General features: G+C 46.4%; 3 protein-coding genes across 8 annotated transcripts in view; all 3 read right to left on the bottom strand.

Moving 5' to 3' along the window:
• Window positions 1-5,720, bottom strand: part of WDR6 (WD repeat domain 6) — an 8,884-nt gene extending 3,164 nt beyond the window's left edge. The window contains exons 1-2 of one of the 2 annotated variants that reach the window (XR_003796550.1): window positions 5,550-5,717; window positions 1-1,138 (exon numbers count right to left, since the gene is read on the bottom strand). The exon at window positions 1-1,138 is cut by the window's left edge and continues 1,344 nt beyond it. Coding sequence is in view for 1 of the 2 variants with exons in the window: in XM_029241764.1 (XP_029097597.1) it covers window positions 1-1,138; window positions 5,550-5,649 (1,238 nt within the window). In the remaining variant the exon portion in view is untranslated. Of the gene's footprint in view, window positions 1,139-5,549 lie in introns of both variants that reach the window. The other variant, XM_029241764.1, reaches the window with a different exon arrangement.
• A 210-nt stretch (window positions 5,721-5,930) lies between these two features.
• On the bottom strand, window positions 5,931-20,665 carry P4HTM (prolyl 4-hydroxylase, transmembrane). Its single transcript, XM_029243993.1, has 9 exons — window positions 20,326-20,665; window positions 19,980-20,061; window positions 11,318-11,508; window positions 10,362-10,458; window positions 8,806-8,968; window positions 8,061-8,246; window positions 7,231-7,321; window positions 6,902-7,025; window positions 5,931-6,374 (listed from the first exon to the last, which is right to left on the bottom strand). The coding sequence occupies exons 1-9, from the start codon at window positions 20,653-20,655 to the stop codon at window positions 6,154-6,156; spliced, it is 1,485 nt and encodes a 494-aa protein (XP_029099826.1). The 5' UTR covers window positions 20,656-20,665; the 3' UTR covers window positions 5,931-6,153.
• Window positions 20,666-23,834: 3,169 nt separating this feature from the next.
• ARIH2 (ariadne RBR E3 ubiquitin protein ligase 2) lies at window positions 23,835-70,224 on the bottom strand. 5 transcript variants are annotated; one of them, XM_029242873.1, is made up of 17 exons: window positions 70,088-70,224; window positions 66,739-66,797; window positions 65,018-65,360; window positions 50,958-51,003; window positions 41,801-41,868; window positions 39,001-39,064; window positions 37,370-37,520; window positions 36,104-36,225; window positions 34,744-34,853; window positions 33,258-33,375; window positions 32,215-32,265; window positions 32,103-32,124; window positions 29,548-29,699; window positions 28,563-28,706; window positions 27,896-27,964; window positions 26,437-26,520; window positions 23,835-26,209 (listed from the first exon to the last, which is right to left on the bottom strand). In XM_029242873.1, exons 4-17 carry the CDS (start codon window positions 50,994-50,996, stop codon window positions 26,138-26,140), a joined length of 1,266 nt encoding a protein of 421 aa, XP_029098706.1. In that variant the 5' UTR covers window positions 50,997-51,003; window positions 65,018-65,360; window positions 66,739-66,797; window positions 70,088-70,224; the 3' UTR covers window positions 23,835-26,137. The 5 variants fall into 5 exon arrangements, with proteins under 5 accessions (XP_029098706.1, XP_029098705.1, XP_029098703.1 ...); XM_029242872.1 differs by lacking the exon at window positions 50,958-51,003 and having other exon boundaries at window positions 26,437-26,576; XM_029242870.1 differs by lacking the exons at window positions 50,958-51,003; window positions 70,088-70,224 and adding an exon at window positions 69,692-69,757.
• Between the last annotated feature and the right edge of the window lie 606 nt (window positions 70,225-70,830).

Below are 70,830 nucleotides of genomic sequence, written 5' to 3'. Positions count from 1 at the left end.
CCATTGGCCATGGCACACAGTCCGAAGCCCTCAGGACCAGGGGCTGCCTCCAGGAGGCAGTAGGACTGGAAGCACTTGTCCTCCAGCAGCTGCTCCCAGCACTTGACCTCGAGGTCATAAAGGTACAGGGCCCCTGTATCAGTCACTGCCAGTACTCGCCATGAGCCAGCCAGCGTCACAGCCTTGAGGGCACCTGGCCTGCTACGGGATTTGAAGCAGAGGGTGGAGACGCCCGAACCCGGGTACCCACGCCCCATCAGGTGCCATAGCCGGATGCCTGAGTCATCGCCCCCAGTGATCACCCAGGCCTGTCTCTCATGAGCAGCTATGGCCCGGATCCCACGGCCCTGGTGGCCCCGAAAGGCCTGGAGGATTTCGCCTTCGTGGCTCCATACCAAGCAGACGCAGTCTTCTCCTGCACTGATAAGGTAATTTTCTAGGAGCTTGACCTGCCATACACGGGCACTGTGCCCAAAGCAGTGCCCAATATTCTGCACCCGACCCCCAGGCACCCGCAGGTCACCCACCTTCCAGATGCGAACACTTCGGTCTTCTGAAGCTGTGGCCAACAGGCCTTTGCTTTCCAGGTATGACATGCTGAAGATGACACCCACGTGCCCACTAACCCGTCGGTCGGGGGCTACTGGCTTATTGTCTATCAAAGCAGCTGCTGGGTACCAGACCAGGAGCTGGTTGGAAACGGCACCCGCCACTATGGTCAGCTCCTTCCAGGTATCTCCAATCAGACAGGCTGAGGAGAGGGTGCACCTGTCCGTGCAGGGCACGTCCTGCAGCATGCACCCTACCACAGGGTCATACAGCACCACTGAGTTGTGGCCCAGGGCCAAGGCCATGTTCCCCTCAAGCCAACGGGCATCCCAGATCCAGTCAGACATGTTCCACAGGCCAGAACGCCAGAGCTCCCGGAAGCGGCCCTGTCCCCAGCCAATTTTCACAATTCGGAGTCCCTTGCTCCCAAACACCGCCACCATGGCCTCCAAGTCAAGGTCTCCGTTGGGCTCTGGTCGCACTCGGAACCCATGAATAAGATAGTGGCCAAGCAGGTTCTGCACTCGTTTCATCATCCGCAGATGTCCACCAAAATCCAAGGTGTACACCAGGACATCCGGCCCCTCACCTGGACAGAGGCAAAGGCCGCATCAGAACCCCTCACCTAACTCTGACGAGCCATGAAGAAGAGACAGGGAGCAGGGAAAATTCTCAGTATGTAGCTTATGAATATATATTAGGTCACTCAGTCCTGCAGGCTTGAACCTTGGAAAATACTTGGTCTCACCTTCAGCTGTACCTTCAGTGCTGACTTTCTGATCCCCTCATCAGTCACCCATCACATTCAATTCAACCATGAATTCCTCAAACTCAGTCTCCTCCTCACCCCACCTAACTTCTCATGCTTCAGACAGGAATCCTCTCAGCTTTAGTCCTCAAATCCTTGGCCTCATTTACCTCTACATGCATTCTTCCCACTTCCACCTCCCCCAGGGGAGAGGCAGACCCAGTAAGTCAATCTTTCCACCTTGGGTCTACAGCAGAACCCCTCCTGATTTCCAGGAGCTGTAATGCGGTCCAAAAAAAAAAAAAAAAAATTGCATAACATCGATTATAAACCAGACAATGAACTATATGCTGCAGTAATGAATAAAGACCCTGCTCCTGTGGATTAGGAAGACATTAAACAATATCACACAACAGATGGCTAAAAAATACATGAAAAGATGCTCAACATCACTAATTATCAGAGAAATGCAAATCAAAACTACAATGAGGTATCACCTCACACCGGTCAGAATGGCCATCAACAAAAAGTCTACAAACAGGGAATTCCCTGTCGGTCCAGCGGTTATGACTACACGCTCTCACTGCCAAGGGCCCGGGTTTGATCCCTGGTGGGGGAACTAAGATCCCACAAGCTGCGAGGCACGGCCAGAATAAAAAAAACATACAAATGAATGTATTTACAAAACAGAAACAGACTCACAGATTTCAAAAGCAAACTTATGGTTACCAAAGGGGAAACGTGGCAGGGAGGCATAAATTAGGAGTTTGGTATTAACATACACACATTACTATATAAAAAACAGATAACGAACAAGGACCTACTGTATAGCACAGGGAGCTCTACTCAATATTCTGTAATCACCTATATCGGTAAAGAATCTGAGAAAGAATGAATATATGTATACGTATAACCTAATCACTTTGCTGTACACCTGAAACTAACACAACATTGTAAATCAACTATACTCCAATAAAATTAAAAAAAACCAAACTATGCTTACAGGGTGGGGGAAAGAGTGGGGGGAGGGATAGATTGGGAATCTGGGATTGACATGTACACACACATATTTAAAATAGATAACCAGGGGCTTCCCTGGTGGCACAGTGGTTAAGAGTCTGCCTGCCAATTCAGGGGACACGGGTTTGAGCCCTGGTCCAGGAAGATCCCACGTGCCACGGAGCAACTAAGCCTGTGCACCACAACTACTGAGCCTGCGCTCTAGAGCCCGTGAGCCACAACCACTGAACCCATGTGCTACAACTACTGAAGCCCGCACACCTAGAGCCCGTGCTCCGCAACGAGAAGCCACCGCAATAAGAAGCCCTCGCACCGCAACAAAGAGTAGCCCCCACTCACCGCAACTAGAGAAAGCCCGCGCGCAGCAACAAAGACCCAACACAGCCAATAAATAAATAAATTAAATACTTTAAATAAATAAATAAAATAGATAACCAGAGGAGTTCCCTGGTGGCACAGTGGATAAGATTGCACACTCCCAATGCAGGGGACCCGGGTTTGATCCCTGGTCAGGGAACTGGATCCCACATGCATGCTGCAACTAAGAGTTCACATGCCACAACTAAGGAGCTGGCGAGCCACAACTAAGGAGCCCTGGAGCTGCAACTAAGACCCAACGCAACCAAATAAATATTTTTTAAAAAACAAAAATAAAACAGATAACCAAAAAATATATAAATAAATATTTTAAAAAGTAATAAAATAACCAACAAGGACCTACTGTATAGCACAGGGAACTCTGCTCAGTACTCTGTAATAACCTAAATGGGAAAAGAACTTGAAAAAGAATACATACATATATATGTATAACTGAATCACTCTGCTGTACACCTGAAATTAACACAACATTGTTAATCAACTATACTCCAATATAAAATAAAAATTAAAAAATAAATAGGGACTTCCCTGGTGGTCCAGTGGCTAAGACTCTACGCTCCCAATCCGGGGTCCCAGGTTCCAGCCCTGGTCAGGGAACTAGATCCCACATGCAGCAACTAAGAGTTTGCATGCTGCAACTAAGAGTTCTCATGCCGCAACTAAAAGATCCTGCATGCCACAACTGAAGATCCCACATGCAGCAACGAAGACCCAGAACAGCCAAATAAATAAATATTAAAAACAAACAAACAATATCACGCAAGTAAACTACATAGTTATAATTTTGGTAAGTTCCAAGAAAGAACTATATAGGTTGCTTTAAAAATATAAAATGGGGTAAAAAAAAAGGATACAAAATGCAAAGTCTACTCCAGTGGTTCTCAACAGAGGGGCAATTTCCCCACCCAGAAGACATCTGGTAATGTCTGAAGACATTTTTGGTTGTTACAACCGGGAGTTGTGTGTGCTACTTGCATCTAGGAGTGGAGGCTAAATGATGCTGCTATACATCGTACAATTTAGACAGCCCCTCACACAAAGAATGATCTGTTCCAATATATCAATAGTGCTGAGACTAAGAAACCCTGGTCTGATCTGACCAGACTGTGTGAGTGTCTGGGGAGGCCAACTGGAGGACAAAACATTTAGGCTGAGGAATCAGGGATCAGCAGCAGTTAGTCAAAGGAAGAGCAGGCAGGAGTGAGAGGGGGTGAACCTTCCGTAGCAGAGGAAACAGCAATTCTGATGGCCCTGAGGTGAGCAAGAGCTTTGGGTAGTGTGGCTAGAACAGGAAACAAAGGGCTCAAGGATGGGCTAGAGAGAACACTACTGAGGGGGTCAGGGAGGCATAGGTGCATGGCCTCAAATTTGATGGCAATAAAGGTAGCAAAAATAGATGCCACATGTATGAAGTGCAAATCAACCAGACTGGCCTAGGGAACAAGGTAGATTCTTGGGCTTGGGCACCTGAGTGGCTGGTGTTCCCTCTGCTAAACAGTATTTCAATTTGTAGGCACCTGTGCACTTGACAACAAGGGCTGGGAATTCAGATTGTAGATACACATTTAGACTATCAGTACACATGGGTGGGATTTGAGAACTGTCAACATAAAAGTCACTTTGGAAGTCACAGGAATAGGTGAATTCACTTTAAAAGCTTTCTGATCTGAACTTCCCAAGCCATTCCCATGCTTAATACCTTTCAATGGGGCTTTGCCACTGGGACATTATGCCCTTAGGGATAAAGTCAAATCTAGGCCTAAAATGGACTGGCCTCTGTTCATTTCTCCAGCCTCTTCTCCTAGACCACCCTCCCCTCCTACTGAAGCCTCATAAGAATTCCCTCTTTCACACAAAGTGACAAACTCAGTCTTAAGGCCTTTGGCTTGCTCACCCTCTGCCAGGAACCTTCTCTTCTAGTTTACTTCTGCGGTTCTTCAGCTTTCTGCTTAGCTATCCTCTCCTCCAGGAGCCTTAGGAGTTTAGCTCAGTGTAGGAACCTTGGGCTCCCAGAGCCCCCACACCACATCAAAATTGGGCCATCCCTCGCCCCATCCCCCATCCCCATACATCCATCCCCGTTAGGATTGGTAGCAGCTCACTCAAGGCTTGACAGCCAGTGCTCTGCCTTGGGACCCTTATCAAACTCAGCAGCACCATCATCGGTCACTAGTGGCTTCCAGTCGAGCCTCACCGCTCCTCAGGTCTCTGCCGCCTCAGATCCCTGGCCTCTGCTACCCGAGCCGACCTTCCTCGGAGGGGCATCGACATCAGACTTCCTGGAACCCAACCATCTCGGGAGAGACCTCAGCCTCCGCACTGGCCTACTCAGAAAGGTCTCGTCCTCAGCTTCCCGCGACCCCATCCTGGTCAGAGGCTCTTCATCTCCACCTTCTAGGTAAGGGCCTCACCCGCCGCACCCTCACACCGGAGAGGCCACACCCCCTTCTGGGCCTTGCCCACCCCCGAAAGGCCACGCCCCGGGCTCTGGACCCGCCCACGGGGGGACCTCATCGCCGACCTACTCGCCGAGCCCCCTCAGGAGAGGCCCAACCCATCGAAGCGGCCACAGGCTTCCCTCATTCCCTTCCCCCGCCCCCGCCGACCGCGTTTCCCCGCTCCTTTTTGCCGTCCCACCCGCCCTCTCCGCGTCACCTGCAGTTTATGAAAGGCCTCGGGAGCCACCTCAGTTTTTTGTTTCCTGGACTCCTCGGGCCGCGCTTCAGCCCCGCCATCTCCGGGCTCCCGCCCGCCGCCCGTCCTCCTCCTCGGGGCATCCCTTTGTTCTTAAGGCCGCTCCCCAGGCGAGCGTTCAGTTTCTTCTCCGCTAGCGCGCGCCTCAACCAAAACTCACCCGCCAAAAGCCGCTCCCCCACGCACTCCAGACCCGTGACCGGGAGGAGAATGAGCTCCGAGGTTGCCCTCGGCCAAACGTAGTCCTCGTGAGCGTCCATGTCAGTCCCAGAACCGCTGCAGCTGCCACGGTCAAGAAGAGAGCCGAGCTCTCGCGAGACGAGCCTTCCCGCGCGCCTCGCTGCAGCTCTACAGCGCCCGTAGCAACAGGTAGCAGAGGCAGGGGCGCCTGCCGCCGGGGCCCAATGACGACGGCTCTCCGCCCCACGCCGTCCGGCTGGGATTGGCGGGGCCGAATCGCCCTCCCCCTCACGTGACGTCGCAGCATGCACCCGGCCGCGGCGCCCCGCCCCGCCCATTATGCGTACAGCCTGTTCCGAGGTTCTCGGCCCTGCAGCTCCAAGCCGCGTAGTTTTATTTGTTGGGGAAGCACGGGGCTGTACACAATAAATAACATGGAAATAGGAACTGTGCCCTAATCGCGGCTGGAGGTGGGGATGGGGCAAGACATCGGCCAGGCCTTTGGCCTGCAGCTGGACAGGGGTAGGGCCCCCAACCTCGGGCAGCAGGCGACCTGCGGCTGGGGACCGCGATGGACACTCCCCTCAGAGTTCCACGCGAGTGTCGCGGTAGGCCCGGTCCAGGGCCCACTCCGGCTGCGAGTCGGCGCCACTTTCGCGGGCCAGGCGCGCCATCTCCTGCTGGAACAGTGCCTGCCGCGCCCGGCTGGGGTCCACGTTGATCCAGTTGTTGGCGATCCACTTAGTGCCACGCGTGACCAGGCAGCCCCCGTGCAGCGAGTAGTCGTCCACGTCGCCCACCCAACCTAGGAGAGGAGGATGGTGTGAGCAAGGGAGGGGACCAGAGGGAATCTAGGCTGGACTGAGCTGAGCTTGTGGGCTGACCTGAGCTTGGCCTCATATTGCCCAAGTGCATGGCAAGGGTAGGCCCAGCTGTGCACACCTTCAGTGGCAAACATCTGGCCACAAGGCCTCCTTGGGGGCTCAGCATCTTTCTCTAGCGAATGCCTTATCAACACCACTGGCTCTCTGAAATCAGCTTTCTTGCTGCCCGGCCTGTCCACAGCCCTTCCCAGTCTGGGCTACTAAGGTGCACGTGTCCCCCGCCCCAGTCAGCTGTAAGGCTAGGGCATCAAGGAATGACAGGGTTCCAGAAAGCCCAGGAGGCTGCACAGGTGCAGGCTGCTGAAGTCACTGAGGATGGTCTTTGGGAGGCACTAGGGGCAAAAAAACATTTGAAGGGCAGCCAGAAACAGCTCACCAGGGTGGCAACCAGGGCTGGGTAAAGGGAAGCTTCCCTCAAGGCAGCCCTGGCCTGGCCACAGGTCCTCACCTTGCCCATCAGGCAGGTAGTTGTACCAGAAGACTGCTGTGCCCTGGCGGGGCTTGACACGCAGGTTCCCCTTGTCACAGTGCCTCCGAGTGTCACGGAGGTCAACATCATCCTGAATCAGACTCTGTGGGCAGCAGAGTGGTGGGGTTTTCAAGCTGCCCTGACTGTATGGCCAGGAGCCTAAGGACAGCCAGTCAAAGGTGGCCAGAGGGAAACCAGTCAGATGTCCCCAGGGGACTGTTTAGGCCTCATCCCAGGTCTGGGGGTGTATGTACTGTTTGCCCAAGGCCCTGCCATCCCACCAGAGTAACAGCCCGGTTGGCCCTTACCATTTCATCATAGGTTCTGTTGTCTGCTACAGGAAAGACAGTCTCGCCCCCACCGGTGACGTTGTTCAAATAAAACAGCACTGTCATGTAGCTGTAAGGCAGGGGGACTGTTGAGCAGGTTCCCAGCTGTGGATGCTTCCCAGGGGCTTACCTGTGGGCAGGATAAGCTGCCCAGGTCCCCAAGGGCCAGAGGGGCAGGCTGGGATCAGTGACAACAGGGCAGGTCAGTACCGAGATGTCCCTAGCCCATTCTTCTTCCCACAAACCCAGTCTCTTTCTGTCAGTCACAATGTTTTTTATGGCCAAGATCACAGGTGCAATTAGCTAAATTACATGGCCCTGACCAAGGGCCAGCTGGGAAAGGTAGGCTAGCAGAAGCAGCAAGATCATGCAGAGGGCTGGTTGTGACTAGAAGGGGCTGAGCCAGAGCAGCCACATGAAGAGGAGAGACCTGCCACCATACCCTGGCAGGGGAGGGGGGCATAGCTTCAAAGGGAGAAGCTGAGGTCTCCAGCAGTGCCAGCAGGATCAATAACCAGGGAGGGAGCGGAAAGAATCAGGGGTCCAAACTTGCCCCTTGCCTGAGAGCTCTGGGGGCAGCTTTCAGTGTCTGTGGGTACCTCAGTCTGGCCACTGAGACAAGATGACCACCCCTTTTGGGCCACTTGGTAAACAACCTGAGGGGAGAGGTGGGGGTATCCTCGACCAGGATGGCCCAGCACTCTCCTGGCCCCATACCAAGGGGCAAGCCCACAGGGCAGGGCTGTGCTTGTGTCATCGGAGTGCCTGGTCTGGGAGTTGAAGACAGCCCTCAGGTGGGAGGTACTTGCCGGCAGGAGGTCTCGAAGGGTACAGACTCATTGGCTACCAGCTTGGTATGGGAGCAGATGGTCTCTGGGTACACAGGCCCGCTGTCCACATGGGCATGGTAGTGGCCTCCCTCGCCATACCGCACGACCTGCAGCGGCTCGCTGAGCTCCACGATCTCAGGTGACAGGCGGGTGAGGCGCAGTACCCTGGTGGGCAGCAGGCATTCAGCTAGGCAGCCCCATGCCAGGTGGCACCCTGAGGGAGCTGGCAAGGTGGACCCTGGGCCTGCCACAAGCTCTGCCCCTATTTCCCCTGGAAGCTCCTTAAGCCACCCCAGACTGGCCCTGTAAGAGCAGGAAGGGGTTACTCATGATGAGCCCTTCTCCCTGGATGCCAGAGACATCACTGGGTGGGAAAGATGAAATCTTCATTAAGTTGGGGGAGGGGGAGACACTCCCTCCAGGAAGGAGGCTGTTTATCTAAAACCCCTGGCTGCTCAGGGGCAGGGGGTCCTGTGGACAGAGATAAGAGATCACTTCTCTAATTAGCAGAAAACAAACATTCACTCTGTTTCTAATCCCAAATGTCTACTGTTTCCCACAATCAGGGCTAATTTGCTTTTGTTAATTGTGCCCTAATGAGTCCCAATCCTGGTCTAACAAGTGGAACTTAATCCTGAGTTGGTTAATCAATTCCGTTTTCTCAGTCCCAGCTAAGGACTTCTATGGGGGCCCTGCACCAGGGAGGACAGCCTCAGGTGCTCACCTCTGGCGGATGGCGCGCATAACGTGGTGGGCACCTTCGCCCTGGTAGAGCCACGTGTGGTGGCTGTTCCGCACCAGCTGGCTGGACTCTGCCTTGTGGCTCCTCATATACTTGTGAAAGTCGCGAAGGTCCATGTTGGAGAACTCCTGCCGGCTCAGCACTCCTGCACAGGGCACCCATCATTAATGCCCACCAAGCCCATGTGGGGAGGGCATAGTGGGGAGGCTGCACCTTCCTACCTACCCCTGGCCTCAGGCACGGGGGGGCCATGTGCACCTGTCCCTCAACCTGGACTCAGGTCAGATGAAATTGGCCTCTGTCACATTAGGCCCTACGGGAAGACCCAAAGAAGCTCATTTCCTCAGTTTAAGCCCTGATTTTGCCCCCAAAAGGATGAAGCCCAACCCCCATTAGACTGGCCAGAGAGCAGGGTCTCCAAAGGAAGCTTAAGCCATATGGCCAGGACACTAGGCCAAGGACTGCCCTTGGCCCTCCAGCCTGGCTCTGTAGAGCATGGTGGCCACTCTCTGGTCCTGTAGAGGGCGAAGAAAGAGAGCATTCAGTGTTGGGTTTTGTCCAGGGCCTTCCACACTGTAGGGTGTAAGCTGGGATCGGTCCCCAGGAGTTCCTTTGTGACCTTGGGTCTCATCCTGAGTGGAATACACCTGGCCAGTCCTGCCCGCTGGGTAAACCAGTCTACCTCAGCAGAGAAAGCCAGGCCACTCTCCCAAATGAGAACACTCTCCCCTGTTCCTGCTCAACCCACAAAGCTGGGCTGTATCCTCTTAGGGTTCTGGAAGAATAGCTGGTGTCTTTGCTACATGTTATCCTGGCTGACCCAACTGACACACTTCCATGCTTCGGCCCAGATTTCTCTGAGGGTGGGGGCACTCGAGGGCTGTGAGTCTGTCACGAGCTCTGCACATAGGGGCAGTAGCAGCATGATGCCCCTCCAGCCACAGGTCCCAGTCAGATTCTTCACTGTGGGTTCACCAGCCACAAAGCCATTCTTCCAAGTCCTATTTCCTCAACTGGTCCAGAATTTGGACATGAGGGTAATGACTACACCTCAGAAACTTCCTGGGGGTTATTACCAAAGGCGAGGGTGCTTACAGGACAGCACTCCTGCCCACATGACCCCAAACAGTTAGCATGACTCCAGGTGGGCAAGAGGAAGGCAAGGGGGACCTTGGTTAGACCAGAGAGGCCGACTGCTAGGGCAAGACCGTGTGCCTGGCTGGAGAGAGGCAGATGCCAAGCTGACCTCACTGTTCCTTTGCTCCCGCTATACCACTCTGCCCTCTGCCAGCCAGCAACCATACCTCCTGTACCCCAGATGCTGCCTGGTGAGGTCAAAAGAGCCTCCAAGAACTGCCCTCTAGACTGTCACCAAAGGGAATGGGAGAGTCTAGCTACTGCCTACTTCCCAGGGGTAAGGGCAAGGCTGGATCCTCACCTCCTCATCTCTGGCTACTCTAGAAGCTGGGCATAGAGGCTACCTGGCTTGGGGGGCAGGAGGCTCACAGCGACAGAACTGTGGCAAGGTATGAGCTCACCATCACCATCAGGGTCAGCCTTGATCGCAGAGTACATCTCCTGAATGTTCTCTGGAGTCATCCACCGTCCATTTCCCAGGCGAGTCTGGGCCAGGACCTAAAGCACAAAATGGTGCCTCAGTGGGGTGGCCCCAGTGATGGAGAGTCACCAGAGCACAGACAGCTGCCTAGTTCCTTCTGTAGGGCTGAGGGTTCAGGTGATAGGGCATGGGTGAGGACGAAGGACAGAGCCCAAGGTCCCTGAGCTGAAGTGAGGGTAGGCAGAGAGGTCTAGAGGCATCTGGGGAGGAAGCCAGAAGACAGTCAAAAGACCTGTGGGCCATGACCATTCTCAGCCCTGGTGGGACTGTGGCTTCCATGGGGAACACTGTCAGCCTATTGGAGGCAGAGCAAAGGACAGGCCTGTGTCCCACCCAGATACCCCAGGTGAGGTGGGGGAGGCCAGGGCCTGGGTGCGAAAAGGGAAGAGGCACCATGGGGAGGCCTGGCCAGTGAACGACCACCAGGCCCCTTAGGAAGATCGGGCCCGGTGAGGCACTCTATATAGGCAAGGGACCCTGCACCCCACCAAGACCTCTCTCAGAAGCCTGGGTGTGAGGGGCATGCAGAGAGAGATGCAGACTTCTGGCTTCCTCTGAGCTGCCACCCCATCCACCATGAATTCTGTGGGGTTCCCAGCAACAGCAGCAAGGAATCCAGACCACAGACAGCACACCACCTGGGAACTGTGGCAATAAATGCCATCACCTCCAGGTAGATTCTCCTGCCATCCTCTGGGGTTCCCAGGGCAGCAAGGGGCTCTCTAGGAGGGAAAGTGGACCCTGGGCATGCCCAAGTTGATCTGAGGTGGCATCTGACTCTTGGGGCCAGGGCCGAGCAGTACAAGTGACCTGGCCACCAGAAACAATTTTGGGCATTCCCACCCTGGTGCCTACTCCAGGCCCCAGGATCCCAACCTCATGGAGCTGCAGGCGACCATCATGGTTTTGGTCCAGCAGCTGGAAGAGGTCCAGCTGGCTGATTTGCATTGTGCCCATTGCTTCCTCATACTCTTCGGTGGGCAGGATCTGGCTGCGTTGTAACCCCTTCATCTGTGCCAGGTGGATGATGAGCCGACACTCCTCATCACTCAAGAAGCCAGGGATTTCTGCCAGAAGAGGTGGGGTGGGGGGTGAGGCCAAGAACGGGGCCAGGACGCTGATGCACCAAATAAGTACCTTCCTCTCTGCAGGGTTCTTGGGGTAGTCCCTGTCCCCTGCTGGTCACCAAGTCAGGAGGACTTCACATCTGCTGTAGACCGTGACCCCAAGGTCAAGTTGTCCTGCAAAGGTTAGCCAGCGTTTGGAACATGGGGCCTCTCTTTTTGATGCTGAGAGCACACAATTTCCAGGGGAGTCCTGGGAGGTGAGCCAGAGCAAAGCTGGGGATGGGCTAACCCACCTTGGAGTGGGACCAAAGGCCAGAGGGTGGACCTGAGGGGTGGAGGGGTGACCTCCACTCCTTACTGGGTATATATTTTAAAAGGGCGGGGGGAATGTTGGCAGGTTTTTGCTTTCATTATTGCTTTTCAGCATTGTTCAAATAAAAACAAAGTGAATACATCCAGCATTCTAGGTCTTGCCCTCCATTCTCTTGCACAAGTGGGTGCTGGTCATCCGTCCACTACTGAGTTGCCCAGCGCTGGGAGGTCAGTGGGGGTCACTCAGGTTTTTAGCAGATGCTCTGAGAAGATGCCCCAGTGTCCTTTGCTTTGGGAACAAATGTACACTGAACGCCTACTCCATGCCTCTAAGCCCAAGTAAAGGCCAGTCGGGCCTGGGGCTTAGCTCCAGTGGCTGGATGACCCCACACCAGCTCCACAAGCAGCTCAGTGGAGCTGGAACGCGAAGCTCACACCTGGCGAGCCCACATCCCAGCGACTCCAGGCACTTCCAGGGCTGGAGCCTGGGCCTTGCTTCATTCTCTTGTTCCTGGGAGAGAGGACTTCCTTTGACAGGGCACAAGAGGCCCACACAGGAACTGACTGGAGGAAGGGCCATGCCGCCACTGTGATCCTTCAGAACTCCTGCAGAGTGGTCTGCCACTTTTCTGGGTTATTCTCTCAGCATGAAGTTCCAGTCATTGCCAAGAGGAAGGGAAATGGCCACTCGGAGCCAGGATTGGAGCAGTTTTTAATAGTAATCACAGCAGATCACACTTAGGGAGCACAGACTCTGTGTCCTGTCCTAAGCATGTCATCAACCCCGTAATCCGTATACTCGTCCTAGAAAACAGGCCCCATTAATTCACCCTTCCTCCCTGAGGATCCCCCAAGCACAGAGACATCAGCAACTTGGCCAGGGCCCCACAGGCTGTCGTACTCCAGAACCCAGGCTCACAGCCAGATTCAGCTTCCATAGGTAGGTGACCCAGATGTGATGACACTGAGGACAGGAAAAAGCCACCCCACCCCACCCCCACCTCCGGCCTGCCTGATCCCCTCAACCTGTCAAACCCAGAAAGGGTATGAGCCATCCACTGGGGGATCAAATTGCTAATCACCAGTCACCTCCTGATCATTTAAAAAGATAAACAAACAAGAAAAGTGAACCAGAAAAAGAAAACACAGGCCCAGGTTTCTTCAGTTTATTAGGTGCCAGTCATTCACAGGCCCAAAGGAGATGCCACCCTCTATACAGCCCCCTGCCATGTGCTATTCAAATGTAAACAGCCCAGGTCAGAACACTGGGGCCTAACCAGGTGGGTCTGAGCACATGGAAGCTGGGCAAACATTGGCTCCTGGGGTGTGGGTATAGCCCTTATAAAGCCCCCAACCTCAGTGCACTGAGACCAAGGCAGAGAAAGCAGGTGATGGATCAAGGGCTGTGGCGGCTGGTGGCACTGGTGGTGCTGTTGGGTGACGGTGGGGCAGGGGCTCCCTGGGGCCCCACGCGGTGCATGGCCATTCCCCAAGCCATGGCGCTGTGCCACGACATTGGCTACACAGAGATGCGGCTACCCCACTTGCTGGACCATGACACAGCAGCCGAGGCCATCCAGCAGTCAGTCAGCTGGTTGCCCCTGCTGGCCAGGGAGTGCGACCCTGATGTGCACCTCTTCCTCTGCTCCCTCTTTGCCTCGGTGTGCCTCGACAGGTAGGGCAGGGGCTCCCAGGTAAGGGTGGGGGCCTCTCCTCAGCCAGGGCCTGCTCTGGAAGCTCTTCACTAATCATTGCTGTGTACCTATCAGTGACAGGAGGATGAAGGATTGTTTTGTCAGGGTGTTGCTGGCAGAGAGCGCAGATGCCCATGGGACACAGGAGACATAGGCAGGGGACTATCAATGGTGTGCACCCTTGGTCTGGATCCACAAATCAACAAGGGCTCTTAAATGTCAAGGTAGGGCAAGTGAGCAGCCCGCTCTAGGCTAGGGGCTGAGAACCCCTCTCCAGTGAGGTGTGGCAACTCTGTCTGCCCAAAGGATCCTGGCCAGAGATGGAGCCACGGCTCATCTGGTGGCTTTTTCTCTCAGAGTCCAGAGATTGCAAGGCTGATTCCTCTTCCCCAGCCTAACCTACCCCGTGAACAACAGCTCCCTCAGTTTCTTCTTTGCAGAGCCAGGGCCCTTCCTAGAGCCTCAGGGTGACCATGCCTATAGCAGCAAGAATGGGCTCTTTCAGAAACTGAGGATTGGGCCCCTTTGCTCTTGGCCAACCCCAGTCCTGGCTAGAAACTGCAGTGTCCTGCAGGCCTTTCAGGACAAGAGGGAGGGCCCTGCTTTCTCCCTCCAAGATGGGGAGTGAAGGCCCCGAGTGCAGGGCCCCTCCCACAGCCCTCTCCCAGGCACTAGGCATCCACCGGAGCTGTAGGGGGAGATACACTGCAAAGGTGGAAAGCAGCCTGGGCCAGGGCAGGGGTGGGGCTGGGGATACAAGACAGAAGGGCTGGGAGACCCAGGGCCGAGGGCTAAGATTTCAGCAAGCAAAGGAGCAAGAAGCCCAGCTGCAGGGCTGTTGCTAGGTGACCAGGGTGTCGTTGCCCAACAACCGTGGAGTTTCTGGCCAGGCCTAGAGCTAGGAGCACACAGAGGCCCCAGCTTGGAATCCAGGAACCCTGGTCCTGAGTACCCGCTGCCCCTGACACTTTCCCTGCCCTGCAGGGTCATCTACCCGTGCCGAAGCCTGTGCGAGGCCGTGCAGACCAGCTGCGCCCCCATCATGGCCTGCTATGGCTACCCCTGGCCAGCCATCCTGCACTGCGGACGCTTCCCCGCCGGCCACGGCCTCTGTGTGGCTGCCATCTCCAACGGCTCCCGCCCGAGCCGCCCACGTGAGTCTCTACACAGCTTCTAGGCTGGTCTAACCCTTTCTCAGCCCCACAGGCTGCACCCCACCCTTTCAAATCACAACTCTCGGGGATCAGGTAACTGGGTCTCTCTGGTGGGAAAGAAGAGGGACAACCCACAGCGGCCATCCATCTCAGAAAGGGTAAAGAACAAGGGGAAAGTGGGAGAAACCCCTGCTGATGGCTCCCCTCCTCCACCCGGGGTCCAGGGGGAGCCTCACTCAGCTCTTCCCCGCAGTGCCGCGTGCCAGCTGCAGGACTGTGAGTTGCAGGACACCAGCTCGTCCAAGGAGGTCCTGGACATGCTCTGCGCTAGCGATTTTGGTGAGCCTCTGGTGCCCAGCACCCCTTACACCCCCTTACAAGTGGGTTCATTACAACTCCTGGCTTGGTGCTAAGACAAAAGAAAGAGGGGATACCCAAATATTATGCCTGATTAGAACTAAAAAATAAGTTCCTTTAATAATTGCTAAAAAAACAACATCCCAGGAGGACAGGCCTTCTCTAGGACCCTGATTCCAAGAGCAGAACATCAGACAAGAGGGTTTGGCTTACCAGGTGGAGGGGAAGATGGGGATACTCAGAGGGGCCAGGCTCATCACCTCAGCCCTCTGATCCCATTCAGCAGTGAAGGTTAGGCTCTCCTGGCGCAGTGGGTCATCCTCCAGACCCTCAGACTGCAACCTGGACTCACAGCTAGAGGTGCTGAAGGCGGGCCCACTGCCCCCTGGGGAGCTGGCGCCTACTCTGCGACACTGGCTACAGCTGGATGCCACGTGTGTGTACAACCTCCTGTGCGGAAGGTATGCTGGGACCTACGTGCTGAGTGGGGAGGTGCAGGGTCACAGTCTGCTGGTAACCACGGCCTATGGTTGGAGCCAGGGCCACAGAAATCTGCAGCTGGCCATGTGCAGGTGGCATCATCACCAGTGCCCAGAATAGAGTCAACCCAGGTGGGGAGAGCCTGGGACTTTATAGCCACAGCCTCTGCAGTGGCCACGCAGACCATGTGCTCCCCTGGACACACATAAAACCCTCTTTCTGCTGCCCTCCATGGATATTTGCAGACCAAAGTCCAGAGTAACTCCAAGGCTCACCCAGGACCAGCACAAGGCAGGGCAGAAGTCCACTTCTGTGGTCCTTCCTCCTGGAAAAAGTCAGCTAGCCTTGTGTGCTGGGCAGGCAAGACTACCTTTCTGAACTTCCCAGACCTGGGATGCCAGACTGGCTGATGCCCTGCTCCTGCCCACAAGCCCCAGCATCCCAAGTTGAGCCTCAGGGCAGGCACAAAGCCTCAGGCTATGCTCACCCAGGCACTATGCTGCTTGTCAAGCCCCAGACAGACTCAATTATATCTTCCTGACCTTTACTGAGTCCACAATCCTGCCAAGCAGCGGGCCTGTGGAACAGCAGGGGGGTTCATACAGAAAACTGCATTAAGCTGCTTACAAACCTGAACTAATATGCATACTACAATTCTTTCCCTACTTCTGTGCTTCTGTCAAGAGAGCACAGTGGTCTTATGTAACTGCTTTATTGTTTTTTTTAAGCTGAAAAAGAATAGGTCTGGAAATCCTATAATAAAGCAGTTATGGTTTTAACATACATTGTTTTGTGTACTGGTATCAATTACTCATTTACCTTAAATAGCTAAGAAAGTGGACTAAAACTCTTGCTGGCCCACTGGAAGTGCCCCCTGCTGCTCTTGAAGAGGGTGCCAAATAAGGAGGTACCTGCCCAGGGTGATGGTGGAGGCCACTCTGCACACAAAGACAGGTGCTGGACTGGCTGAGAGTATCTAGTAAACCCATCCAGCTGGCCAATAATTGTCAGCAGTAGACTCTGGCCGCTGGACACACAGCCATATCAAATCAGGCCTCCCACACATGCAGCTAACCTTTAGGGGCAAAGACACAATTAACAAATAAATACAGAAGATAGCTTCCAATGATGCTAAGCGCTGAGAAGAAAACGGAGCAGGCTGATGCAACAGAGAGCCTGGAAACCTCTTGAGACCAGTCTGAGGTGGAGAGAGGTCTCTGAGGAGGCGAGGTTTGAGCAGAGGCCTGATGCGGGGGAAGGCACCCTCGGTGAGAGCCAAGTCTGAGCCTTCTGGTGGAGGGAACTGTGCATATAAAGGCGCCAAGGCAGGACTTCCCTGGTGACGTAGTGGTTAAGAGTCCGCCTGCCAATGCAGGGGACACGGGTTCGAGCCCTGGTCCGGGAGGACTCCACATGCCGTGGAGCAACTGGGCCCGTGTGCCACAACTACTGAGCCTGCGCTCTAGAGCCTGCAAGCTACAATGACTGAGCCCGCGTGCTGCAACTACTGAAACCCATGCATCTAGAGCCCGTGTTCCACAGCGAGAGGCCACCGCAATGAGAAGCCCGTGCACCCTGAGGGGTAGCCCCCGCTCACCGCAACTAGAGAAAGCCCACACGCAGCAACGAAGACCCAACACAGCCAAAAATAAATTAATTAATTAAAAAAAAAAGGCGCCAAGGCAGCAATGAGCTTGGTGTCTGAGAATCAACAGGGGGTGAGTGAGGGAAGGGTGGTGGGAGATGAGGTCTGAGAGATGAGAGGGTCTTGGGGCACCAAATGAGACGTAGAAGTGGAATGGGAAATCATGGAGGCTTTTAAGGAAGGGAGTGATGAGATCTGATCTGCTGTTTAAATACAGAATGAGTGTGAGGTGGAGGGAGAAGTGAGCCACATGAGAGAAAGCAATGTCCCTAGAGAGGTGACAGTGAGTCAGAACTGGAACACCTCCCTTCTGAACTGAACAGGACAACGGTCCAAATCCTTGGGAAATGCCTACCACAGTCAAGCAGGTATCCTCCAGGAACTTGGGGGGGGGGGGCTTTTGTGGCCCAGGTCCCACTTACCAAATATCTCTAGGAACAAAGGTGGGAAACAGGAAATTTCCCCCAAAGGGAGAGGCTGAAGGTTACGTGCGGATTTCCCTGTGAAGTGGTGGGGTTCCCTTCCACAGAGATGGAGGCACCCTAGGGTAAAACCCAGTCCCCTTGCCCCAGCTGACACCTTGAACACCTACCCCTTGAGCCCTGGCATTTTGGGTCCCTGATGGTGGGTCACAGTAGGGCAAGGTGGCATAGCGGGCCCATTCTCCTTGGGCCCTGCCTGCCTCTTTAGGGCGACAGTAGGTGGATGGACAGGCAGGCACAGAAAACAGAGACACTGCCCCTCCTTGGAGTGAGGCTTCCTTCTTTGGATTCATCCAACACCACATTCAGGAACTGCCCCTCCTTGGACACCCTCTCCCCTGTGGTTAGCCTGTCTCACAACTGGACTTCTTATAATCACTGACCTCTTCCTCATTTGTCTCACCTCATTTCACCAAGCAGCAAGCCCCAGGACTTTCTGAGTAAAACCTGGGACATCTTTCACCAACAGACTCAAAGGTAGTGTAAGAGTTTTGGAGGAAATGAGAACAACGATTAGGAAGGTCTTGCTGCAACTGCCCAGTTCTCCTAATCATGCCCTTTGTAATTTATCTGCACAAACAGAAACCCATCTGATGGCTTAACCAGAATCAGTTTACCTTTTGTCAAATCTCTTCTGCTTCCCATAATGTACTCTTGGTGACTTCGGGTCTGGGTTTCTCATTCTCTGCTTTGTAGGACTTTGACGCAACAAGCTGCATGTTAGGGGGTTAGGGTTAGGGGTTATGCCTCATGGCTCGCTTAACCTAACATATATCTGAATTAAGTATATACGGGTCCAAAAAGGCTGATGAGAGAAAGTACACCCACCTCAATGTGTCCGTCTCACAACAGTGGAGTAGTAATGGGGAGAGTTGTTCCCTTGCCTGGATCACCTGTTCCTTGACAGCCACCTGGCTTCATCCCACAGCTCCTGCGGGTCTGTGCTCAAATATCCTTCTCAGCGAGGCCCACCCTGACCACCTTACTCAGTTTCAACCCCAGTTGAAATTCTGCCTTACTTGTCTGTGATCAATTATCACCATCTGACACACCATGCGTGTTTATTTGTCTGTAACCTCATTCGACTGTCAGCTTCAGGTGTTTTTTGTTTTCCTATTTTGTCCAATTCTGTATTCCCGGCACCTGAACTACTGCTTTGCTCAGACTTCAACATTATGCAATAATAATAATAATCTTTTAGTGCCTTCCCTACAACAAGACTGACATCCTAATCTATGTGAAATCATTCTCACAGGTCTAGGCATAATCCCCAACCAGGGCCCTCTGCCTTAGGGTTAACAGCATGCGCTCAGATGCTCTGCTTTGGTTCCCAGTCCCCTCCTGAAAGCCCCTTACCCCTTCCATCCCCCAGCAGCCAGGAACACCTCAGGTCTGCAGATAAGTGTGTCACTGAGGCTGGGTACCCAGGACTGGGGTGGGAAAACCTATCTTGGGCAAGGTCATGGGTCTGGGGACCCCCATCTTGTTGGTACTGGTAGTCTTTGAAGGACTTCAGGTCTTCACAACTAGCACGTTGGCTTTAGAGTGCAGGCTGTAGAGAAAGTCTGCCTTGTTCTAATCCTAGCTTCACCCTGAACTAGCTGTGTGAGCCTGGCCAAGCAACAGGGGCTCTCTGTGCCTCACTTTCTCACCCACTAGCCTGACAGTGGGACCTACACACATCTCATAGAGGGGTTGTGAGAATTAAATGGAATGATCACATAAGTCTAGCACATAACAAGAGCTCAGAAAATGTGAGCTATGATGCTGGTTCCAAATGAGGTCACCCTGGAAGGCTCTGCCTACTGTAATGGCTGAACACAAAACTCCATCCTAAGAAGAATCCCAGAGTGCTGGTAGCAAAGGCTGGTGCCCTTGTGGGGCAGGTTTGGCGGCACCAGCTTACCCACATTTGGACAGCCTGCTTATCAGACCCACTTTGGGAGTGGAATTTCCCCTCACAGGTCCTGAGATCAGCTAGGACCTGGTTATCAGTCTGTCTGACCCTCCCCCCATTCTAGAATGTGACAATTAACCATGGCAGGGAGCCTCCAAAGACAGTTTCAATGAAATGTTTAGACACTAGCTTCTAGATCACATTGCTCAGCCCTGTGATGGAATCAGCTGCAGAGAGTAAGGGTCACAGAGGGGAGTGTGGAAAGGTCAGCCTGTCACCCTATATTGGAGATGGGGGCGGGTACCTCACTTGGGGCAACCTCTGGGTGGAAAAGAAAGGGCTACTTTGAAGCAGCCATTTTCAAAACAGTAGTCACGTGGTCAAATGAGCCTCAAGGCAGCCACCAAATCGTAGCCCCTGACCCTTCCTGGGGGTGCCCAGCGAACTTACCGAAGAGCAGCGGCTTGAGGCTGAGGGTTCGGATGAAGTGATCCCTGTCGGCGACCAGCTGGACCTTGCGCTCATACCCCACCTAAGGGAAAGCGGCACAGCGGGCAGCTCGGGCGCCGGGCAGCTCGGGCGCCGGGCAGCTCGGGCGCCGGGCAGCTCGGGCGCCAGGCCCCTACATGCGAGAAAGGAAAAGACGCCCCGGCCCGGTGGGCGGCGGCGGGCGAGTGAGGGGGTGCGCGCGGCAGGCCGGGACGGCGCAGGGAGCAGCATGGAGCCCCGGGCTGACTGCCGGCCGTCTCGGGCTCGGCGGTGCAGGGCCTGGAGCGCGCCGCGGCGGAGGCCTCACCTTGATGCCCTCCAGCCGCGTGAGGGGAGCCAAGGTTGGCGCGGGCCCGGGGCCCTGGGCCCGGCGCTGGGGCCCGGGGTCGCTGCTGTCGTCGCCGTTGCTGTAGTGTACGAAGAGCAGCAGCGCCAGCACGTTGCCCAGGTACAGGTGCACGAACACCATCAGCACCAGGAAGTAAGCGCGCGAGCAGATGCCGCGAGGCTTGCACAGCGGCCGGACCGGTGTGTCCTCACAGTCACCTAGTCCCGCCGCTGCCCCGGCCGGGTCGTGCTGGGGCGGCGCCCACTGCGGACTCACAGCCTCAGGCCGCCGGCCTGCCGCCGCCGCCATGGTGCCCAGGTTGCGCGCGCACCCAGGGGAGGGGCCGCGGGGTTGTCAGCGCCGCGCCGCGCCGTAGCCAGAACCACCGCCGCCGAGCCAGCGCGCGCGGCGGTCACCAGCAGGGGGTTCCTGGGGATCCCGCGCCCGCGCTGCACTCAAGATCTCCGCTCCTTGAACCCCGGCCCACACTGAAGTTCCTCTTCCCGAGCTGGGTTATCGTTAGGAGGAGATGCACACTCCCCAGGGCAGAAGCCGCCCCCCAAATGTAGATACAGACAAGAGCAGCACAGTTACAGGAAACCCCACTGGTAGTTCCTCCGTTCCCCGGTTGAGACGCACTTCCCTCTTCCCGGAACTGTATGGTCTGCATTTTCTCGCTCCCAGGAGTGGGGTGGCAACAAGGAGGAGGCAGTGCCAAAAGATGATTCAATATTGCGGCGGGTTGGGGCGCCGCGGAATCCGATGACTGCGCACATTGTGGTGGCGTCGGACCCAAGGCATTCGGCACTGACACTCGCCAGTGTAGGCGGCCAAGAAACGCCTTGGAGGTCTGCTCTGCGGTCGGTCTGAACCTCCCGGGAAGGGCTGCAGGAGTCAGGTCTTAGGAAGCAACTGCCTGATGTGCGGGGTCACATAGACGGGGGACCCAGTCTGCAGTGGTCAGAGAGGGCTTCCTGGAGGAGCCCTGGCACCCTAACAGTAACCTGCAGGAATGCTGCAGGTGCTCAGGTTCACAGGAACACTCCTTGCCTCAGCGCTGGCACATATGAAGAGGGAGAAAGGGACTTTTCCGTAATTGAGACACCAACGCCTCGGAGGAAAGTTAAACCCAGATTATCCCCAAATATGGATGTGGGAGGACATACCAGTAGCCAAGTGCCCAAACCTGGTCTTTTTCGTTCTCTGCTCACCCCCACCCCCACCCCCAAGGTGGACATGCGGACAAGAGGAACATCATTGAGGCAGGTCCCACCGGTGGTTTGTCTTTACACTAAGACCCCCTCCCCCTCCAACTTCCTCCCAGACAAGTAGAGTGTGCATATTCTGGTCTCCTCAGTAGGGCAGCCCCATCTTCTTCTCTTGGAGATTCTACACACAATGGCAGATTTCATCAGTGCCCAAGTATTGGGTTGGCCAAAAAGTTTGTTCAGGTTTTTCCATAACATGTTGCTGAACTTTTTGGCCAACCCAATACGTGGGTTCATCCAGTCACCTTTAGGGACTATCTTGTCAATCTCCTTAGGAAACTAGAGAAGCACTGTCCAATAAAAGGAGTTCTGGATGTTTTCAAGGAGGGGGTCAGGGCAGGTGGCAATGGGAAACTTTGGGGCTCAGCCAAAGCTGGGATGCTGACCAAATACCTCCAGTGGTCCAGCATCCTGCTTCAGATGGAGTAGGAACTGAGCTCCGTAGGCAACTGGCAAGTCTGGACTCTCCCAACATGGAGGCAAAGACAGAGGCAGCGAGGACCTGGCCCTTCTTCCTGAAATGAATTCCAGATGTCATGGTTTTCTGGTATCCATGAATGAATGTTGAGACCATTTCCTTTTTAGCTTTTTAAAACCTATAATTAAATCACCACAAAATGCTCATGTTCCTTAAACTATTTTCCTGAACTCCATTCTCCTAAGTTCCTATTACCTGTATCCAATTGAGTTATGCTTACTGCTATGCACAGCTAACATCACCAGAGGGCAAGCAGGTTGGGTGGGAAGTGGGGGGCGCCTCACCCCCTTTCTGCTCTGTCTGCTATTGGCTATGGGAATTTCACAACCACAGCATAAACTATAATTTCTTGACCTTTTAAAAGCTATGGCCTTTTTGATATCTAAACCTCTTACCACCCAGGCTGGCTCACCTCACAGGGGTGGCAGTCCCATCTCAGTCATGATACATAGTCAAATCTGGGTCTTGTGCTGAGCTGTGTTTTAATCTCTATTACAAAAGTTGGATTTACTTTCCAATTTCTATCAGTGAATGTTTTTTGTTTTGCCATTTACTAGAATGATGACCTTGGGCAAATTACTCATTTTGGACGGTGACAGCACCTACCTCACAGGGCTGCTGTGACGACTAAGTGGATATGTGCTCAGTGACCATTAGTGTGATTATCTTGTGGGGACAGGAACTGGTCTAACAAATTCAATGGCTATGTCCTCCGTGCCCAAAATAGAGCTCAGTATATAGGCAATGCTCAGATTGTTGCAGGAAGCCCTGAAGAGTATGTGGAAAATCCCTCCTCCAGATTTTGCTAGAATGTGCTATCTTCTCTTGTTCTAAGATCACCAAGGGTATGGTGCCAAGGCCACTGGTATCCTGCCCACTGATCTGCAGGAGCAGCTCTTCAGCCCCTGGCCTTGCTGCCTCAGTGAAAACATTCACTAGTGACCAGTTCTGTCTGTGTCCTCCATGTTCTGGAGGCTCCTAGAGGGTAGAGACCATGTATCTTTTGCACACTATTGTATGCCCAGGTGCTGAGCATGGGGCTTGGCACATCTGAAGTCCAAAGAGGAGCAGTTGTGGACTTGACTAGCAGTGTCTGGGACCTCCCCGGCTTTGGCTGCCCTGTGCATGCTGTGCTGCCCACAGCGCTGGAGCCTTCACCCCTATCAGTGAAGTTGCCACCACTCCTGACACCACAAATGCAGACCCCCTCGTTCAGAATCCAAGCTCTGTTTCCTGTCCTCAGCCTTTGGGATTAAACTCCAAACATTTCCAGTTCCTGTCGAGAGTCCTCTCTTCCTAAGCCCAGAGCCCCTGTGAAGCCACAAGTCCCGCTTCCATACTCCATGGCCCTTTGCTCCCACATCTGCTTTGGAGGGACCCAAGGATCTTCTGAATAAGCAGCTCAGGGACTCAGCAGGGCTGTAGGGCATTAGAATCAGTACATTACCACATCCTGGGATCTGTGTTTGGTGGGGAATGGTTTGGCCTGCACCCAAGGAGGGAAAGGAAAGCCAAAAGTACCAGGATATTCCACTTCCCTCCACAGGTGACCTCTCCCCAGAAAGGGAAGAAAGGCAGAGCAGTCAGGCCAGTGGGGCCTTCACAGCCCTCTGGAAGAGGGGACTGGCCAACAGGAAGGCCCCTATTTGGTGCTCAGTGGCCTGAACCCCCGGGGGCATTGGCTCAGAAGGCTACTTGGATCCTTTGAAGAATGACTCTGCACACACTTTTATAATCAGAAACTTGCAGTTTATTTTGAATAAACCACTCAAGCTTGAGCAGATGACATCACCTCAACTTTTTCTTTGAAGAAAACAAAGATACATGGTAAATTCATGAAAACACTGTGCCTTCCTTTGCAGGGCAGAAAAATTCTGCCTGACCTTTTCCATCTTCCTGATGTTAACAAGAGACAGCCACTTGAGGCACGAAAGAAAGCTCTCTGCAGATCAAGGGCTGCAGGCTGCAGTCTGGGCACAGAACCTCCTGCAGCTCCAGTGGTTGGGGCCACAGCTGGATGCAAATGCACTATGTGGTAGCTGTGCAGTCCAAAAAATGCCCAGGGTGCCGAGGGTGTGAATTAAGGTGCAGAGCTGCAACTCAGCTCCTGCCGCTGCCATGGCGGTGACACAGAAAGGACTCAATGCAGAGGTAAAAGCTCCAGACACCAGGATCTTCCATGGGCCAATGCAACAGTCACACCCCACCCCTAGGTCCCGCAGCAGGCACTCTTCTCCTTCAGTTAGCTCAGCACTGTCCAATTCTGGGTTCATCTGCTATACTCCTAACCTGTCCTACCGCTCCACCCCGTGGTCCTTTCCTTGCAGGAGATGACAGGAAGAGGCAAAATCTGATTGGGGAGAAAGGGAGCCTGCAGCCGGCTATGTACCCCATGACTCCAAGAGTTACAGCTGTCCTCTGCCTTCAAGAGTGATTCAGTTTACAGCTTACATGGTACCTGGGAAATTACCGACTGAGGTGAAAATGTTTGAATATCAAAGAATTTCCAACACAATATTTATTCACAGATCTCCTAAGCAACTCTTCCAGGAGGTCAAGGACGCCCTATCGAGTATGGACAACTCTGCCGGCCTCAGAGTGGAGGCACTGAAAAAAACCCATAGAAACCCCAAGAATCACAGATGTAACTTCTGAAAGGCCCACAGGACCAGGTTCAGGACAGGCAGGACACCATGCAAACCACTTGTTCCTCTGCACTGTGAAAAAGCCGGCCTTTTTCCCTGGCCCGCCCCTTGTGGTACAGGAGCTGGGACCACAAATCAAGAACCGTGCTGGCCTCAGACTCCCAGACCCTAGAGGTGCTGTCCTCCAATAGCTGAAACCAGGCAAGGGGGAGCGCAACCAACCCCTAGAGTGGGTAATGGAGACATACACTCCAGGTTAACATGAAAACAATTTGTGCAAACAAGGTCCCTGAGCCAGGCAGACCAGAGTCCGTCCTTGGGAGGACCATGCTGAACTCTGACCCTAACGTTCACCAGAGGAAAGTGTAGCAGGACAGTGTCAGGTATGGCTGTGTGTGAACCTGGTCAGAGTCACACCACGGGAACACTGGCACAAAAGAAGGAACCAAGGTAAAACAAATTTATTTGGGGGAACAATCCCCTTTAAAAGTGGATCTCTATCTTTAGAAAACAAAAGAAAACTGTGCTGAACTCACATCCCCTGGTCTGGAGGGCCACAAGCCCACCTACGTGTTCTGCTGTGGGCTCTGGCCTGAGTAGCCAGACCCAGGTAAAGCTCACTTTCAAGAATTAAGATGAGTCCACAGACACACAGTGCCATCAGACAGGATGACACCCCATGGCAAGACTCCATTCTGTATTGTCTCCTCACTGCCAGCGTAAGGCAGTGCACCTGACCACAAAAGGGTCCACAAGGACCAGACAGGAGGCACGATGTGATTCCCTGCGCTCCATGCCTATAACTCAGGCCAACTTAATTTCCCACCATCTGCCACCCATGCTCTTCCCTTGGGACTCTAGCTGTGGCCAAACACATATGAATCTGGCAAGCAAAGACCACCGGGGCCCTCTTGCAGTAGAGATTCTGAGGCAAGGTGAGCGGGCAGCATATGTTACATTCTAAGTAAAATAGCTAGAGGTTAAAACACTCCAATGCCAATTTATTTTTAAAAAGGGTTCTGTGTAATTCTATGGTTTGTTTGCCCCCTCTTTTTTGTATAATTGTACAACCTTTGAAAATTATAAGTTGTAATGATCTAATCCTATTAATAGTCATTCAGAAAAAACTTTCCCTCCCTCCCAACAACCATCCAGGGGGAATTAAAGGTCCTGAGAAGAGGCCAATTCAACATGGCCTCTACCCTGGGAAAAACAAAAAGCAAAAGATGAGGGAAAAAAAAAAAAACAGAACTCGACTAAGAGGTGTGGCCAGTGTCTCTCAGGAGTGGGGCCCTGGCTGTTGCCTGGGGTTGTGAAAGGCAGAGCCTGCAGCATGCAGTACAGCAGCCGGGAGACCTCGCAGCCACATCTTCCTCACTCTGGCACGTCCATGTCCCAACCTAGGTGTCATGGAAATCCTTCAGCAGGGTTCTCCTCCGCTGCTCTGCTATGTGCATCTGGTTCTCTAAGTCCTGCACCAAGGAAGCAAGATAGGTGCTTGCATGGCCCAGTCCCATGAGCAGGGAGCAGCTAAAGCCACCCCCCCCGCCCCCCCTGCCACGGACTGCAAGAAGTCAAAAGCACTGACCTTCCCACCCTTCTCAGCAGCAGCCTCCAGTCCACATGCCAACTACCATGTTACCTATTACCACACCAGCCCTCCCTTGCCTGCCAGAGGATCCAAGAGGACAGCACTTACCCCTCTGTCATAGCTGTCTGCACGCTCCACCTTCCATGACAGGTTTTCGATCTCAGCCTCCAGCTGAGCCTGCTGGTATTCAAACTGTATGGGTAGAGCAGGAGGGTCAAAAGGAGAAGGGGCTGTAGCCGGGGCAGGGCCTGCAGATGGGAGGGGCAGATGCAGCACCTCAGGCTCGCATGAGCTATAGACAACCCTGTCTCTGATACTGTCCTCAGAGAGCAGTGCTACTTCCTGTACCCAGAGCCAGAATCCAATCAAAAGGCTACCTATGGGGCTTCCCTGGTGGCACAGTGGTTGAGAGTCCGCCTGCCGATGCAGAGGACATAGGTTCGTGACCCGGTCTGGGAAGATTCCACATGCCGCGGAGCGGCTGGGCCCGTTAGCCGTGGCCGCTGAGCCTGCGTGTCCGGAGCCTGTGCTCTGCAGCGGGAGAGGCCACAACAGTGAGAGGCCCACGTACCGCAAAAAAAAAAAAAAAAAAAAAAAAAAAAGGCTACCTATGGAGTGAAGCCGTGTGGCAAGGCCACACTCACCCTCCACCCCCAAAGAAAAGGGAAGAACTTAAGCCACTGCAGAGAATGCTCCCAACATACAGCGAAATGGATGCTACAAGAACAAGTCAAAGTGGATATTCACAGACACTGTATTCACTGAATACTTCATTTTTTCAGCCCTTCTGAAAATCAAGAGTCTTAAAAATTTTCAAACCATTTGACTTAGTAATTATATACCCACTGCACAAATCAGTTGCACAAAGAGGTTTCCCAATGTCTTATTTATGATAGTGAAAAACAGAAACAATAAATGCCCCAAATGTTGGTACAACCATATACTGGAACATTTATGCAACTATTACAAAATGGCATTTTCCAGCCGGGTAAATAACAACAGCTGCAAAAACAATTAGTTGTAACAAAAAAATGTTATATATATAACCTTGATTATAGAAATAATATTAATTTTAAAAGGCTGGAAAACACTAACAACAATCATTTCTTTCTGGTGGGATGATAAATGATGTAAATGCTTTTCTAAGCTTTTCAACATTTAAACAATAAGTGTGAATTACTTTATAATTGGGGGGAAACAACCCAACATCTAAGATGAAAATTAAACCAAGATGCAAAAAATGTCCACTATTTAGGAACATGCAAGCTGCACATCCTCCCAAAGCATGGGCACTGGCTCCCAAGTGGCAATAGACATTTTCAGCCAGTCACCCCAAAAATACAGTTGTTCACTGGCTTCAGTATATCTGCCTTCCTATTACACAAAATACCAGCACCTGAGATCTACTCTGGAAATGCCTAGGGGAGAAATAAAATTTTACAATTGCCAGTTTTGATTTTGCCCTCCCAATAACCAGGCATCTGGTCCTTGCTCTCCTGCAAAGTGCAGGTAGAGAAGGGCAGCTCTGAAGCTAAGAGAGCAGAGAAGAAGAATCGCTTTGCCTTACCAGCTTCTTCCTGGGTCCAGACTCCATGTAGTATGCATATGGGTACGTGTACTGCAGGGTGTATCGACACTGCAATAGAGAAGAGAAGGGACCTGTATCTATGACCCTAACTACATGGATCTCAGGTGGCTTTTACAGTTCTACCCCACCATGCAAATTAGCCTGGCTCAACGGGTATGGGCCTGAAAGAAATGAGGCCAAGGCAAATAAAAGATGAATTGGGGGACAACATGGCAAAAACTGAAACAAAAATGGTCACAGAACACCCACAGTTCCTTTTCCACACTGTGATTTATTACCAGCAGCTGCCTCAACGGCTCTTCCCTCTTGAGTCGGACATCAGAGTCCACACATCTATCTCAATACTTGTCCAAAGACAATCTCTTATTTTCCTTTGAGTGATGCATGGATGGGACAAAAGAAGAAAAGGGCTCTAGTTTTCCCTGCAGTTCTTTCCCTGCAGGCCGAGGCACTGGAATACTCTTCTTAAAATCCCCTGGACATCCACAGAGGGCTGGGTCCTCAGTGGGCACAGCCCAGCAAAATGTGGACCCATAAGCAGGAGCATGCAGGACTGCACAGGGTGCTGAGCCCCCTGCCCCCTACAGTGCCTCCCACCCTCAGAGGTCTGGGCCTGACAGGGCTGGAAGAGTGAGGGGGTACAAACCTTGGCCAAGAGCTTGGCAGCATTCTGTAGGTACTGCCAGTCGATCCACGTCCCCAGATTATTCATGACCCTCTCCTGAATCTTCTCGTGAATCCGCTGATATGTCTGCGCCTCCAGCTGCAAGCTCTTGTTGTGGTTCTCCCACTACAGGGTTCAGAGGAGGGAGAAAGCTGCAGGAGTCCCAGGAAGGTGGAGATCCAAAAGGAGTTCAGAATGGCCACAGCCTCATCTAGCTGATGGGGACTGTGTGTCCTTGGGATTGCAGGAGGGGGGCTTCCTCAGTCCACACTACCAACCCTGTCCAGAGCAGCTGTCTGCCTGCCAGATCACTCTACCCCCCTGCGGCAATAGGACTCGAGCCCTGAGGATGAAGCAAAACTAGGTAACTACAGGTCTCTTGTGCTTAGAAACCAAATGTCCCATGCTCTGTGGGCTTCTGAAGGGTCTTCCTGGGATGAACTGTCCTCTGAATCTGACTATTAAGATGGCACTGGATTAGGGGGAGGGGCAAGATAGGGGTAGGGGATTAAGAGATACAAACTACTATGTGTAAAATAAGCTACAAGGATATACTGTACAGCACAGGGAATATAACCAACATTTTATAATAACTATAAATGGAGTATAACCCTTAAAAATTATGAATCACTATGTTGTACACCTGAAAATTATATAATACTGTCAGTCAGTTATACCTGAATTAAAAACAAACAACAAACATGGCACTGGATGGAAAAGACTGTCTGATGATCCTTCATTATCCTTCAATTCATCATTCAAACAAGGTCAGCATGTCCTTCCTTGTTAGCTGTGGCCGCCCTGTGGAGCCTGAAAGCCATATCTATGGAGGCACCGCACAGGCCACTGCAGGAGTTCCACTTCCTGACTTCTGTGTGAGCATGCTGGCTGTGGCTACCAGTCACTGGGAATTTCACCCAGCAGGCCAAATGGAAGAAGCCCACCCTCCAGGCTTCTGGATGCCTACCCTCTCAAAGTAGAACAAGTACTTCTTGAGGGCCTCCCTGGCCTGGGCTTGCTGGCTCTGATTGACAATGTCAGGGTTCTCCTTGTACCGACTGCACTCATAGTACTCGCTGCCGTGGGTCTTCCAATCTCCTAGACACATCCAGCAGAAGTCTACAGAGAATAGAGAAAGAAGTATTTACACACACGAGACAAGCCCACATTCCTCCAAAGTCATAGGCAAAGCAGGAAAACAGATCCTGCTCTGGGTGGGGGGTGGGGGGGTCACCTATCCAGAACTCTCCAAGGGTGCCTCTTTACAGAGGGAATGTATACCTCTCATCCCTGTCACATTCCACTGTCCCTGTAAGCCTGTCCTTGCTGATGTGAACAACAGCCTACGGATAGTCTCAGTTTCATGAACACATATGCTTTGTGCCGTTTAATCCAACACAAGCAGATGCTGACTGTACAAGGCCACTGGTCTGCTGTGCCAATGCCTCTGTGACAAGCAGAAACTTGTCCAACTGAAGCCCACCTGGTCATTCAGAAAACACATGTGCCCTCCTGACTATGTCCCACTCTCAACACCTGTCCTAGGTGTTGTACATGAAACTGGAAAGAAAGACTTTTCCCCCTTTTCTTCTGTCTTAAACAGCACATTTTTATGGGAATTCCCTGGCGGTCCACTGGTTAGGACTCGGTGCTTTCACTGCCGTGGCCCAGGTTCAATCCCAGGTGGGGGATCTAAGATCCCACAAGCCACACAATGAGGCCAAAAAAAAGAAAAAGCACATTTTCATAAAACCCACCCAATAGTGCATACCCAGAATTATGACTCTGTTTCCATACTGAGGAAGCAAAGAGGGAAAAATAAAGATCCCCTATGGATGCTATACATCCGAACAATTATTGTGGCTTAATGGAGAGGGGCCAACCACAGTTCTATGTTCTGTCTCTGCCAGAGACCCCGACAGTGGTAAACCCTGTTTCCCAGGAATCACTCCATAAGTTGGCTCAATGACTTCCCAAAAGGGACTTCTGTAAAATCTGGAGAAGCTAAAGCTAAAGCCAAATCAAGAGACCCAGAGGTCGTTCACTTCTCTTCTCCTAGGAGGCTTCATTGAACAGTGGCAATATTGCTTTCTCCTCAGCTAGGTTGTATTTGCTACTGTTTTAAATACTACTACATTGCTTAGGGTTGCCTGTACAGGTAGTAAAACTATACAGCAATGTGAGGGATGGAAGTTAACTCTGGGCAGTAAGGGATGGGGAGACTATGACTGAGGAGGGACACACAGGGGGCTTCCTCAGTACTAGGAATGTGGTGGGTACTCGCGTGTTCACTTTGTCATTTCTCTTTAAACTGTACGTATGTCTTGTGCACTGTTCTAAGTGGATCATATATGTCCCTCTCATTCAAACATGCAGAAAAGCTAGGGTGCGATATCACTGAGGAAATGTGCCACTACCCTCGGCCTATCTTCATTCTACACTTCAAGATCACCACTCCAGTCTAAAACCTTGCCTCGTCTACTCTGATTACAGTGTGCTCCTGGGAGAACACAGGAATAGCATAAGTCAGGCTCTTACAAAGAGAAACTCTCATGGCCTCCTGGTCGGCATCTAAGCAGCTGTGTAAGAAACCTATCTAGACATATTTTCTACCTGAAGGAATTTTATTTCTTTACTTGATCTGGCAGGAAAGGAAAGCAAAACCAACAGGTTCTATGTAACCTACAACTGATAGATGACGGAGGCCTGAAAGGCCAAAACCCCCTCTGAAAACTTTATAAAACCTCAGAGGAGGACTTCCCTGGTGGCACAGTGGTTAAGAATCCACCTGCCAACGCAGGGGGACACGGGTTCGAGCCCTGGTCCAGGAAGTTCCCACATGCCACGGAGCCACTAAGTCCGTGCACCACAACTACTGAGCCTGAGCTCTAGAGCCCGCGAGCCACAACTACTGAGGCCTGTGCGCCTAGAGGCCGTGCTCCACAACAGGAGAAGCCACTGCAATGAGAAGCCCACGCACCGCAACAAAGAGTAGCCCCCACTTGCCACAACTAGAGAAAGCACACGCACAGCAACAAAGACCCAACGCAGCCAAAAATAAATAAATTTATATATATATATATATATATATATATATATATAAAAACCTCAGAGGAAAACTATTATTTTACTGCCTCCAGTAAAACCACGTACAGCCTGCTTAAAAGGTATCTGTAAGGCAGCCCAGATAAGCCCCATGCTACTTACCTGCCTTGGCAAAAATAAAAAGAACACACTAAAACCTTCTTCTTGGATGACTGAGGATTCACGAGGGTCTAATAGTCACCCCAAACTTGACTTCTGACTACATGCGTCAGTGAGACGGCAGTGGGATTATAAAAGGGACCGAAAAATAATAAATCAATAAATGCTTTAATCTGGTTATCATGACTATAAATGACTGAGGCTGCCCTCTGTTTTATCACTTCACCACAAAAGCACTCACTAAATAAGCAGTGGAGACCCGTGCACAAGAAACAGAGACTGTGCCACTGGGCCTTGTACATCAAGCCTGGGACTCACCGTGTTTACACTTGGAGCATTGCTGTCAGAGGGAAACAGAAGAGAACATGTTAAGAGCACGCTGACCAAAGGTTCCATGTCACATAAGCAAAACGTACAGGCGTCTGCTCACCATGTGATTGCAGCCTCCGTTCTTCTCAATGCAGATGTTGCACTTGGGACACTGAGGAGACAGAAGGGTGCCATTAGGCTCACACACCATCAGGCCGGTTCTAAGACATATTACACAAAGCTCCCGGCACCCGTGCCCAGTAGCTCATCGTGCGAGCACTTCTGGGGAGGAGCATCTCACTTAAATGTGGCGGGTCGCTGAGGCTGGAACAGCAATTCAAGGAAATGAGGTCAGCATGTTTGGCTCTGAAACACTCCAAGCACCATCTGTCCCTGCCACGAGGCCGCTCAGATTAAGCACAAGCTGAGTCAGTAGAGAGCTTGCCTGCTTGGGAGGAATGCCAAAGCAGCGTAAGAGCTGCCACACTGGACTAAGTCCTCATCAGCTTGCCTGAACTTCTGCTTCCAGGAGAGGCCAAGGAAATAACCTCTAAAGCTCGCTTTCATTTGAGAGATGCCAGCAACCCCAGGCAGCAATGCAGAGATCAGTCTGATGCTGTGCTCTTCCATCGCCATGAAAAGGACTATGCTTAATGATGTCATGGTCACAGTTGTGCTTGTGGGTGCATCAACTCAGCGTGTGACTGGCATAGGGTACAGCCTTGAGTGCTGAGTCATACAGAACTCAAGGGGCTACAGGCCATGCTTTCCCATGGGAAGTTTCCAGAATGAGAATTGGGCAGGCTTGGGCTTGCATTAGAGTTCTGCTATTTATTATGTGTGGCTATCAACTACCTCCCTCCCAGGGCTGTTAAAGCTTGCGAAGCATTCAATAAAGCCTAGTCTTCTTCTAATTAGTTTTCCTAAGGGTCAAACTTCTCCAAGCATTTCAGCAATTTATTAAAATAAATGCACTCGGTGCATACTATGATAAATTGCTACAAACTCTGCCAGGTCTGGGCAGCCTCCATCAAGAGCCCTGAGGCCCTGATCAAGAGCCTCCATCAAGAGCCCTGTTCTGCTCTCAGATGGTACATCTCCTGGGCAAGGCCCTGGGTAGCACTAAGGAGGGCAGATCCATGACAGGTAAGATACAGTCCTTACGTCTTTAGTGTGAGCACTAATGTAGTTGGCTGTTTCAGAGTCGTCTGCACACTTCGTGAGCCATTTCCGAATTGTGGCGCAGTCTGTGGGGGCGTGATACATCTGACGACACTTGAAACTTAAAACCAGAAAAGATAATTGTTAGGTCAGATCCTGTGTTCTTCATTTTCCTTCTGTCCAAGCCAACAGATCCTGAATTAGAGCTTTTCAAAGAGGTAACGTCACCTATCAAGGCATCTGAGACCTTTTCTTACCCAGGATTATACTGAAGTACTGTGTGAATTTCTTTCAATAAACCCAAATGAAATGTTTGTTTTTAAATCTTATGTGGTGTCAATCCTTCCTGACAGGATATCAAATTCAGAATTCAGCTTCCCAAAGGGCATGGGGATGCATTCTAAGATACCTCAACTCAGGCCCAAGGCAGGAATGAGATCCAGTTCTGGGAGCCTTGGCTTATCTCCAAGTCAGATGTGCACACAGGATGCACAATGCCAGCACTTGTGCAATCTGTAGGGGGCATGATACATCTGACAATGCTTGAAACTTAAAATCAGAAAAGAAAAACACTCCAACATTCATCAGGCCAGGCTCCCATGTTTTTAATTTCCCTTTTGTCCAAGCCAACACAACGTTATGGATAAAGGCTCTCAGGCAGGTAGCCTAACACATGTCCCAGGGAAAAGAAGTTCATAATGCAGGACACAAAGGATGGAAAGCAACCACATGAGTGGTTCTTAACCTTTGGTGAATCACAGACTCCCTCAACAACATCTTGAAAGGCAGGCACATATGCACACATACCACATTTTCTACGTACTTTCTCTGAAGCCCCACCATGAATTTTCCAGGGAGGCATGAATTGGGGACAGGTCTGGACCTAAATTATGGCTCTGCCATTACCTTGCACCTCAATTTCCTCACCTATAACATAAGAGTAATAACAGTACAATCATACACAGTTGTTGTGATAATGAAGGTAAAATGATCAGGACAGAGCATTTCCTCTGGTAAGCCTTCAGTATACTTTAGCTATTCCCATCATGTCTACTGAATAGAGTAAACCCCAGGTAAATATAAACACATTTATGGATTATAGTGTTATAAAATTAGCAGAAAGGCCAAGAGAAAGATTAAAACGTTGATGGTTGTTGCTTTCAAATACAGTAGTATGTGAATTATCTGTGCAGGTAGATACACACCCATACAGACATGCAGTCTCTGGGCCATGAGTCTCAGCAGCATAAACCACAGCACATTCCCCAAGAATCTGTGCCCCTTTCTTGTCTCCAGACTGACTATTATCAAACATCTCATGGAACATGAGATGCTAGGTACAAACCCTGCCCACGTGGAACAGAGCTGCTCTTCTGGCTCAACGACCCTGCCTCTCCCAGCCCCACCCTCACAAGAGCAACAGCAGTGATGCTTTAGAGCAGGGGAAGGCACAAGCCCAGGGCTGCTCAGCACCCACACTCACTCTTACCAGAAGACCTCGTTGCACCGATTGCACTGTACTCGGCGAGCTCTGGGCTCCTGTACCCGGATAACCATGGGGCAGTCTGCACCAGGGCACAGCTGGAGCTGGTAGTGACTCTGTGAACACACCAAGGGGAGGAATAATGAGGACATCCCCTAGTTGGGCCTCCAAATTAGACCTCCCTGAGTACTCAAACACCTTCTGTTCTTCCAGCTGATGACTTATATCAAGGGGCTACAGGAATTCAAGATGGATGTTGTGAAGACCAGACATTAGGCAGGTAGTGCAAATGACCTTTGTTTGTTTGCTTGTTTTTAATATTTATTTGGCTGCGTCGGGTCTTAGTTGCGGCACATGGGATCTTCGCTGTGGCATGCGGGATCTTTCGTTGCAGTGTGTGGGCTCTTCGTTGCAGCATGTGGGCTTCTCTCTAGTTGTGGCGCACAGGCTCCAGAGCACACAGGCTTAGTTGCCCCGCGGCATGTGGGATCTTAGTTCCCCAACCAGGGATCAAACCTGAATCCCCTGCATTGGAAGGCAGATTCTTGACCACTGGACCACCAGGGAGATCCCTGAAAATGACCTTTGAATGCTTAGCTTAAACTAGGTAGCAACTCACTAGAATGCTCTAAGATTACATGACAAAATGGAATACAGAAATGTGTCTCTGAAATGAAAGGGCATAGGGACCAGGGCTGGAAAGGAACACAGACCACTCAGCTGTGCATAAGACTCTGAGGGGCTCAATGACCCTCAGGCATCTACCAAAGGCAGAAAACAGCACAAGGAACAAGGCATTGCTTTTCCTGTGGCATATGTATGAGACAACCCAGACCGTCAATCAATCCAATAAGCTTGGGCATGAAAGACAAAGATGAAAATTATGCTGCATGGAACCAACAAGCCTGAACAGGTAGCGCAATAGAGGGGAAGGACTCCAAAATTGACCATGCTGAAAACCTGAACAAGTTTTCCAATTGCCCAAAAAGCAACACCTCTTCTTTGTGCTGAACCACACAGTGAACTGAACAGAACAGCAACTCCTGAGATATGCCTGACTTGTGTTTATCCCCTGACATACAACAGCTTGTTTAAGCAACTCTGTATAAGGTGGGGATGCCTGACCATTCTACAAGAGAAAACCAAGGCTCAGAGAGGTAAAATAATGGGTCAAGGGATACATAACAAGGAAGCAACAGACCTGGGATTCACTAGCACTCTAGTAGTTTTCAAACTGTTTTAAAGCCATGGAGCTCTTTCTTCAAACGAAAGCATCTACTGGCAGTCTAGTCTATAAAGTAACTGGTGAGCATCTGATGAAAGGCAGGCCTGGGAAGACAGAGGGCACAACAGGGGCTGGGCATACCTCCACATAGTCCCTGAAGAGGTAGCGTCTGTATTTGTCTCTCAATTCTTCATTGGGCAGCAATGGAAACACAAAGTCCTCTGGTGTTCGAAGCGGGCAGTCCTGAGCCATGCAAGAGACACCTGTTGAACAAAGATAACCTGATGGACAACTGTATCGCAGAAGACACAGCGATTATATATTTGCTGAGTTCAACCAACAAATTCAGATTCTATGTAAGGAACCCCTAAAGCATCAGAATTTATTCAAAGAAGAGAGAAATTAATATATTTGCACAGTGATGCAACTAAAATATTATTCCAAATTAAATAGGATAGGGAATTCCCTGATGGTCCAGTGGTCAGGACTCGGCATTCTCACTGCCAGAGCCCTGGGTTCAATCCCTGGTCGGGGAACTAAGATCCCGTAAGCCGCACAGAGCCACCAAAAAAACCCCAACAAAAACAAAACAAATTAAATCATATATATCACAAACAGCACCAATAAAAAACAAAACTGTTTAAAATATCCTATAGGGTGGGCTTCCCTGGTGGCGCAGCGGTTGAGAGTCCGCCTGCCAATGCAGGGGACACGGGTTCGTGCCCTGGACCAGGAAGATCCCACATGCCACGGAGCGGCTGGGCCCATGAGCCATGGCTGCTGAGCCTGTGCGTCTGGAGCCTGTGCTCTGCAACAGGAGAGGCCACAACAGTGAGAGGCCCGCGTACCACAAAAAAAAAAAAAAAAAAAATCCTATAGGGTTATTAACTAACAATTTAGTTCTGTGATGTTTAATATTACATGCATGTGATTACCATCAATACAATGAGATTTTGCAGACACAATTAAAGTAATGCTGATTTAGTTTCAAATGTCAAGTCATAGTTAAATATTCCTTTAACTGATCATCAAGTTTGATTTGTGCTTATATTTCCTAAATAACAGCTAACTCTCTAGGTGTTTCTGAGTTATGGCTGCCACTCTGAGAATCAAGATAGATACGGTAGGCAGCTTAAAGGACAGTTCTCCCAAAAGGCAAGAGAAGGTAGCCTTGCATTCACACCAACATTTACATATATGCCCAAACATTAGCCTTAACTCTCTCATTTTGCTCAGGTCTAAACGTTGCCATTGTTCAGACAGATGTGTTTGGAAACCAATGGTTCAGACAATAAAAACTTCAATTAGGCTCACAAGAAAACACTCAGTTGACCCGAGAACCTGAAAGGGCAGAGCTAAAGCTAAATACTTCATGCCAGCCTTTTATAAATCCTATGGCAGACTCACCCACACCCACGCCGTCCTTGACAAGTACTGAGCAGTGTTGCTCCCAGCAGCTGCGGCAAAACTGGTGCTGACAGGCCAGAGACAATAGGTTTTCCTTCCGCACAAACTGCATACACACTGCGCAGTGGTGAGGGGGATGGGTTGTGGGGACCTGGGGAGAGGCAGAGGGATATGAGCCATGGGAGGCAATTCTGACCCCGCAACAAGTGTCAGAACTCAACTGCAATGTGTGCACTCTGCCAGTTCCAGTTTTGAGCAGAAAGCATATTATCAGGAAGGCTTTCTGAAGGAGGTGGTAACTGAACTAGGCTTGATGAATCACTAGGATTTAAAGAGGCAGAGAGAAGATGGAAATGAGAACTAACAGTAGTTTATAACGTCAGGCTGAAAAGACCAGGATTTCAGAACTGTCAAGGTCCTTAGAGGTCATTCAATCCACCTTCTTTCAGAGACTATTGGGTTTCTTTTGAAAACTGCCCTCATTCAGCACAGCACAGAGTTGCTCCTCAACAAGTACTACAAACCCAGCCATATAGGTGCTTAGAGGCTGAGTGTGAGCCTCTAACAGCCCACAATGCAGTTTTACGTGTCAAAGACAGTGGTTTTCCCATATCAATATGTCCAAAACATACAGTATTACAGTTTTTACCAAGTTACAACTCATCCTTAATATACCAAAGAGATGTCACATACAATTAATTTAGAGAGATGAGGAAGGCTTCTACAAGGGAAGAAACTCTTCTAGTTTGCGGGCAAATAACTGTAAAGCTTAAACTCCAGAATCCATACCATGCTACACAAACTGGCAAAGACAATATGGGGACCCCAGCCAAAAACACTAACCAATGAAAAAGTCCACTATATGTTTAACATTAGGTTCATGTTAGTTTACTGGGAATACAAAAAATAACTTGAGGAAAAGGACCGTATTCTCATGTTTGTCCAGTATTCTCCTAGAAATTTTCTCCTAAGAGACTGCAGAAGTTATGTGGTGATCTGAGCCCCAATTCTCCCTCCTGAGAGTGCTTTTAACATGGCCCTCATTCATTTGACAAATGCTGACTGAACTCTCAGATACAGAGGAAATTGCTATACATTGATTCCTAAACTTAAAAAGCACTTACAGTCTAGTAGGGGAGCTGAAAAGATATGAGTGAATTACTACAACATACACGTAAAGGTTTAAAGATATAATTAGAGGAGTTTGGAGGGGAGTGGTCCCAGGAGATAGGTTTTGTGAGAGGTGGCTTGGATGTGGGTCTCTAAAGATGAGTTCCATTTCCACAAGCAGAGATGGGGACAGAATCTGGACATTCCAGACCAGGGAAGGCACAAGCAGAGTCAAAGAGGCATGTGGTGAGTGGGAACACCAAGAACACAGCAGGAATAAAGTACAGGCTGTATGTAAGTGCAACGAAAAAGGTGAGGCTGGAGAGGGCAGGCAATGATTCACTCCTCATCTATGAGGAAAATGTCCAAACTATAATGGAAATGGAAGATTTAGGCCTATGCTGGAACAAATATCATGGGCATACTGCACTACAAACAAGGCAAGATGGTTCTCAATAACAATGTGAGCCACAGAAAGAGCCACGGGCAACAGGAGAAGCCTTATTCAAGGAGACACTCACATGTTTTGACGGATTGGGCTGAACTCGAGCCTCAACGAGCAGTTGAGCACAATTAGACTTGTATCTACAAAACAAAAAGCAGAAGTAAAGGGAATCAGAACCTGAAGACAAATAGTTTTACTTCTGAACAAAAACAGGATAGACCAACATGTGTTGCAGTCACACTAAAGTGTCTTTGTCTTTTAACTACCTTCTCGCAAAACCAAGCTGGCTTTTTACCTTAGTACAAATACTTTCTGCTTTTTCAATTTTTTTAGCTCTCAATTGGTATAAGAATAACAACTCTGTCCTAAAGGCACTCAACTATAAGAAAAATACTTATGAAGGACCATATCTGCTTTAAGTCCCTTTCTGGAATTACAAGCAAATATCTCTATGTCTTCAGAATAGGAAAGGATATCTTCAAGACACAGAAAAGGCAAAGCATAAAGGAAAACTCTGTATGCTACATTTAAGAACTTCAATTCAGGGAATTCCCTGGTAGTCTAGTGGTCAGGATTCTAGGCTTTCACTGCTGTAGCCCAGGTTCAATCCCTGGTCAGGAAACTGAGATCCCGCAAGCCAAAAGAACTTCAGTTCATCAGAAGACAAGATAAAGTGAAAAGCCAAGCTATAAACTGAAAGATAATTCAATACATATACAACTGGTAAAGAACTGATATTCAGAATAAACAAAACAAAAACTCCTAAACGTCCATTTGAAATGAAAAACAACAATTAGAAAAATGGGCAGAAGACATAACAGGCATTTCACAGAAGAGGAAGCACAAATCACATAGGAAAAAATGATCAACCTCCTTAATAACCTGGACATTGAAATTAAAGACAACCAGATGCCATTTACACCCACCAGACTGTAAAACTTTAATTCTGACACTCATACACCACTAGTGGGTATATAACATGGTACAATCACTTTGGACAACATTTTGGCATTATCTAGTAAAGCTGAAGTAACACATACTCTACAGACGAGCAATTCACTTTCTGTACTTAACCCTAGAAAAATTATGTGACACTATAAGTCATGTACAACAGTTTTCAGAGTTGCATTATTTTTAACAGCAAAAAACTAAAAACTCACAAATAGTTTTTGACAGGAGGACGGATAAGATGTCATGATGTTCAACCTTGTTAATTTAAAAAGTTGAAGAATACATATGATATGATTCCATGCCTGTAAAGTTCTAAAAACATACAAAACTAAAAGATATATAATTTAAGAATAAATAAGAAAATGATCAATACCGAATTCAAGGTACTGGTCGCCCTGGAGAAGGAAGGGATTGTAGCCAGGTAGGGATTGCCATCAGAGGTCTCTGAGTAAAGGTCAGAGGGTTTCTTTGTTTGCTTTATTTGTCTTTAAAACCTATATACATCATACATATGGCATGTGAGTGCACACTCACACATTTTTGGGAAAAAAAATTTCATAATAAAAATTTAATTCCTTTCTGGAATGAGGTATGGCATAAATACATTTAAAAATAAAAACAGTTATCATGTGGCAATAAAAGTGCCACACAAAGTCCAGGTAATCACATTACCAAGACACCAGGAATCTGAGCAGGGAAGAACTACATCTCATATATATGATTTCCTTACTCTGCCTAGTCAGAATGCCTACTTTAATTTTTATTCCTAGTTCTCACACTACTATTCTTAGTATCTTTATAGCTATCCAAATTGTCTCCATCACCAAGTTAGGCTAGAGAGTTTGGACAGTGCTAGATACCCATTACCGGAACCTATGTGGTTCCAGAGTTTTGGATAGCAGTGCAGACAGGGAAGTTCATCGAAGTCTACCTAACTGTATTCAGCTCTTCAGTATAGACAGTGAGAGTGCAGTTAGTGAATCAGGAATGCATTTGCTCTTTCCTGATCAGGCTGGGCTGCTCTGGCTAGTTTGGCCTTCTTAGCCTAGAGAAGGAAAGGCATAATGATCTTCCTCTGCCGATCAACAGAATCACACCATACAGAGAAAGAAGACTCACTGTGGTGTGAAAGAGCAGGGGTAGTGACCAGTGCACTGCTCAGCAGGAGCAGTTTTGTTCTCCAGGAGTTAGCTGGCAGTCCGGAGGCATTTTTGATTTATGGACTTCTAGTAGGTAGACCCCGGAGATTCTTCCAAACCTCCTACAATTCACAGAACAGTCCCTTCACAACAAAGAGTTATCTAGCCCAACACATCAACAGTGCTTAGGATAAGAAACCCTGAGCTAGACAGAAGCACATGCCTCTTAGAGGAACCCCCTTAGAGGATGCGTAAGGAGGAGGAACCCCTCCTCCTGACAACTTCCAGGACACCTGAGACTCCAAGCTGTGTGCCACAAGGGCTCTGGTTCTGGAAGTGCGGGGTAAACTAGCTGACCTTTTCTCTGAAGGTAATATGCACTATGTCATGATGTATTTCTCACTTGATGTGTCTGAAAGAAATAACTGGAGATACTGTCAAGTGTTATCTAGAAGGGCACAGATTAAAAATTAACAATGGCATAAAAAATTTGACCTAACTTCACTGTACAACAACAGGGGTTTGGAAAAGTATGGAACATCTATATAATAAAATACTGTGCCAGCATTAAAACTGGGGTAGAAAGAATATGCTGAAAACATGGGAAAATGTTCACCATATACTGAGAAAAAAAAGGCTATACACTATGATCCAGTGTTTTAAAAATATAATCTGCACACTGTAAGGACATTCTCCAAAACATAAACAATAATCATCATTGGGCGGGTAGGCAGAGAGAGGAGCTATGGGCAATGCCATCTCTTCTTCCTCCCCCAAACACCTTACCTGTCCATTATCTCTGCGACTTGCCAGTGGAAATTAACTAATATAAGTTTAGCAACTGAATGAGATACCTAGAAAGAAAAAAAAAAGAAATCAAATTATAATGTAGTTTCTTTCAGAGTGCTCTGCATTTTGAGAAATGCATACATTCATCTCTAGTGCAGGCCCAGGCTTGACTTTCAAATTCTTCCTCTTAGTTCTCTGTTTCATCTTTTAAGTTCAGACTCTTATAGTCTTAGTGATTTCTTGGATCTCTTGATTTTTCGATCTTTGTTTTCATTAACGACCCTTCAAATAAATTAGTTTGATTTGAAACTTATGCGAAACCATCCTATCTACAGTAAATAACGACCCAGCATCCAATTTAAGAAAAAGAGCTGTTAGCTTCCCTAATGTGATTTGTTTCCTCAAGCTGCTGTAGGAGGCTATACATGGTAAGTGCACCTCTAGTTAGGCATGTTACTTGCAGAAAACCTCAGGCTTGGACTTCTTGTATAAACCCAGAAAAACAAAACAAACAAAAAACACCCCTGTTTAAAATCTCTGAATTCCCGGCAACTAATGAGCCCTAATTGCAAGGAGAATTTAGAAGTCCGTGGGCAGCCTTTCTGGCCCCTACATTCTCCTTTAAAGCACAATGGTTATGGCTATCAAAGAGCCTCAGAAGGTGCACTGAACTAGCAATTCTACCTCTGTAAATTTTTTCTGAGGAAATGATACAGGATATGCAGTCCCTGAAAAGGATGTTGCATAGCTAAGTTTACTGACGCAGAAAGTTGTTCATATATTAATTTTAATGTTAATAGGAGAGTACGCTAGTTACAAAACAGAACCCTGAACATCAAGACTTGGGTGGGGGCCTAATCTTTTTCTTTTTGGCCGTGAGGCTTGTGAGATCTTAGTTCCCTGACCAGGAATTGAACCCAGGCCTCCAGCAGTGAAACACAGAATCTTAACCACTGGACCACCAGGGGGCCTTATCTTCTAGTCCGCCTCGGGGGGTCAGAAGATTAGGATGTGCTTGGAGGCCTAGATAAGGCTACCCAGAGAGAGCACTGCAAAACACGAGGGTGCTACTGAATCAAGGAAAAACAAGGAGCACACTTCAACCTAGGGAGCCAAGAGAACACACAGAACCTTGGTACTCTGCTCACTGGACTGAGTTTTCATACAGGAGCACCTAGAGCCCGTGTCCACAACAAGAGAAGCCACTCCAACGAGAAGCCTGCGCACCACAATGAAGAGTAGCCCCCACTAGCCGCAACTAGAGAAAGCCTGCACGCAGAAACAAAGACACAACACAGCCATAAATAAAAATAAATAAAATAAATAAATATATATATATATAAACACTTAACAACTGGGGAAAGTCTTCCAATCTTCTTATATGTCCAATTGTGGAGAACAAAAATCTTCCAGCAGAACCAAGACGAACTCTTGCTGGACTGTTTTGACAAGCAACTAACAACCGGTTAGTAGTTAGGATTACATATTATCAAGAACGACTTAAAGCTTTCTTTTATGGATTTATTTATTTATTTTTGGCTGCACCATGCAGCTTGCGAGATCTCAGTTCCCCGACCAGGGACTGAACCTGGGCCATGGCGGTGAAAGCCCAAATCCTAACCACTAGGCAACCAAGGAACTCCCCCAAAAAGGACTCACAATGAGAAGGTCAAACCTTTCCCAAAAGGAAAATGGGTCCAAGGTGATAACCACTGACAGCCAAAAAAACTAATGACTTAGGAAGGAACACATGTGACCATGTCATGTTCAAAACAAATTTGCGGTTCCATTAGATCAATATGTAATAAGAAGATTAAAAGTCTTATTTATTTATGAGTCTAATCGAGGAAAAGACTAGAAACTAAGAACTAGGAAGTTCTTGCCCCAAAATTTGGAACCCCAAGGTAATTACAGATTAATCTGAGCTCCTCCCCACAGAGATAGAGTCCACCATTCTCTCCATCACAGGGGTCAAAGAGGGCCCTTCTCAATAATAATAGGTCACTATTTCCAGCATGCCTGGGACTATTACCCCTGTCTAAACTGCAAACCCTTAGCTGGTGGAATGTGTCCACTTTGGATACTCATAAGACCATGAGGCAAGAATAGTTAGCATGAATTTAAACAAAGACTCTCAAGAGCAGAAATAAGATGTTTTCGTATCCCCCCACCTCCTCCCCAAAATGTTAGAGCTATTCTCAAGAATCATGCTTGAAAATATATATAATACTTTGAAAGTTCAGTGGGTATAACTGCCAATATGAATTCAATTTTGGTTCACAGTTTGACAAAATGTTGATTTTAATTGCTGAATTTCAATCTATTTGGAACTGCCGACAGTGGATATACTATTCTTTATACACATGTACCAGGCAATATAAACTCCCTTGTCGCCAAATTCAACAAACATAACACCCCTCTTGGTCTCTGTGATGAGTCTCGCAGAACCTGTTCAGGTACACTAAATGTGCTCTTCCTCCTGAATGCCCATCTTGTCATTGGAGACATCACACTCCTACACCTGCATCAGCATTTTCCTCTATGTCTCCCTCTTCCTTACCACTCCACCCTCTTCCATCACCACCATTCCACTGCACAAGCTCTAGTCCTGCCTCTCCTAAACACTTCCATCAGAAGGGCTTCACTATCACCTGGACAAAGGAAAGGTATCTTATATACTGACATGCCAGTGTCTATTGTCTGCCCGCCACCCCCACCCCCCGCCACCCACAGCCCCCAGGATGAGTTTCCTAAAGCCTCCATGTAACAATTACAATAACAGACTATTCTTAGAGCTTTCACGTCTTACCAGGATCAGTCCCAACCTGTTTAAAACCCATCACTGCTCTCCAGTACTGACAAGATGAACCTTAAGCGTTAGTCAAGAGTCATTAGGACCCACTGCAGAACCACTGCCCTGAGGAGTCCAGCAATAGACCAAATGATTCCAGCAACCCCAAGAGGCTCCCTGACTGTTCTCTGCCAAGCATGCCCTTCTTCTTCTTATACAGCAAATATTTGGAAATTAGAGAACATACCTCTATAAAACCTGTGTGTCAAGGAAGAAATCACAAGAAAAATTAGAAAATGTTTTGAACGAATGATAATGAAAATACCACATAATAAAAGTTGTGAGATGCAGCTAATATAATGCCAAGAGGGAAATTTACAAATGTAAGTATTTATACTATAAAAGGTCCAAAAATCAATGACATAAGGGCTTACCTTAAGAAGCTAGAAAAAGATGACAAAACTCAAAGTTAAAAGAAGAAAAAAGATAAAAACAGAAATAAAATCCAAAACAAACAGTGAAAATCAATAAAGTCCAAAAGTTGATTCTTTTTTTTTTTTGCGGTACGCGGGCCTCTCACTGCTGTGGCCTCTCCCATTGCAGAGCACAGGCTCCGGACGCACAGGCTCAGCAGCCATGGCTCCAGGCCCAGCCGCTCCACGGCATGTGGGATCCTCCCGGACTGGGGTACGAACCCATGTCCCCTGCATCGGCAGGCGGACTCTCAACCACTGCGCCACCAGGGAAGCCCCCAAAAGTTGATTCTTTAAAAAAATCAATAAAGTTGATAAAAACTTTAGCTAGAACAATTAAGAAAAAAAGAATACAAATTGCCAATAACAAGGGTGATAAGAGGGACTATCCCTACAAATCTTACAGGTATTAAAAGGAAAATAAGAAAATATGAATAATCAAATGCTAATAAATTTGATATCTTAGATGAGATTGACAAGTTCCTTGAAAAACACTTACCAAAACTGACACAAAATAAAAACTGAATAGCTCTATATCTATTAAAGACATTGAATTCATGATAAAAAATTTTCTCACAAAATGCCAGACCCAAAAGTTTTTACTGGTGAATTCTATCAAAACTAATATTAAATAAACACTTCAGAAACTAGAGCAGGAAGGAATGCTTCTTCCAAACTCACTTTATGAGACTACCATAACCCTGATATAAAAACCTAACAAAAATATAAAAAGAAAATTACAGATAAGCCTTATGAACAAAAACACAAAAATCAATCCAAATATTTTAGCAAATTAAATCCAGCAATATAGAAAAGGCTGATTTAACATGTGAAAACTCCTAAGACAATTCACTGAATTAACAAAATAAAGGCAGAAAAAACCCAAATGACCATTTCAGTAGATGCAAGAAAACTCATTTGACAAAATTCAATAATCATTCAAGACAAAAATTCTTAGCAAATTAGGAAGAAAAATGGAACTGCCTGAATCTAATATAGGGCATCTATGGAAAACATTATACTCAATAATGAAATAGTGAATGCTAAGATGAGGAACATCGCAGGGATGACCACTCTCATCATTTCACTTAACATTATGAAAGCCCTACCCAGGGCAATAAGGAAAGGAAAAAAAAAAAGGACACACACACAAAAGACATAAAAGATTAAAAAAAGAAGCAAATCTGTCTCTATTCCTAAATAAAATGACTATTTACACAGAAAATCCTAAAAGAATCTACAAAACTAGTAGAACTCACAAATTTTGTAAGATAAAAAAATAGAATGCCAATATATAAAAATCAAAAGTATTTCTATATAGCAGCAAACAAATGAAAACTAAAATTTATTTATAAATATATTTTATTTAACCCAATATATCTAAAATATTATTTTAATCCATAGAAACGAATGAACTATATTTTACATCTTTTTTCCATCTAAATCTTCAAAGTCCATTGTATTCAGAATTATAGTACATACCAATCCGAACTAGCCATATTTCCAGTGCCCAACGGCTACATGTGGTCACAGCTACCATACTGGACAACATAGCTATAGACTGAACACAGCAATCAAAATTAATCAAAATCAGGGACTTCCCTGGTGGCACAGTGGTTAAGAATCTGCCTGCCAATGCAGGAACACGGGTTTGAGCCCTGGTCCAGGAAGATCCCACATACCGCAGAGCAACTAAGCCCGTGTGCCACAACTACTGAGCCTGTGCTCTAGAGCCCATGAGCCACAACTACTGAGCCCGCACGCCACAACTACTGAAGCCCACGCACTCTAGGGCCTGTGCTTCGCAACAAGAGAAGCCACAGCAATAAGAACCACGTGCACCGCAACGAAGAGTAGCCCCCCCTCACCACAACTAGAGAAGGCCCACATGCAGCAAAGAAGACCCAACACAGCCAAAAATAAATAAATTTATTTTTAAAAATTAATCAAAATCAAAGCAGGGGTTTTAACCACTGGACAGCCAGGGAAGTCCCCAAAGCAATCTTGAAAGAGCAAAGTTGGAGGACTTACACCATCTGACTTCAAGACTTACTATAAAGCTACAGTAATCGAGACAGTGGGGTACTGGCTTAAGGACAGACATATAGATCAATGGAACAGGATAAAGTCCAGAAGTAAACTCATACATTTATGGTTAATTTCCACAATGTAATTCATTGGAGGATAGGATAGTCTTCAACAAATGATTCCGGAATAACTGAACATCATTATACAAAACAAACAAACATAGAACTTAGCTGTATAGTTCATGTCACACAAAAATTAACTCAAAATAGTTCACAGATTTAAATGAAACTGAAAATTGTAAAACTTCTAGAAGAAAACACAGAAGAAAATCTTTGCAACCTTAGTTTTAGGCAAAGATTTCTTAGATATGATACTGAAAGCACAATCCTTAAAAGAAAAAATCTGATAAACTGGACTTCAACAAAATTAAACGTTTACTCTTCAAAGGATGTTATTAAGAAAATGGAAGAGACAGGCCACAAAATGGGAGAAAAAATAATTGCAAATCATGTACCTGATAAAGAACTTATTTCAGAACATATAAAGAACTCATACAACTCAGTAAGACAAACACCCCAATTTTTCAAAAATGGGCAAAAGATTTGAACAGACACTTCACAAAAAAAAGTATGAATAGCAGATACACACAAGAAGAGATCCTCAATATTACTAGTCATTAGGGAAATGAAATGCAAATTAAAACTACAAGATACTACTTCACACTCACTAGAACGATTATAATCCAGAAGACTGACGATACTAAGTGCTAGCAAGCATGTGGAGAACCTGCAACACTTATATAATGCTGGTGGGAATGTAAAATAGTAGAGTCACCTCAGAAAACATTTTGGCATATTCTTAAAATGTTAAACATACATTTACCATATGACCTAGCAATCCCACTGCTAGATATCTATCCAAGAGAAATGAGAACATGTCCACATAAAACCCTGGATATAAACAATCACAGCATCATATTTCATAATAGTCAAAAACTGGAATCAACCCAAATGTTCATCAACTGATGAATGAATGGATAAACAAAATGTGGTATATATCTATGCAATGGAAAATCATCATTGGGCAATAAAAGGAAAGCATTACTGACATGTGATACAACATGGATGAACTTTGAAAACATTACGCTAAGTAAAAGAAGGCAGACACAAAAGACTACATATTGTATGATTCAGTTTATATTAAATTTCTAGAAAAGGCAAAACTATGCAGACAGTAAGATGATCAGTAGTTTGGTGGGACTGGGAGTGGGGACCAACTACAAATGGATACAAGGGAACTTTCTGGGTGATGAAAATGTTCTATAACTTGGATTGTGGTGATGGTTGTATATTTGTTTACATTTACTAAAACTCTTCTAACGGTACACTTTAAAATGGATGAATTTAATGGAATGTCAGTAATAGTTCAATAAAGCTGTTTAAAAATAAAACTGATAGACAGATATATAATAAAGTAAATGCAGCAAAAAGTTAGCAACTATATAATCTAGATGGTATGTAAATGGATGTCCACTGTACAATTCTTTAAACTTCTTTGTATATTTTAAATTTTTCATGAAGTTGGAGGGAAAGTTTGCCAAATTTAATTCAATGGCAATCATTTGCATAAACAAATGTCACAATAAACGGAGGGTTGACCCTTACACTACTGCATCAAATAGTTCATTTTGATCTTTTACTTACTCTTCGAAATGAAAATTTTCCCTTCAGAAAAATTTCCCTTCAGAGTTTTTAACATAGTTCTGACCAAAGGTTAACCGATTAGGCAATGTGAATTTTAGCATAAATAGGTCTGTAATGCCAATAACTTCATAACACTATGGCTCCCTCTAAACCTCCCACACCCAGCCTTCTTAGTGTTCCATTGGATGCTCTTCTCCCGGTCTGTCAGCTCAAACTGTTGCTGTTCCACAGGGCACAACTCTCAGGCCTGCCTTCCTCTCACTCCTTGGCCTGTCTCTGAGCAACTGGATTTGTGCCTAAGCCTTGGTCAGTGTGAACATAAGCCCCAAAGATAAGAACTTCTCTCTCATTTTCCCCAGGGAGTTGGGGAAGGGAGTGTGAATGATCAAAGTGGGGAAGGGAGGGCAATTAGTGGTATAAAGTTCATCAAAGACTGAAGGGTGCCCTCACATCCCTGGGTGGTCTAGAGAAGGTTTTCAGAGTCAAAGATGGGGTCAGAACAGAGGCCAAGTGTAGCCCATCTTCCTTGCCTTTTTTCCCTCATTCCCTGTGCCCTCAAACCTGACCCACAATGGGTCAGAAGACTCTGTAGAGCTTTCTTTCCAGCTTGAAAGGACTGTGGGGTCACCTCTGTTGTCATCCACCCTGGACATTGCTCTGTATTGCCAATTCAATTTGGCTTTGTTTTGCCATTATATTTACAATCTCAACACCCTTAGATGGTTTTCTGATCTTTATTTCAGGAAGCACTTGGCTACATGCATGTCAAAAAGGACTTTGCTGCCGGACATCACTACTTCCCAAAGGTTGCAGGCAAACTTCTTCTGTCATCCTCCATAATGTTTGGGAGAGACACTTAAGAAGGTATTTCCCAGATAGAGGCCCTCAAAACATGTTCAGCAGTTACCACCTGTTCACAGATACCTAAAGGACTAGACAGCTGCTGGGGAGTTAAGTTCTCCTTTCTGTTTTTTAACAAAGAATATATAAAGCGTGCACACAATTCTATCCTGGCTTCATAAGCAGGGCTTTGGGGGGTGGGTGGGTAGGAGTTGGACCTGAGGGGGAAAATCCAGGATATGAGCCAATGATGCTAAGATTTTCTCACAGAGATGTAATGAAGTGTACATGAATATTTTAACTGCTGTTATCAGCAAGCAGTTCCTGACATGGTTAACAGCACACAACGTCTACAACCTCAGCACTTTGTTAGATACTCTGTCTGGAGGCACTTTTATTCCATGATCTAAGGGCTTCAGAGACTAGAGAAATGAAATAGTGTAAACATCAGCCTGTCAACTTGGAATGGAGACTGCCTTGATAAGATAAAACTTCTGGATCTATGTGGCCTCTGACCCACTCATTACAAGGAGACAGATGCAGGATTACAGGAACTTAGATAAGGCAACTCCAGCAGCAATCTGGTTATTGGGTTATATTTTAGCATTCTTTTAGCATTCCTATAACTTGCTGCCCCACTCTATGTTTCAATTTCATTGTATGTATTTTCCCTATTAGGTCCCTGAGCAGAAAGCTGACTGTGGTGAAATTATTTTTCAAATCACAGGACCCTAAGTCCACCTGAAGTCTGTTAGTAAATGAGAGCCACACATTTCTTTTCTGGTTTCCACCAAACCCTTCCCCGATAAAAATTCAAGTAAGTCTCTATCAGAATTTTATAACTTAATCATTGGAACATTTTTGATCCCCTGACCACAAAGAACTTAAAATACCAGAGGGAGATAAATCCTGCTACCGAAGGAAACGATAAGTACATACAATATTCTGGACTCTTTCAATACATCGCCAACATCTATCTTTGGGAAAAATGTCTTCAGAATTTCAGGAGATTTAACAGTCATTACTTGATATCCCAGAGAACTTGTATATTTATTATTCAAAATAATGCACAGGACATGCTAATTTTATGTAAGGATCAAAGCACATACTGAATAGCCTCCATTCCTGACAACAGTTCCCCAAGGAAACCCCTGAACATGGTCAGTTGCTTCTTCATCTTTTTAGTCTCCTATAGCTGGTTCAAGCTGTCCAGCCCTTGGGGACAAGTTAATAACACAGCTTGCAGATAGATTTTTTTCCCCCAGAAAAAAGAAATTCAGCAGCCCACCAAAACTGTCACCAGCCCTTCCCACACTTACCAGTGCCATAGGGAGGATGCAGCTGATGGCAGTGAGCATCAACGGCCTGAAAAAATACAGGTGGTAGTTTCAATTTTTATTTAGAATTCTTACTTGCCAACTGCCTGAAATCTTTTAAGGCTACATGAATGGGTCTCCATGCCTCAGCCTGTTGTTAAGCCACTTCATGGTCCAATCACATTTGTCAACAAACACTAGTGGTCATTCACTAAAAAGCAGAGATGAAGGAAAAGAGTGAATTTTTGGCCAGCTTCTGGGCCTGGGGTAGAAAGGGACATGATACAGGAAAACTAGCCTAAGGAGATCAAGATGGATGGATTTTGGTCTTGGAGGGTAGAGGGTGAGGCAAGAAAGTACTGAAGGAATAAGAGAAAGAAGGTTAAAGCACAGAGACAAAGGAGTAGGTGAACACCAACCTAGAATGGGGCAAAATCAGCAGTGGTGGTGGTGGTAGTAGGGTCCCAGAGTGCCTATAACCTTAGGCAAGGTCTAAAGTCTAATTTAAGTGGTGGGCCTTCACTTCTCCCATACTTCACACCTTCATACTCTGAGCCTCTAAAAGGTCAGCTCTCAGGCACCTGAATGTAACTTTGCTTCCTTTACTTTCTCTCCGTGGAGGGAGGGCTGACTTGTAATTGAGGCACCCATGTATTACAAGTGCTTTAAAAACTCTGATTAATAAACACAAATTTGAAGATTTCTCTCCAGTCTATCCTTAATTTAGTCCTGTTATGGTCTCTGATCATTAAAATCAATACCAAAAACACCTAAAGACCTTACTAAAGTTATTTATGAAAAATACAATAAAGCAAAAATACGAAAGTCATCCATTTCTTGACCATGAGGGTAATTTTTTTATTATGAAAAATTCCAAGCATCTATATAAGTAAAGACTATAATGAAACCCATGTACCCATCACCCAGCTCCAACATCAACTCATGGCCAGGTCCACTGTATCTGCACCCTACCTACCCCCTACCCTCTAGATTATTGTGAAGTAAATCCCAGCCAGCATATCTTTTAGGTTTGCATTTCAATGAAAATCTTCTGGGAAATACTTAGTACAAAAGGCTGATTACAGCCCCTTCTAGAATTCTAACAGTTTTCTAGGGGGATGCCATATATAGGCTGGATGATTGTAACTTCAGTGAACCAAGGTCATATCCAGTAACCACAACCAAAAGAAATGCAGATAGGAGCTGATAGCCAATGAACTACACATAGTAGGACTGAAAGCCAAGTATCCTACCATATTCCTGCAGCTATAAACCCATCTTGTCCATAAGTGATTTCAAACAATGCTGTCTTCTCCAACTACTGCTATTGTGAGGAGACAAAGGAGAGGGAATACCAAATACCTCTAGGCAGTTCCAGCTAGGTCACCTCTCTTCTCCAGAGGACACCTCATAGGCTAGCATATCTTAGTGACAAAGCCACAAACACCAACAGCATATTTCAAAGGCAGAGCCACTGACTGCTGTTGCTAGCTATGCTCAAAACATACATCACATTTTTATAGCTTTTATGTTTATGTAAACCTCCAACAGAACAGAATCTCCTCTCTGAGGGAAGAGGTTTTTAAGAACACTTTCCTTCTCTGTCATACCTAAGCACCTAGAACAATACCTGTGCCAGTACTAGGTCCTATATGCTAATGTTACCCTCTGCCCGTCTCCTATGGTCTAATCTCAAGCCACTGCAAATCCACAGCCTCCTCCAGAGCCCAGGCAGGCACCAAAGCCTTCCAAGCCCTCAGGGGGTGCACAATCTAGCAGGAGAGGCCAGATACAGCTCCAGAAGGGAGGGTTTAAAAAAAAAAAGAAAAAGAATGGCGGGCTGAGAAGCCTTCTGAGGGTGACACAAACGGCAGAGATGCTGACAGGAGGTTTGAGGAGGCAAAAATCAAACATTAGGCAGAGGAGCAACAGGAAAGAAGAGTTCAGGCTGGAATGTGGAGAAACCAAGTTTTTCAAGAGAGCAAAATAAAATGGTGCTTTTAGTGGGGTATATCAGAAAATATGAAATAGAAGTAGAAAAGGTTTTATTTATTTATACCTCCTTTCTTTCTCAGCATTCTAAAAAAGGAGGGGACAGAAACTAAAGGCAAAGAGATCTTTAAGTTATTTTATGGTAGAGGTTAAACTATTTTTTCCCCATCTTTCCTAGCATCTATCTAAAAGTTAAGACAACAGAAGACACTCAGAAACACTTCTTTTATTGGGAATCAACAAATTCTTTACCTATCCCAATTACCACTGAACAAAAAATAAATCAAATGGTTCATAAAAAGCACTTTGATGAAAAGGAACAACACCTGCCCCTCTGTCCTGCCCCACCCCCATCCTCCCAGTCTTCCCATCCAGGAGAAATCTCTCCCAGTCATTCGTCTGGGTTCTTCTGGTTGTTACCAACATCGCTGAGTAGGCCCATAATTCTCTACCAGACTTAGCTTACTTATACCACTCGCTACCCACTCCCATCCAAGCCCCAACTTTTTGATATTAAAATCACTATTTTCAGTTCCTCTATCTGTACCCTTTGTAATTTTAAGTCATTGTTTACAGGGCCAGAATTGCATTTTCTACCCTGAGCTTCCAATGTCACGGTCCTTGGCCCACTCAAAGAAGAATGTTTGTACATCAGGCACAAATACATTATCATTATTAGTTGCTGCCAATCACTCATACTTGTGCCATAAGGAGGGTTTGCTTTATATTTATTTGGCTTGTGATTTTTTTGTGTGTAGTGTTTCTGCTTTGCGTGGGAATTCTATTTCCCTTGCCCCTTGTGAAGAGACCTATGGTTTCTTCACCACATCCCACCCATCTTCCAGTTTCTTCATTCTATCTATTGCTGGAATCCACCTCACTCCTATTCCTGAAGAAATTTTTCTTGGATCGCACCAAGTTTCTGTTCCAATCTGGGCTGACCATTTTCCAGGCCTGTTACACAGCTGAACAAGAGACTTTTCACTGGACTACTAGGTTAGTTCAATCATTTCTTTTTTAAAATTAATCAATTAATTATTTTTTGGCTGCTTTGGGTTTTCATTGCTGCACGCGGGCTTTCTCTAATTGAAGCAAGTGGGGGCTACTCTTCTTTGCGGCCCACAGGCTTCTCATTGTGGTGGCTTCTCTTTGTTGTGGAGCACAGGCTCTAGGAGCACGTGGCACGTGGACTCACTAGTTGTGGCTCGTGGGCTCTAGAGCACAGGCTCAGTAGTTGTGGCACACGGGCTTACTAGCTCTGCGGCATGTGGGATCTTCCCAGACCAGGGCTCAAATCTGTGTCCCCTGCATTGGCAGGTGGATTCTTAACTACTGCACCACCAGGTAAGTCCTCAATCATTTCTTCAATTTTATTTTTCTCTTTTTTGATTTTCATCTTGAAGTAACTACTTCAGAAAAGGTACAAGGGACGTAAATTTTGGGAGTCGTTGCACATCTGAAAACAAGTTTATTTTTCAAGGACAGAATTCTAGATTCAGAACTATTTTCCCTCAGGACTTTGAAGGCCATTGCTCCACTGTCTTCTGGTTGTAACTGCTGCTGCTGAGACATCTGATTCCCATTTCTTTTAGAAGACCTGATATATCTTTATGGAAACTTTTAGAGTTTTCTGTCTATCCTTGTTTTTCTGAAATTTCACAGGGACAGTTCTGGCAATGGGTCTTTCTTTATTCTTCTGGGCAATGAATAGACCCTTTCAATATGAAGACTCTCCTCTCTTTGGCTCCTGGAAATTTCCTTCTTATACTTTTTAATATTTTCTTTCCTTCAATTTTTTGTTCTCACTTCCCACAAATCCTAGTAAATGCTGGATCTCTGGCTTGAACCTCCATGTCTCTGTTTTTTCACATACATTTTTTGCCTGCATGTTGGCTTTACATTGAGAGATTTTCTTGATTTTATCTTCTGACCTAACTACGGAATATTTTTTAACTTGACAAACCCATAATTCATCTCCACAAGTTCTTTTTGTTTTGATTTTCTTCCTGATGGCATCTCTGATTGTTTTATAGATGTCACATCTTCTTGAGTATCTTGGCAAATACTAAATAGTGCACTTTTAAAAACAAGCAAAATTACCTACTAGTCTGTTTCAGCTAAGGTCAATTTTTCTGTTTCTCTTTCATTTTGCATGTTTTCCTGAAATGTCTGGTAATTCTTGGTTAGCCATTCACATTAAAAAAATGAAGAGTCACCCAAAAAGGGGGATGAAGTACTGATACATGCTACAGCTTGGATGAACCTCAAAAACATTATGATAAGAGAAAGCAACACAAAAGGTCACATATTGCATGATTCCATTTATATAGCATATATAGGTAAATCCAGAGACACAGAAAGCAGGTTAGTGGCTGCCAGAGATGGGGGGAGTGGAAAGTAACTGCTTAATGGGTACCAAGTTTCCTTTTGGGGTGATGAAAATGTTTTGGAACTAGATGCAGAAGATGGCTGCACAACACTATGAGTGTACTAAATGCCACTGAATTGTATACTTTAAAATGGTGAATTTTATGTGAATGTTACAATTTTCAAACAGGGGGTCTCAGGAAATGAATCCTAGCTCTGTGTACATGAACAGACCTGCCAAATGACAGGCTTTTCTTTAGGGTAACTGATCAGGGGCAGCAATTATTCAAGACTCAAAGGCTCCCAAAATGACAAATGAAGAGAACCAAATCTTACATTCTCTAAGTGCCCTATTTCTCCCCAGATTATCCAGATTATTTTGCCGAGAGACCAAGTGAGAGCAGGCCTGACTGTTCTACATACAGACCTTTAATTAATCCCCCCATCTGCAGCACACTTATCTTTCCCAGTCTTAGTCAAATCAGAGCCCACAACCTCTTCAAAGACATGTTGGACAAACTGGCTCCCACGTACAATGATGTCCCACATGCTCCCCCCACATGTTCTCTTTGTTAATATGTGTTTATAACATATATATGCCTTTACTTTCATTTTCATGGTTATTTAAAAATGGAGGAGCACCTCCATATTTACCTCATGCTCTTTAATAATCTCTTTTCCTGCCCTCCCCCCAGCTCTCCAGGCAACCATTAATTCACTTTCCAATAGATAAGTTTGCATTTTCTAGCATTGTATATGATTGAAATAATAAATTGTTTATTTTTTCCCCTGAGTTTCTTCATGCAGCATATTTTGAGATTTATCAATGATGTTTGTATGAGCAGCCCACTCTTTATATTGATGACAGTACGCTGTTCTATGGGTATGCCACTATTTGTTCATTCATCTGTTTGTGGATATTTGGGTTGTTTCCAGTTTTTGGCTATTGTAAATAAAGCTGTTACAGACATTTGAATACCAAACAAACAAAAAAAATGGAGAAGGGACAAATGTATCTGAGGGCAGCCAACCATCTTGAAGCAAAGACTTCAGGTGTTCCACTTACGTCATAAAATAAAAACCCTTTAAAACATTCACATTGTATTTATGATTGCAGATACTATTAGTCAGTTTTACAGCTACTCATTATCAACATGGACATAAGGACCCACTTTTATTTTGGTAAGGAAATATGAAGTAATGTTTAGACATCAAAAATATTACAGAAAACCTACCCAATTTGTGAGTATAGGTGGGCAGTTTACATCCTACTCTCATTCTGGTTAAAAAACCAGTACACTCTGAATGTTGGACATATCTTTTCAGCAGCCAAAGAAAGGATGCAATCCTCTCTCCTCATTTTGATAACCTGAATCATTTCATAATTTTTTTGTACTTCCACATGAATATAATGTAAAATACCTCACCTCACCTCTGAAGATTGTTTTATTATATCTGCACGAAATTCAGTCTTCTGTATGAGAACTGCCAAAACTAATTCTGACATGCACACCAAGCTGGGAACCACACATCCACTAGGTATATATTATCTGTACTTAAAAGTCAGCTGGCTTCATGGAAGCCCTTCAACAAGCATGTCTTCTGTTTACAAACATGAGCACACAGAGTAGAGCCTCGGGGTTAGATTCTCAACTTTTGCAATTATTGGCCTGGGCTTAGACAGTCAGATCAACAATAAGCAACACTTACTGAGAACAAAACATAACCTGGCATTTTTTGCTAGATGCTGTTATACAAAGAAAAAACATGGACCTCTATCTCAAAGAGTTCAATCCCTGGCTTACAAACAACTAATTTTCCAAATAGCATAAGTACATACCAAGAAACATGCACAGGGACTTCCCTGGTGGCGCAGTGGTTAAGAATCCGCCTGCCAATGCAGGGGACACGGGTTTGAGCCCTGGTCCAGGAAAATCCCACATGCCATGGAGCAACTAAGCCCGTGAGACACAACTACTGAGCCTGTGCTCTAGAGCCTGCATGCCACAACTACTGAGCCCATGTGCCACAACTACTGAAACCTGCGTGCCTAGAGCCTGTGCTCCGCAACGAGAAGCCATTGCAATGAGAAGCCTGCACACCACAATGAAGAGTAGGCCCTGCTCGCCGCAACTAGAGAAAGCCCACGTTCAACAACAAAGACTCAATGACGAAGACCCAATGCAGCCAAAAATAAAAAATAAACAACTTAAAAAAGAAAAAAGAAAGAAACATGTACCACAAAGTGGTATAGAGGCAAGAGTGTCTGACTGTGGAGATGAGAGAGGGCTTCATGGGAGAAGGGAGTCAAGGGTAAATCCTCAGTTTCCAGCTTGGTAGATGGTGGTATCACCAATTAAGATAGAGAATCCAGAAAGCCACGTTTGATGGCACTGGAATATTTCTTGTAAAACGTGGCAAGGCTATATACAGACTGGAAAATGATGGTGAGAACATTGAAGAAACCAGTAAAAGTCTAAAACAACGGAAAAAGGAAATGAGTGGGTAGAGCATGTACTGGCCAGGAAAGAAACTGCTAGTCACAGAGAGCAACATTTTCAGATAGAGACCACTCTTTGTTCATGATTATAAGAACAGCTCTGTTCTCCTGTTAAAATCTCCAAACAAACCTCTCACTCTTCCTGCCTGTACTTTCCTCTATTTATGATTGGTAACTTGTGGTTATCACAGTAAAACCATTTCATGTTTATAAAGGCTCGTGATAGTTTAAAGAAAAGAGAACACAACGTAAGCTTCATATTCCGACAATTCATGACAGTTTAATTAATCAAGCCACAGGCAGACACATTTTAGGACGAGCAAGGTGAGAAGCTTCCTGCTATCTCAGTCTGTACCTTTCTCAAATCTTTCCTACAACTCTTCACTCTTTCGAGCAGAGAACTCTAATCCTTTAAATTTTTCCTAGAGCAGTAGGGGAGTGATATTGGGACAGAGCAAAAGTTAAAGTAAGGAGGTGCTTGGGAATTCCCTGGCGGTCCAGTGGTTAAGGATCCACACTTCCACTGCAGGGGGCACAGGTTCGATCCCTGGTAGGGGAACTAAGATTCCCGCATGCCATGTGGCATGGGAAAAAAAAAAAAAAAAAAGGTAAGGAGGTGCCTTAGTAACAAGGATCCCAAAATCAACTAAGCTCAGCACTTCATTAAGGAGTGCTGTCAATGCAGGCACAAGACCAACCGCTGCAGTTCATCAGAAATGTAGGAACAAAAGACAGGCTACATTCCCCTATAATCTTTTCCTAGTCCCAATTCAAAATTCAATTTGTGTTATTTTTACTTTTATTATCAGTAGGCCCCAGGAGAAGGACACTAGAGGCTTTGGATGAAGGCAAAAGAGTCCAAGGTACATGATCCAACTACCACACACACACTCAGAAGCATCAGTCAGTAATATGTCACCCAGAACCTTCCACAATGTGGCTCCTACCCTATGACTCAAAATGCACAATCCTGAGAATGTTTTAAGGACCCACAGCAAACATGTGAAAGCAATATTCTCCTTATTCAACTCTTGCCCTGCTTCTACCATGACCATGTTTGAACACTCATGTGCCAGGCACTTTATATGCATCATCTCACTTAATGCTGTGAAGAAGGTATTAATTATCATTATTTTATAGATGAGGAAACTGAAGCTTAGAGATGTTGAGAAACTTGCCCATGGTCATGTTATATTAAATGGCAGAAAAGGAACTGGAACCTAGTTATCTGACCACTAGCCCAGGCTCAACAACACAAAGGCCACATCCATGAAAATACTCACAGCAATATAACCAGTCCCCATAACTGTAACACATAAGTACTCACCTAAATGCCCAATGGGGAAACCTTGAGAAAATTATGGTTCAAGAACAAGATGGTATGTTATCCCTAAAATAACTAATGAGGATGAAGTATAAACAAGAGGAAATGTTGGAAATTTACACAAAAAAATAGAATATATAAATACATGTACATAATGATTACTAGAATGTACTGTTGCCCAGATCAAGGATTCTTGTCTATTTTGTTCACAGCTATTTTCCCAGTGCCTGTAACATAGTAGGTGCTCAATAAATATTGGTTGAATGAATGAATGAATTGCAGCACAGTAACATTATCTATGAATAGGGACAAGACCTAAGGATAATAAGCAAGGAAGAAAACTTTTATTTTACATTAATGGAATTATGAATGATATTCTTCAACTGTATTAACATCTCAACAATAATCATTTAAATATAAATAAGTTCAGGTTTAGGACAACTGTGGAATTAGAATCACCCCTTGATTACAAATGGTTTACACGGTTCCTAAGGTAGTGTGAAAGTACAAGAAAAGACCAGAATGAAAGCTGGCCTTGAATCTGATGAAGAGCTTCTTTTCTGGAAGGCAGTGAGCATGTTGTGTGTGATGCCAGGTACACAGTGAGGACACAAAGTCAATGATAACAATAACCTTTCTAAGCTGGCAAGACAGGGACAACTCTAGCACTAGCTGCACTTAGGCAATTCTCAATGTCACTCTGGACATTTCTCATCTCCCTTTAAAAAACAAATTTATATACCAGTAAAACACAAATCAGACTTCCAGACTAAAGTATGGTGAAGTATGGTCAACACATCCACTAACAACCAACTATTTGAAACACAGGAATTTAATCTAGATTCTGAGATACAGGCATGCAAAGAAACCTGACATCAGATCATAAAAATAGAAATCAGATGGCTGTTCAGCACACAAACATTCAGTGTTACTAGGCCCAGTTTAAAGATACTTTTCCATGAGTAGTAACAAGAAAACAACCATTACTTGGTTAATTAATGAATGTATAAATAAAAGTAAAATGTTTTTTAAATTCAGCTATACCAGAATACAAGAAAGTTGATTTAATAAAGTTAGTCTTTTCCAGGTATTATACAAAAACTCAGTGCCACTTGAGAGAAAGGATAAATATAAGGTATTTGTTGTTAAGAATATTAACTGCTTATGTTACAAATGACAAATGCATAGAAACCGGGTTGTTTTGAACAAGGGACTATAAAGACTTCTGCACTTAAAGTCAGAAGTCCTGAAAACTCATGATTCATCCACGAAAGGGAAAAATGATCCACAGAAAAAGAATTCTTGAGAGATTTTCCAGCCATATTTTGCTGAATAGCAAGCACTAGATCTTAAAACAAATTCAAGCAAGAGGGTGGCAGAATAGAGTGTTCTAGGGAACATTTTCCCAGCTCTACTACAGTTAATACAGCAATTCGTAAAGCAAGAACTGTAGTAAAAACACTCATTAATAACCAGTTTACTTCTCTAACCATATTTGAGGAAAACCAGGCTTGAGAAAATGAGCAGCACAGTTCAGCACTGAAGTTTAAAAAATCAAATTCTTCCCTCCAACAGTAAAGACACCTTAGGCTGCATTCATGATCCTCTACATTTTATTCTTTTTTACCTATACATCTTAGTCTCCCACTCCAGCCCAGAAGGTAACTTCCCCATCCCCATGCTTAATCGATCCGTGGACTTTGGTTACTTGCACTGCTGCTGCACCCTATCTTGAAGTTTATCCTATGAGCAGAAAGCTCAGATAGCTCACGGTAGCTCCATGGACTAGATCTAGCCCAAAATGTACTATTTCTTCTCCTTTCTGAAGCATGAGCAGGGCTCTGAGCAGCAACACTCTGCCTCTCCCGCCCACAGCCCTGACATGCTGCTGAGAGAAGGCGCACACAACGTGGGAGACGCTTCCAGCCCATCACCAATGAAAGCCAGCCTGGGCTCTCTCTGGGGCTCAACCATGCCTAATCTCCTTCTTAGGCAGCCTGACAGCAAATGCCTCATGAAATTCAGGGAACAGTACCAACAGGATTCACTGAATGACAAAATTATTCTAAGTTAACTATAGCACATTTTGCAATAAAAATGCCTGTTATTACCAGAAAAGGCCTCCCCTCATCTATAGCAGCAATAATAATATTTGTGTAAGTTTCATATAAAAATACAGCATGTAGGGTTTCCCTGGTGGCACAGTGGTTAAGAAACCACCTGCCAATGTAGGGGATATGGGTTTGAGCCCTGGTCCAGGAAGATCCCACATGCCGTGGAGCAACTAAGCCCATGTGCCACAACTACTGAGCCTGCAAGCCACAACTACTGAGCCCACACGCCACAACTACTGAAGCCCACACACCTAGAGCCCGTGCTCTGCAACAATAGAAGCCACCACAATGAGAATCCCGCGCACCACACCGAAGAGTAGCCCCCACTCACTGCAACTACAGAAAGCCTGTGCGCAGCAACGAAGACTCAACACAGACAAAAATAAATAAAATTTAAAAAAATTTTTTAAAAGGTAACTTTGTTTTCTTTAAAGACTGAAATATCACTAAAGTATTCGTCAGAGATTTTCCCCCTCTTACAACACAATCCACCTCACTTGGCAATCATTTCATCTTTCACGACTATTCCATTTGTATAGGATGTTAGCTCATTCCCTAAACAATGCTTCTGTTTTGCCATTATTTGAACATCAGCAGTCCCCACCGCCACCACCCCATAACAGATAAGCATTTTCTCTGTTGTCTATCCTCAGTCCGGGATCTGATTTTCTGGGCACTTTCCTTTCTCAATTAATGATCTTACTCAAGGACTGGTCCCAGAATACATACAGGAAGACTCTCTGACACCAAGGGCCCTCACTAAACCAAAAGCCCAGTGTCCCAGGCAACTGGCAATTTTCTACCCAGGCAACTGGCAATTTTCTGCTTAAGAGACTTCAAATCCCAAAATGTAACAGAAGGCTTAATTTTGTTAGGCTACGGCTAACCGACAGGCAACTGCCAGAACACAACAAAATGAGTAACACAGATCAGTGGAAAACTGATGCCACTCCTCAAACTTAGCTTTTGTTCATGGACAGCTGCTCATAAGGCTCTAATTTTAAACCACGTACGTATCACATTTCCTACTAGCTGAATAACACCTAAATCATATGAAAGAATTAAATATCTCAATAAGTCACAGAGTTGTGCAAACAGCACCATGACCAATGAGGGAAAACAGTACTGACCTGGGTGATGACTACTGAGCTCCATTCTCAGAGACACATGCAACAGGGGAGTGAGAGTAGCCAAAGCACCTGTGAACACCATTCTGTAAACTCAGCACTTAAATTATTTCCTCGTCTCAAAAAAATTTTAAATACAAAAATAAAACCAATGCTAGTTTTTAGCCAGCCTGAGAGAGGAAGATTGTGTGTGATTCCCTCTCCCTTACTCTTAACCAAGCTATTTCTGCCTGTTGTCTTTGGTCAAATTCCTGAACCACTTAAAACACCACTGAGCCCCTTTATGTGCAGCCAAGCCACCAAACGAGCCAGGACGTTTGCCGCCCAGCCCCAGAAAGGAAATGGTGTTAACATGCTCCTCAGTGAGGGAGGGAAAAAAATCCATCTTCTACTTCTACCATCATCTAAAATTTCATGGATTATTTTCCTCTTTGCTTCATTTTCTCTTTAACCCTTTCCTGAGGTTTCAACTTTCTTCCATCTCTCTTTGTTCATTCATCTCTGTTCCAAGTTCTTTTTGTTCTACTCTTCATGATCTTGAGGGACAGAATAATGCCCTTTTACGACAGTAGAGAATATACAGCAGGGACTAGGAAATCTAGCTCACACCAATAACATCAGCTACATCATCAAAAATTGACAAAATCCACAAGTATCTCAAAATTATTCAATACCTATTATGGATGAAACACTATGATAGCAATGATGGGAGAGAGAAGGTAAAATGTAGTTTCTGCCCTCCAGGAAGTAACAATCTAGTTGGAGAGAACATGCAAAAACATGTGAAAAGGTAAAACAACATGAAGCAGTCAGAAGACTACACTATACGATGTAATAAACACGGGCTGTAACATTTGTACACTGGGACCAAAAGAAACAACCACTGTGTTCTAAAGGGTCTTGAGGAGACTCACTCAGGGAAATCACAAGGTAGACTCTGAAGGAGCCCTGAGGGTACTAAAAGGTGAGGAGATGAAGGAAAGGCTTTCCAGGGGGCCGACAATATGACAGCCTAATAAAAAGGAAGGACGTAAAATGGTAAATTTTATGGATTTTACTACAATTAAAAAAAAAAAAAAAGGAGGAAAGGGCCTGTGCCCCTCAGCTGTGCCCCGCTCTAGCAGGTCAGGAAGTCAGCGCAAGGGGCTGGACAAACTGAGAATTCCTACGCATAGATGGGAACATCCTGATGAACTTAGTCAATTGATACCATCCAGAACCACACACCTGACAATTTTTTTTGTAATTTTGAATACCAAGACTATGTATAATATGGTTAAAGTAAAAGAAACTAGTTGACCAGATAGGGAGAGGTGTGAATAACGAGGAAGGAAAGGATCTGCTGCCTCTTTTCTACCAGGGAAATGCCCTTGGAAAGCAGAGGTCCCAGCAGCTTTGTTATCGTTATGGTGGAGAAATCCCAAACCCAGAGGTTCCAATGGGTCTCCATTCTTCAGAGTTTTATGCTGAGCACAAGAGAGGAAATGTGCACACTTCTAGGAGTGAGTCACACAAAAAGCTTTAGCTTTCAGCTAGTTGCTAATAAAGCCCTGAGTGTCCAAATCCAAGGTATTAGTTAGCCTTTGCCGAACACCTGGAAAAAAAAATTGCCTGAACTAGTAGATAAAGCAACTTTTATAGTAATGACCCATGGCACACCTTAGTTATTTCCATTTAAATACCAACATGAAAATTATTTGGTTGAATTCATTCCAATGTGCTCTTGATCTTCAATTTTAGCAAACAACAAAATCCATGTAACAGTTCCTGAAAGGAAGGTCAGGGAAAACAGTAAAGTAGGAGAAATTTCCCCACTTTCACATAATGGCCAAGGTTAGAGGAGAAAGAAACATGCTGGGAAATTGTCTAAATGACTATAATAATATTCACATTCACAGTACATGGTGTTCTATGTGGCTATGCTATGTACTAGGGTAATATTACATAGTACAAAAGGTACATAGTGAGGACAGTAACTGGCCTGAGGTGCAAGATATTGAAAAGTATGCTAGTTTAAGTGTTAAAAATAAGGTGCTTGCTAGAATAACCAATTTTGTTAGTTACTTAAAATTTCAATTTAACACCCCCCAAAATCAATGAAATACAAGCTATGAGAACTTGCTTTATTCTTAGTTATTGCTAAAATCTCTTTCAACATCAGACATTAGTCATCAGTATACGAAACAAATGAGCTCATTAGCCCAGAAGCACTGATTATTCACAGCAAACCAGGAGATCTAGGTACCTCTCTTAAGACATTTATCAGTCACCCACACACTGGTGTGTTGAAGATGGTGATTCTGATGCTTATCCTGTCTTACCTCATAAAGTTTCATAAGACTTTCTGAAACAAGTGTTAATCTATGTAGTTCTGCTTTCTATGTACTTCTGGTCTATTTTTCCTGAATCCACCCCACCCTTCCTTTCTAATTCCTAGTAGTCTGGGAAGCTGAGGACCTTAGATATGCACATATTAGCAAACAAAGTAAATGCATCAAATGTGTCCAGATGATGCAACATACAGTTATATTTGGTTTCAAGCTACAGGCCATTTGATCAGTCTGAAGGCGACGTTAGCAACAGCTCATATTTAGATTTAATTGCAGGAATTACACTTGGGAATTGACAACGCTGCTCACCTTTAAGACAGAGGCTAAGCTGGTCATGTGCTCATTGAGAGCACCCTCGGACTCCTTGTAGGTCAAGCAGGTGAACTGGTACTCCTCAGGATCAAAGGCATCGGCCCCTTGCTGCTCCACATCGCTGGCTACGCCCACATAATAGTCCTCTATGTCCCCAGGGTCCTCGTCCTCTTCCTCTTCCTCACAATTCGGGTCATAGTCCTCTTCATTGCTGTCAGACCCCTGGCTATTCATGTCCACAGACATCTTAACATCCAGGCGAGTTGCAGATCAGGAAAGCAGTTTTTTCCCCTCCCCACAAACTTTACCACTTTCTCAAATGCATTAGTGTTTTTGTCTTCTAAGGGAAGAAAAGAAAACAATAAGTGTTACTTACTTTCACTATGAGAAGCTGTAACAGAAACCATTCAAGAATCAAAATGGCATAGCCCTGGTCCTATCCCCACTGTGGCCTATTCCAACTCTCCCCTCATACAAGAAACCTCACCACCATCTCTATGCCCAGGCTTTTCAAAGGGAAACCCTTTCCTGGAGGGGCAGAAGCAGTTAACAATGGTAACTTCACATGAAGGGTCTGGCATGAAAGAGTAAGGCTATCTGCTCTATGTCAAGGAGTTAAATTCCCATAGATTTGTCCTTCCTGCCACGGTCCTTAAGAGAGGAGTACATTCCCACAGCTGGCTGCCCACAGAGGAAGCACCCTAAAAGCTAAACAACCAAAGTTTAAAATCTCTTAGCTAATTATGCTCCACTGAGTGGTGACACAGTACATAAATAGGGACACAGTTCTTTCCCTAATATCTAGGGAAAGAATACCATTGTTTTACAGACATCACTCTCAGATAAATGGAAAAAAAGGTGCATAGTAAAGAAAAAATAAAAACCACATAGCTCTTCAACATCCTCCTCTAGTCTGCAAAGTTAACTGATTTTTCCATTTTAAAGGGTTCTACTAATCTTTTAAAAGAGGTACTTAAGAGGCAAAGAAACTGACCCAATAGTGAAGGAAAACTATAGATATTCTGCCTTAGCAGGATAAGGCTAGAATCTACTTAGGGTAAAGAAACAAGAGATCAAATGTAACAAGCTACTGAAAAATCCTCACAGATCAAAATGTTACTCAATTACATATAAATGAAAAGAGAATACTAGTTGAGAAAGCAAAACAGTCACAAGTCTTAACTTCTTCTCAGAGAGGACTTTGGCAAATACCCATTAACTTCTCTGCACAAGAATTATTTCAAGTGATCATTTCCAAGTAACAGTATCAAATAGTGATTTAAATCTAAAAATAATAGGACCTTAAAATGCAAGAGCATTTGGATTGAATAGTATGTAAATAATTTACATAACCAAATCTGGATCAAATACTAAAGTAAATTTAAAACCTATTTGAAGTACATAATCCCTCCAAAAAAAAAAAAAAATTAAAACAAAGATTAAAAATCAATGTGTGCTGAATATGTAACCAGCATAAGGGATTATAGAGCCACATTTTAATGATATTATAAAAATATCAGTGAATCTACCTGATGTTACCTATAAATGCTCAAATTAAAAAATAAGTCACATTAATGAGAGAGCAGTAATGTAATACTTGCAGTTTGACTTTTAACAAAATTGTTTTGTATGCTAGAACCACCTCATCACAACTGAACTTAACTATGGTATTTTTCCTTTAGGAGAAAAAATTAATCTTTAAATTAAATTAAAACTACCTGTAATTCCTGAAGATCTTTCAGGAAGATGTCATCCAAATAGTCTATATAATTTCCATCTAAAATGAAAAGAGATAGTTCTATTTATATATTTTAAAATTGGTACCCTGAGTTTGCAAATTTATTTTCTAAAAAGTAAAGACATTTAAAAGGACAAGCAGCAAGGGACCAGAAATTGTTTTCTTATAAGTCCCACAGAAATCTATATGTCATAATTATATACTGACAAGAGTTACATGGCCTTCTAAAAAAAGAAAGTATTGAAAGTAAACAGTGGGACTTCCCTGGTGGCACAGTGGTTAAGAATCCACCTGCCAATGAAGGGGACACAGGTTCAATCCCTGGTCCAGGATGATCCCACACGCCATGGAGCAACTAAGCCCGAGCACCATAACTACTTCTGCACCCTAGAACCCACATGCCACAGCTACTGAGCCCACGTGCCACAACTGCTGAGGCTCACGTGCCTAGAGCCCGTGCTCCACAACAAGAGAAGCCACTGCAATGAGAAGCCCGTGCACCGCAACGAAGAGTAGCCCCTGCTCACGGCAACTAGAGAAAAGCTTGCGCACAGCAATGAAGACCCAACACAGCCATAAATAAATAAATAAATAAATAAATAGACTTAAATAAATAAATAAACAGCTAACAATAATTTAACCTGGGGTACTGGTGAGAGAAATGGATACCCAGTTCCCTCCCTCAGTTTGAAAGCCCACCACACCTCACTTTTTTTTTAAAATTTTTATTGGAGTACAGTTGATTTACAATGTTGGGCACCACCTCACTCTTATTGTTAAGATTTCCTAAATTAACTACCACAATTTCAATTTTAAATGTTACATAGAGGTTGACAAAGCAAATCATAATTGACTTAAACTGGACTTTTGCCATGAAGTCATCTCCACTAACACTTACAGAATACTGCCAATATTTCAGATCTCACTTTATTCATGAAAAAAATATTTTCAAATAAAAAAGTCCCCAAAAGAAAACAAAAAACAAAACAAAACAAAGAGAGAGAAAACAGAGGGAATTCCCTGGTGGTCCAGTGGTTTGGGCTCAAAAAAAGACAAAAAAAATATCTCCAGTAGAATGCCCACTAGGCAATATTAACACCCATTTTCCACCTCTCTTCTGACATGCTCAAGGGCTACCTGACTTTCTCAGAACTGCAGATCCCACTAACCAAGACTAAATAAGTACTATTTTCTTACTTAATTAGAAATTTTATGTCCATTTCTTTATCCTTTTGAATTTCTTGGAAAACCAGAGCTTATAACTTTCAAAGAAATACTTCAAACACAAACAGGCAAATTTAAACTAAATGAAAATCAAAGTCCAAACAATGATTATGGAAGATGATTTCCAAGATAGAAGACGAATAATTGATTTTTTTATTGTTTTCTTTTATCTGCATTTTTATGTACGATACTGCTTATTAGGCAAATCTGCATAAAGAGCATTATAAATATTGCTCCCATCTACAAAATATCACTACCAATAATACCTTTCATTTAATGAGAGCCAATTTCAGGTCAGACTCATTCTCATTAAATGTTTATAACCCTACAAAGTGGCTATCATCCCTTTCTTACAAATGAGGAAACTAGAGTTCAAAAAGATTAAGCAACTTGCCCAGGACCACACTGCTGCCAACCAGTAGAGTCCAGCATAATACTTTCACCAGATCCAGGGCCTATGAGGACTCATAACGCCTCATCACCCTCCCAGAGAGCCTAATACTATCCACAAAGCTACCTCCAGAATCACAACAAAAAAAGCACCGTTTTGGGCTTCCCTGGTGGCGCAGTGGTTGAGAGTCCGCCTGCCGATTCAGGGGACACGGGTTCGTGCCCCGGTCCGGGAAGATCCCACATGCCGCGGAGCGGCTGGGCCCGTGAGCCATGGCCGCTGAGCCTGCGCGTCCGGAGCCTGTGCTCCGCAACCAGAGGGCCCGCGTACCGCAGAAAAAAAAAAAAAAAAAAAAAGCACCGTTTTCACTTTCTCTAGATTTTTTTCTCCAGGATTTGGGCTCACAGGTTGCCCATGGCCTTCTCACCAACTAAATATTCAAGAAACAGGGGAAACTTCAGGCTGCCTTCCAAAAAGGAGAATGTCATTTCATACTTACTGGGTGTTCTAGGTCCAAATTTAAATAAAACCTTAATTTTTAATCTTTTCCAAGTTAAATACCCCTATTCTATTTGAAAGAGTGCTGACATTGCTTAAAGGGGCCAGTATGTTATTACTTTATTAACAGAACTGATGATAACGCTTTGATTTCCTTTGGATATTAAATATTATCCTTACATCCCAAACAGAAAAGGAGTAACAGAAATTACTCCTCCCCCTTCCCCCAGTCAAAGTCACGTGTTCAGAAGACCTGCCACCCACCCTGGGCTAAAGAATTCAAACGGAAGACTTCTCAATTTAAAGATGACAAGAACAAAACACAGACTTTTTGGTGGGTCTGACAACGTTTACTCCAGACGAAATATTTAGCACTGTAGGGTCAGTTACTAAGTCTCCAAGTCCGAAAAAAATTACTTGATACAAAAATATGAACCCTGTCTAATACGGTAGCCACTAACCACATGTGGTTATTTAAATTTAACTTAACTTAAAAATTAAATTTAACATTTGCTTTTTCAGTTGAACGAGCCGTAAGTCAAATGCTCAATGTCCACGTGTGGACAATGGCTACCCTACTTAACAGCAAAGATACAGAATATGACCATTGTGGCAGAAAGTTCTGTGGGACAGGGTAACAATCAGTACTGAGGTGAAGTCATCCCAGAACACGGTCGCCTCTGCCGCCGCTAGCACAGCAGCGTCGGGCGAGGCGTCGGCGCAGCTCCTGGGCCGCCTGTCCCGTCCGAGGCGCCGCGGTATCCGCGAGGACACGGAGCCCACGCGCTGCGGGACCCTTCACCAACGGACGTTAACTAACCGCGCGGGCGGCACTGCTAGAGCTCCCAACGATGACTCGAGTGGGGAGCCCCGAAGGCAGCGCGTCTGCCGGCGCAACCGGCGGGGAGGGCCCAGATGCGCCAGCGCCAGTCGATCAGAGACGCTGGCCTCCGACCTCACTGCAAGCTGAGCAGGCGGCGAGAGTAGGAATAACGGAGAGACGCCAGGCGCCGGTTCGCCCTGGCCTCAGCCTTCAGCCGCCCCTCGGCGGGTGGCGGAGTGCGCTGAAACAGTGTAAGAGCTGCCAAGGGCGCCGGGACCTCGCGGGCAGCGACGAAGGCGGAGCCCCGGCCGAGCTAGGGAGGCGCGCGGAGAGCCCACCCCCTCCCCCGGCCCGCCGGGGTAAACAAGGCCTAGACTCGCACCGCGCACTTACCGGGAGCCGTGGCCCCGCGGCCGCTGAGCCCGGGCGGGCCAGACCGGGTCGGGCCGGGCCAGAAGAACCGGGTCCAGGCGCGGCGGCGGCGGAGGCGGCGGGCCAACCCCGGTCAAGGCCCGCGCTGCTTCCTCCGGCGAAGCCGTCTCAGCAGCTCCGGAAGTGCTCAGAGCAGTTCCGTCACTTCCGGCCCGGGGTCGACCCGCGGTCGCCGGGGTCGCGGCAGGCGCTGGGCAGTAACGCCTCTCTGCGGACACTTCGCTACAGCCCAGCGCTGCGACCCAGAGTGGGCCCAGAGCACAGCCGGTGCCGACTGCTGCGAGAGGCAGCAGAGGAGAGGATTCGGCTTATTGGAGAGTGGTCACGGCACCTCTTCCGGCTTTTGCTTACAAGCGCCGCCCGCCGGGATACTTTAAACCAGGGTTCTTCTGTCGGACTCCCCACTTCTCTGTTTGTAATCGGTGTCCGGCACCGAAAAGACATCCAGACGTTCGTGGAGTGGATAAAAGACTGTTGTTTCCCGGCCGCTATCTAGTCGAAGAAAAGCTAGGTCTTTGGGTCAGCGCGCAGGGCCGGGAATTTCTGCGTACGTTCTGAGGCCGTCGCCTGGTGGCCGCCGATTCACAGGACCACGCCAGGCTTCCGCTTCCCTCTCCGCGGCCTAGTTCGCTGCCTAATTCTTTGGCTTCCCATTCACCCAAGATTGAATCTTAACTGCCTTGTTGCGCAGTTTCTTCAAACAG

The sequence above is a fragment of the Monodon monoceros genome, unplaced genomic scaffold (assembly GCF_005190385.1).
Source record: "Monodon monoceros isolate NGI ecotype Baffin Bay Population unplaced genomic scaffold, NGI_Narwhal_1 Super_Scaffold_3, whole genome shotgun sequence".
Lineage (NCBI taxonomy): Eukaryota > Metazoa > Chordata > Mammalia > Artiodactyla > Monodontidae > Monodon > Monodon monoceros.
Note: the sequence above shows the minus strand (reverse complement) of the source record. Positions and strands in the feature narration are given on the sequence as shown.

Excerpts from the sequence above, each read along its gene's own strand:
- P4HTM (XM_029243993.1), bottom strand. The coding sequence starts at position 20,655 with ATGGCGGCGGCGGCAGGCCGGCGGCCTGAGGCTGTGAGTCCGCAGTGG. Across the intron at positions 8,969-10,361 it reads GGCTGACCCTGATGGTGATG|GAGTGCTGAGCCGGCAGGAG; the intron begins GTGAGCTCATAC and ends TGCCCTGTGCAG. Across the intron at positions 8,247-8,805 it reads ATGCGCGCCATCCGCCAGAG|GGTACTGCGCCTCACCCGCC; the intron begins GTGAGCACCTGA and ends GCTGCCCACCAG.
- ARIH2 (XM_029242871.1), bottom strand. The coding sequence starts at position 65,266 with ATGTCTGTGGACATGAATAGCCAGGGGTCTGACAGCAATGAAGAGGAC. Across the intron at positions 41,869-65,017 it reads GCTTAGCCTCTGTCTTAAAG|GTATCTCATTCAGTTGCTAA; the intron begins GTGAGCAGCGTT and ends TTTTCTTTCTAG. Across the intron at positions 29,700-32,102 it reads ATGCTCCAAGTGTAAACACG|ACTTCTGCTGGATGTGTCTA; the intron begins GTGAGTCCCAGG and ends TATTCTCTGTAG.